Source organism: Neomonachus schauinslandi, chromosome 11, assembly GCF_002201575.2.
Source record: "Neomonachus schauinslandi chromosome 11, ASM220157v2, whole genome shotgun sequence".
NCBI lineage: Eukaryota > Metazoa > Chordata > Mammalia > Carnivora > Phocidae > Neomonachus > Neomonachus schauinslandi.
The window spans coordinates 89,616,959-89,688,468 of record NC_058413.1 but is presented as its reverse complement, the minus strand read 5'-3'; the positions used below and the strand labels follow the sequence as shown (position 1 = coordinate 89,688,468).

The 71,510-nt window shown below is 42.2% G+C and overlaps 3 protein-coding genes and 1 pseudogene across 4 annotated transcripts; 3 read left to right on the top strand and 1 right to left on the bottom strand.

Moving 5' to 3' along the window:
* The first annotated feature begins 23,774 nt into the window (after window positions 1-23,774).
* Window positions 23,775-34,681, top strand: HYLS1 (HYLS1 centriolar and ciliogenesis associated). 2 transcript variants are annotated; one of them, XM_021696324.1, is made up of 3 exons: window positions 23,775-23,810; window positions 29,303-29,420; window positions 33,389-34,681. In XM_021696324.1, exons 2-3 carry the CDS (start codon window positions 29,407-29,409, stop codon window positions 34,314-34,316), a joined length of 942 nt encoding a protein of 313 aa, XP_021551999.1. In that variant the 5' UTR covers window positions 23,775-23,810; window positions 29,303-29,406; the 3' UTR covers window positions 34,317-34,681. The 2 variants fall into 2 exon arrangements, with proteins under 2 accessions (XP_021551999.1, XP_021551998.1); XM_021696323.1 differs by lacking the exon at window positions 23,775-23,810 and adding an exon at window positions 23,905-23,919.
* On the bottom strand, window positions 26,048-36,539 carry PUS3 (pseudouridine synthase 3). Its single transcript, XM_021696322.1, has 5 exons — window positions 36,530-36,539; window positions 28,369-28,793; window positions 27,691-28,256; window positions 26,610-26,800; window positions 26,048-26,466 (listed from the first exon to the last, which is right to left on the bottom strand). The coding sequence occupies exons 2-5, from the start codon at window positions 28,741-28,743 to the stop codon at window positions 26,156-26,158; spliced, it is 1,443 nt and encodes a 480-aa protein (XP_021551997.1). The 5' UTR covers window positions 28,744-28,793; window positions 36,530-36,539; the 3' UTR covers window positions 26,048-26,155.
* A 1,346-nt stretch (window positions 36,540-37,885) lies between these two features.
* Window positions 37,886-57,071, top strand: DDX25 (DEAD-box helicase 25). Its single transcript, XM_021696321.1, has 12 exons — window positions 37,886-38,004; window positions 38,632-38,698; window positions 38,950-38,994; window positions 39,486-39,621; window positions 41,339-41,431; window positions 41,516-41,618; window positions 43,086-43,200; window positions 44,168-44,345; window positions 51,786-52,023; window positions 53,097-53,259; window positions 55,324-55,512; window positions 56,796-57,071. The coding sequence occupies exons 1-12, from the start codon at window positions 37,942-37,944 to the stop codon at window positions 56,855-56,857; spliced, it is 1,452 nt and encodes a 483-aa protein (XP_021551996.1). The 5' UTR covers window positions 37,886-37,941; the 3' UTR covers window positions 56,858-57,071.
* Window positions 57,072-63,128: 6,057 nt separating this feature from the next.
* Window positions 63,129-66,073, top strand: LOC123323177 (annotated as a pseudogene).
* Window positions 66,074-71,510: the final 5,437 nt, after the last annotated feature.

Below are 71,510 nucleotides of genomic sequence, written 5' to 3'. Positions count from 1 at the left end.
AAATAAATAAATAAATAAATAAATAAATAAATAAATAAATAAATAAATAAATAAATAAATAAAAGAAAAACAGTACCCACCTCCCCACCCCGCTCCCGCTGAACCCAAAGAAAGTTCTCCACATTCAGCAATATCCTCTTCCACGGGTTCTGCCAACCTCCAACCAGCACTTCCCCTGGCCCTGCTCAGCAGGGAGCCCACCCGAGTGGGATCATCTGATCCCAGGTGAGTTCATGAGAAGAGGGAGACTTGCTCTATGACAGGGCTCCCTCCCAGCTCCCACACAGGCAGGAAGAAGGAAGTGTGTGATGGATGTCCAGTCCCATTTCTTCTCCTGTGACCATTTCTTCTGCGCATGACAGCAAACCTGCCTCACTCCCAGGCCTGCAGGGGACATGGGGTCTGGCTGACTAGCTCTCCTGGCCTGCAGTCCACCTAGGCCTGCCTCAGACCCACGCTCCCCCTAGCGGCTGGACCCGCGCCACAAAACTGCCCTGCATGCCTGGGTCTCACCCCAGAAACCCTTGCCCCTCTCCCCCATACTCAACCCAAATCAGCCTCCTGACCCAGCCCCGCTTCCCCCTTTCACTGTCCTCCAGACTTTCTAGCCGTGGGCAGCCTGGAAGATACCATTTTCCCAAACGGGTGAATGAGTTGGGCATAGAAGCCACAGAGCCCCATGTCTTTCTTTTCTGCCTAAGAGACAGGACTGAACTGAAATTTCGTGACAATGTCAAGGCAGAGGGAGATCCTGAACCGGGTCCTCTCAGCTGTGAGGTCAGGGATCATGTCTGACCCGTGACAGAAGCGAGGAACAGGAATTCGGGCTCAGACATGGATTTTTGGTCACCCCTTCTCGTTGGTTCAGCTCCTACCACATGTGCTGCTTAGGACCTTAACTCACTTAACATGGTTGACAGGGGATCGATTGTGGGGAGGCCAGGAGTAACGATGGACTTCTTCACTGGGACTCCTCCTAAGCTTTCTGCGTGAACCCCTTTCCTGAGGCTCTTCCTAGATGGAGTCAGCAGGATCTCAGTCTCCAAGGCAGAGAGGGCTTTGTCCTGAGGCCATTCCCCAAAGCCCTGTTCCACTGCCCCAGCCTACTGCCTTCCAGCCCCTTGCTCCGGCCGCTGCCCACCACATTTCGGAGTGATGAGTACATGATGGGAGGCTCCTGTCAGCCACCCCCAAACAGCAGTTCTCCACCAATTTCCCGGACTGCAGTCATAGATGCTCATATGCGCTTTTTTTTTCTTTTCTAAGTTTTTATTTAAATTCTAGTTAACATATAGTGTAATATGGGTTTCAGGAGTAGAATTTAGTGATTCATCTCTTACATAAAACACCTAGTGCTCAACACAAGTGCCCTCCTTAACATTCATCATCCATTCAAGTCTTCCCTCTACAGGTTGCTGGGACATTGACAAGTCAGGCTGGAGAAGTGGGAGGGGACGTTATACTGCCCCATAGCTGTCACTTCTGTTAGCTCTCTGAGTGACACTACAGCAACATCTACCAGAGAAAACGCAGGTGTGATGGCAGCTGAGAGAACACTGACCCCCAAACTTGTTATAGAGTTATACTGGGGAAAGGTGGACCCACCACTGTGCAACGTAACTGTATGAAATTCACTATTTCTCTTTCCCCAAGCAAAAGTGAACAGAACATTCTGTCTTATATGCTCCCGTAATGCCAAAGCCCAAGAACATAACTGCGGTAAGATAATGGAAGATTTCGGTGTGTGAGAATCTCGGGAGCCACACACTCCCATAGCCTGAGTATGTGGCAGTTGACTCAGCCAGCAGACTACCTTCAGAGATCAGCTGTCCAAAGAGGGCCATGGCCTAGGGGCTGCAGCGGCAGCCACACAGGGAGACAAACCTGGCGGGCGCTAGTGTGGGACTGGCCTGCTAAAGTTTAAGTGTCTTGGAGGCTTGTATTTGTCTCGTCTGGGAGTAAGCCCTAAGATCAAGAACAGTTTCTTCTAGAATGGCCTTTGAAGTCAGGGACTCACGTTCAGAACAGACTGGTTTCTCTCAGATAAGTGATCAACAGAGTTCTGAGTGATCCTAACAAGGTGAGATCTAGAGTTCTACAAGCCAGCAGGACCCTAAACGGAAGAAATATCCAAAGGATTGTGTAAATCCCTAAAAGGAGCTCAACTGAATTGTTCTGGGGATGTTCTCCTTGTATCTCTTCCCCCATCTCCAGATCTCCCTTCCTTTGTGATTTTCTGGGAATTTCCAAATGCCTTTCTAGATGCCAAACTCCTAGGCACCAGTAGTTTCTTCTAGAAGGCATAAAGAGGCTAGTTTGGGATGGTTAGAAAGGACTCTATTCCCAGAACAAGCCCAGAGTCAGACATAGCTTCGGGATTTTGAATGCTGAGTCAATTCCACCACTCCCCATTTGCTTTCCCAAAGGCCTGACCCTGGGTCTCTCAAATCTCCCTATTTGGGGAGAGACAAAATTCAGCTCTTCAACTCTTCCCACAATGAGTGACTGCATGAGAGCATCCAAGTCAGAGAAAGACTGATCACAGAGGGGCACAATTCCTAAATGCTGAGCCTCTGGCACCTCTAAGGGTACGCTGCATGCTGCTTACCTTCTGGGGACTCACCGAGTGACACTACAGCAACCTCTGTTTTGTATCCCTGCCTGGACTGCCTGGCCTTTCTTTCTTGACAAGGGCTTTTCTCTCTAATTAATAATATGCCTCTTCCCACTGAAACCTGGGTGCAGCAAGGGTGATATTAATGATAGGTTCTTCTCTGCTTACCTGGCTGCCAAAGGGGAGGACTTCTGGACCACAAATTGTTCCTGTTATTACAAACAACATGTTCTGCCCTAGGGCACAGAGAGACCATTTAAGAATCAAAACTGTTACTCTCTGGACAGCCACGTTCTATACATTTAAGGCAGCTGCTCTGGAAGCTTTTGGTTGTGTAAGAAAGTTTGGATGGTCTGATAACCACTGAGTTACAAATGTTTATATAACTCCAAGAGCAGCTCCCACTTCTACCTTTCTGATTTATGAGGTGAGAATAATGATCCATCTTGCTGTCTCCCTTCTTTCAAAGAGAATACTAAGAATATCCAGTCTTAAAGTGTGGTTCAAAAAATAGCACTTTCAGGATTTCATCCAGGTCTTTTTTGTAGCCATGGGTTAGCAATCGATCACCAGAGACTCTGTTGCTTGAAAAAGATAGGATCCACTGAGCAGGGAGCCAGCTTCTTCTCCCTCTTCCTCTGCCCTCCCACCCCGCTCGTACTCTCTCTCTCTCTCAAATAAATAAAACAATTCTTAAAAAAAGAAAAAGAACTACACTAATTATAGTATAAATTCATACTAGTAATTAAGTTAATTAAAAAATAATTACACTAACCTCAGGGATTTTGTGACAATGAAATTTGATGATTCATGTAAATGGTTTAGAATAGCATCTACTATATGAATATGTTCATTAGATGCTTATGATTATGATTAGTACAGCTGACCCTGGAACAAGAGGTTCAAGGAGGTTAGTGGCACCAACCCCTGAGCAGTCAGAAATATGCATATAACTTTGACTACCCCAAAACTTAACTACTAATAGCCTACTGTTGACTGAAAGCCTTACAGATAACATAAATAGCTGAGTAATACATTTTGTATATTATATGCATTATATACTGTATTCTTACAATAAAGGTAGAGAAAAGAAATATTAAGGAAAACATAAGGAAGACAAAATACATTTATAGTACTATAGGTATACTTATTGAAAAAAGTCTGCATATAAGTGCAGTTCAAACCCGTGTTGTGCAAGAGTCAACTATATAGCCAAAGAATTCCAGGAAGTGGCTAAGATCGAGTTGAGTAAGAGTTCCAAAGGAGCTGAAGCTAACATGGAACATCAACTACTGCATTTAACTGGCACAGAAGTGAAGATAATACAAGTCCCCTTTGCTCTCACATCAACTTGCAAGTGAAGCACTCTAAAGGAGTGTTTATAAGAAGCACAGATGCCAAGCCCAGGGAAGAGATGTTCGAATCGTTCCCGGATCCAGCCACTGAGGTGGTCAGCCCTGGGGCCGAGGGGCAGCCAAGAGTGGGAGGAAGCCTCTGAGACCTGGATTCGACACTGCCTATGTTCCAAAGCAGCTGATGGCAACCACTTAACAGCCCTGGAATGAGTATCTGGTCTTACGAAGAGTAGCAGATATCAACCTTGTTCCATTTCTGACCACATATCTGAGAGAAAGAAAAATGCTCTGTGTAGTTACTGAAGTTTGAGAAATGGTGTTACCTACGCAGAGGAGAGAGGGCAGTGCACACAGCACCGATGGCTAATGGTTTTCACAGTAAAATATCATTATGGAAATTTAGATTTCTGAAGAGCTCTGATAATTTCTCACTGTTAATCTGAGAATATATAAGGCTTAGAACTGACATCCTAGGCTTAAGCTTAGCTTTCTTTTTTAATTTTTTATATTTTATTTTGCACTGCATTGCATTGCATTTTTTCATCATAAGTGTACTCTATAATCCCCCATATCACTTATTTTACCCATCCCCCCACCCAGCTCCCCTCTGGTAACCATCACTTGGTCTTCTAGTTAAGAGTCTGTTTCTTGGTTTGTTACTCTTCTTTTCCTTTGCACGTTTGTTTTGTTTCTTAAGTTCCACACACGAGTGAAATCATATGGTACGTGTCTTTCTCTGACTTATTTTGCTTAATATTCCTCCCAGCCTTGCCCAGAGGGACCTATGGCTGTTTACCAGGGGAACTGTGCACTGGGAAAAAGGAAATATTCAGGGGCGCCTGGGTGGCTCAGTCGGTTAAGCATCTGCCTTCGGCTCAGGTCATGATCCCAGGGTCCCGGGATCGAGCCCTGCATCAGGCTCCCTGCTCCGCGGGAAGCCTGCTGCTCCCTCTCCCACTCCCCCTGCTTGCATTCCCTCTCTCGCTGTATCTCTCTGTCAAATAAATAAATAAAATATTTTTTAAAAAAGGAAATATTCAAATCTTTCAGGAACTACTAGAAACTGGCTCTGAATTGACACAAATTCCAAGAGACCCAAAACATCACTGTGGCCCACCAGTCGGAGTAGGCACTTAGGAAGGCCAGGTGATCAATGGAGTTTCAGCTCAGGTCCATCTCACAGTGGGTCCAGTGGGTCCCTGAACCTTCCTGTGTTTACTTTTCCAATTTCAAAATGCATACTTGGGACTAGACATACTTAGCTGGCAGAATCCCTTCATTGGTTCCCTGACTATGGAGTGAGAGCTATTATGGCAGGAAAGGTCAAATAGAAGCCATTAAAAATGCCTTTACCTAGGAAAACAGTAAACAAAAAGTAATTCTCAGGAGGGATTACAGAGATTAGTGCCAACATCAAGGACGTGAATGATGCAGAAGCACTGATTCCCACCACATCCCCATTCAACACTCCTAATTGGCCTGTGCAGATGACAGATGGACTTGGATGATGGCAGGGGTTTATTACAAGTTTAGTCAGGTGGTGACTCCAACTGCAGCTGCTGTACCAGATGCAGTTTGATTGCCTGAGCAAATTAACACATCCCCTGGTACCTGGGGTGCAGCTATTGATCCGACAAATGTTTTTTTTCTCCATACCTGTCCATACGCCCACCAGAAGCAGTTTGATTTCAACTGGCAAGGCCAGAAATACATCTTTACTGTCCTACCTCAGGGGTAAAACAACTCTCCAGCCCTATGTCAATTTAGTTCATAGGGGATCTTCATTGCCTTTCCCTTCCAGAAGATATTACACTGGCCCTATTACAGTGATGACATAATGCTAATTGGACCTAGAGAGCGAGAAGCAGCAAGTACTCCAGACATATTGGTAAAATATTTGCATGTCAGAAGGAGTAAGTCCAATAAAAATTCAGGAGCCTTCTACCTCACTGAAATTTCTAGGGCTTCAGTGACATAAGACATGTTGAGATATCCCTTCTAAGGTGAAGGATAAGTTCATTGTTTATCAGGCCCCTCCTGTAACACAAAACTACGTACAGTGGCTTGTGGGTGTCTTGGATTTTGGAGGCAACATATTCCCCATTTGGGTGTACTAATCTTGCCCATTTGCTGAGTGACCTGAAAAGCTGCTAGTTTTGAGTGGGGCCCTGAACAAAAGAAGGGCCCTGCAACAGTTCCAGGCTGCTCGGCAAGCTGCTCTGCCCCGGGGCCATCCGATCAGCACATCCAGTGGAACATAAAGAGGCAGTGGCAGACAGGGATGCTGTTTGGAGACCCTGGCAGGCACCTACAGGTCAACTGCAGCACAGGCCTTATAGAACTTTGGAGCAAGGCCTGGCCATTCTCTGCAGATAACTGTCCTTCTTTTGAGAACAGCTCTCTTGGCCTGCTACTAGGCCTCAGTAGAAACTAAACACTTGACCGTGGAACACCAAGTTACCATGAGACCTGAGCTGCCCAGCACGAACTGGATGTTATCTGACCCACCTGCTGACATTTAGTCCTTTTAAATTGTATTTACACAGTTCTTCCGATTTTGGTCAAGATGGTTTAACAGGGGCTAGATTTACCCTCCTGCTTAAAGCAAGTTAAAAAATGAATACGTTACAATATATGGTTCTCAAGGCATTAGATATGAGGCAGTGTAGGTCAGTGATTCCTGAGGCACGGAAAATAAATGAGGTGAGCTCTATGATTGCCCCAGCTTATACCTGTAGGGTTCACAGGCTATAGAAGTGTGCCTGAACTGAAGAGACGAAACTGACAGTCTGAGAAGAGCAAGGAGGCTAGAGCTCACAGAGGAGGGAACTGGGAGAGAGAGAACACAGAGAACTCTGAGATCCAGAGAGGATCCTGCTCAAGTATTCAACTAAGTACTGACTGGCACATGTGAGGAAGCTACACAAAGCAAGGGAAAGCACCACACAAACGCACCGTGCATGTTCCCACAAGCCAGAGTGAAAAGAAATCCACACCAAGACACCAGAACCGACCTTTTGAAAACTAAAGATAAAGAAAAAAAAATCTTGAAAGCAGTGAGAAAGAAATGACATCTTATCTACAGGGCAGAACAATTCAAATGTGAGATTTCTCATCGGAAACTATGGTAGCTGGAAAGAAGTACATTTTCCAAGTACTGAAAGAAAAGAACAATTCTATATTCAGCAAAAATACACTTCAGAATGAAAGGGAGAAACAAGACATTCTCAGATGAAGAGAACGTGTTGCCAGGAGACTTACCCTAAAAGAATGGCTAAAGGAAGTTCGTAGGAAATGCTGTTCCTGGAAAGTCAAGAAGAAAGAAAAAACATAGTAAGAGAATATATGGATAAATATAACACACACTTTCCCTCCCGTTTGAATTTTCAAAATTCCATTTGACAGAGAAAGCAAAAATTATGATATTGTCTAATGTATGAAAAGGAAATATTTAAGACAATTACATTATAAATGAGGGATTATATTATAAAGGGGCATAAAAGGAAGTAGGGATCCTATACGTCATTCCAACTGGTAAAATGACAACACCTATAGACAGTGGTAAGTTATGCATATGGAATACCTACAGCAACTGCCAAAGGAGCTATACAAAGAGAGTCACTCAAAAACATTACAGATAAATCCAAATGGAGGTTTCGGTTCAAGCGGGTGATGTAGTAGGATCCTGCACTTAACCTCTTCCCACAGATACACCAAATCTACAACTACCTATGGAAAACCCCCAACAACTACCTATGAAATAAACTCCAAAACTAGCTGAGCAGCTCCTACACATTGAGTGAATGAGAAAAAAAAAAAAAAAAAACATATGAAGGGGTAGGAGAAGCTGAGACATGTCATAAATGGTCCCCTCCTCACCCCCCCCCCCACAGCGACCTATAATCAGGAGGGCACTCACAAACCTAAGTTTCTCCTTGAGGAATGAAGGGCTCGAACCACACACCTGGTACCCCAACTTTAAAGACCTGCATTGAAAGACAGTCCCCAAAACATCTAGTTTGCAAAGCCAGTGAGGCTTGCATCCATGAGACCCACAGGGCTATTTCAAACTGAGAAACACTTCTTAAAGGGCTCGTGCAGACTCACCCACTCTAGAGCCCAGTGCAAAGGCAGCCAACTGAAAAGCATCCAGACTTTCAGTGAGAGAGACTTACTTGCTTATCTTAAAGCATCTGCCTGAGGGGAAAGCTTCTGATTTACCATTCAGCTAGGGACCTACTGAAACACTCTCCAAGGCAGAGGCCTATAGGCACCCTCTTGGTGCTTGTCCTCTGCCTTGCTCTAGGCCACTGGTATCTCCTGGAGAGGAACTTATACTCTCCTCTGGTGCTCTGATATTTGTACCTGCTGCCTAGGGGACATCTCCAGATTGCCTGGTAACCAGAGACTTACACTCGTGGGTCCCACAGGATTGTAGCTGATGGAGAAAGATTTCTTAACTGGCTACTACTTCTCCACCGCACAGCCGAGAGGCAACAGACTGAGGTACCCCGTCTTTCTGTGACAAGACCTATTAGCTTCTCTTCATAGCTGTGGCCTGAGGAGCAGGCTTCTAATTAAACACACATCTAAGGGCCAACTCTAATACACTCCAGAGACCTCGGAGGGAAGGCATTTTCTTCCTATTCTCCCTCTGCTGTACTACTCCAGATCATCAGTATCTCCTGGAGGGGAGTTAGTCCTCTTGACTGGTATCCCCACTCTGGGAATGCACCTGGTTGCCTGGCCCTGGTGGCCAGCGGAACTTGTGTTCATGGTCCCATGAGACTGTAACAAATGGAGAGACAATTCTTGGCAGCTACCAATCTCAGGGCACAGCACAGAGACAGTGACCAAAGATAAAAACATCAGAAAAAGATTTTAAGGAAATGGAGATAAGTGATTTACCTGATAAAGAGTTCAAAATAATGGTCATAAAGATTTTCACTAGGTTTGACAGAAGAATAAATGAACAAAGTGAGAATGTTAACAAAGAGATATAAACTATAAGTACCAAACAGAAGTCACAGAGCTGAAGAATACAATAATGCACTGAAAAATACACCAGGGGGTTCAAGAGCACACTAGATGAAGCATTAGAAAGTATCAGTGGAACATACCCACTGAGAGCATCAAAACAAACAAAACGAATTAAAACAAGTGAAGATAGCTTAAGAGACTTATGGGAAAACATCAAGCAGGCCAACATTCACATTATCGGATCCCCAAAGAAGAGAGTGAGAAAGGGGCAGAAAACTTATTTAAAGAAATTATGGCTGAAAACTTCCCTAACCTCAGCAAGGAAACAGACACCCAGATCCAGGAAGCCCAGAGTGTTCCAAGTAAGATGAACCAAGAGACCCCACCAAGACACATAATTAAAGTGTCAAAATTAAAAACAAGGAGAGAATCTTAAAAGCAGTGAGAAAAAACAACTTGTTATGTAAAGCAAAACCCTCATAAGACCATCAGCAGATTTATTAGCAGAAACTACACAGGCCAAAAGAAAGTGGCACAATATATTTAAAATGCTGAAAGCAAAAACCTGCCATCCAAGAACACCCTACCCAGCAAAATTATCTTTTAAAGTTGAAGGAGAGATAAAGAGTCTTCCAAACAAGCAAATGCTAAAGGAGTTTATCACCACTAGACCAGCCTTGCAAGAAATGTTAGAGGGACTTCTTTAAGCTGAAACAAAAGGGCACTAATTAGTAACGGGAAAACATGTGAAAATCTCACTGGTAAAAGTAAATATATAGTAAATTTCAGAATAATCTAATGTTGTCAGGGTGTTGGGTCAATCCCTTTTAAAGCTAGTATGAAGTTTAAAAGACAAAAGTAATAATAAAAAAAACTGTAACTACAACAATTTGTTAATGGGTACACAAGATCAAAAGAAATAAAATGTGAGATCAAAAACATAGAATGTGGGGGTGGAGAGTAAAAATGTAGAGCTTTAGAATACATTCAAACTTAAGTTATCAACTTAAAATAGACTGTTATAAATATAAGTTGTTTTATGTAAGCCTCATAGTAACAGTAACCACAAAGTAAAAACATATAGTAGATACACAAAAGATAAAGATAAAGGAAACTGCATGCCAGTACAGAAAATCATCAAATTACAAAGGAAGAAAGCAAAAGAGGAAGAAAGGAACAAAAGGATTACAAAATAGTCAGAAAACAATTAAAAAATGGAAATCAGTACATAACTGTCAATAATTACTTTAAATGTGAATGGACTTAATTCTCTAATCAAAAGACACAGATTGATTGAATAGATTAAAAAAAAAAAACCCTATATGCTGCCCACAAAAACTCACTTCAGGTATAAGAACACACACAGACTAAAAATAAAGGGATGGAAAAAGCTATCCCATGCAAACAAAATGAAAAGAAAGTTTGGGTAACTAAACATATCAGACAAAACAGATTTTAAGACAGACTATAGGGACACCTGGGTGGCTCAGTTGGTTAAGCGTCTGCCTTTGGCTCAGGTCATGATCCCAGGGTCCTGGGATCGAGCCCCTCATCAGGCTCCCTACTCAGCAGGGAGCCTGCTTCTCCCTCTGCCTGCTACTCCCCCTGCTTATAGGTGCACTCTCATTCTCTCTGATAAATAAAATCTTAAAAAAAAAGACAGACTGTAATAAAAGACAAAGAAGGTCATTACATAATGGTAAAAGGCTCAATCCAACAAGAGGATATAACATTTGTAAATATTTATGCACTCAACATAGGAGCATCTAAATACATAAAGCAAACATTTACAGACCTAAAGGGAGAAATAGACAGCAATACAATAATAAATAATAAAGTAGGAGACTTTAATAAAAATAAAAAATAAATAAAGTAGGGGACTTTAATACTCTGCTTTCACCAAAGGATAGATCATCCAGACAGAAAATCAGTAAGTATACATTGGCCTCAAATGACACATTACACCAGATGAATTTAAGAGACATATACAGAACATTCCATCCAAAAGCCACATCTTTCTTAAGCACACATGGAACATTCTCCAAGACAGATCATAAGTTAGGACACAAAACAAGTCTAAATAAATTGAAGGAGACTGAAATCATATTAAGCATCTTGCCCAACTACAATGGTATGAAACTAGAAATCAATTACAAAAAGAATACTGGAAAATTTACAAATATATAGAAATTAAACAACATGCTACTGAACAGCCAACGAGTCAAAGAAGAAATCAAAACAGAAATCAAAAAATACCTTGAAACAAATAAAAATGGAAATACAACACACCAAAACTTAGGGGATGCAAAAGCAGTTCTAAGAAGGAAGTTTACAGAGATGAATGAAAGAAACAAGAACGATCTTAAATATACAACCTAACTTTACACCTCAAGAAACTAGAAAAAGAACAAATGAAGCTCAAAATTAATAAAAGGAAGGAAACAGCAAAGATCAGAGTGGAAGTAAGTGAAATAGAGACTTAAAAGGCAATAAAAAAGATCAATGAAGAGCTGGGTTTTTTTTTTTTAAAGAAGCAAAATAGACAAACTTTCAATTAGACTCAAGAAAAAAGAGAGAATGCAAACAGATAAATCAAAATGGATTTCTAAAAATTGTTCATGTAATCTACATGAAGGCAGGAAAAACTAAAAGACAAATGAAAACCAGAAAAAATAGAAAACAAAAACAAAATAAGTTAAATGGCTGACTTAAAGCCTAAGATAACAATAATTATCTTAAATGTTCTAAATACATCAATTAAGACACAGAATGGCAGAGTGGATTAACAAACATGATGCAACTCTATGTTATCTATAAGAAACTCACTCTAAATATAATATTGACAGTAAAAGGATGAAAAAGACATAGCATACAAATAATCAAAAGACAGCAGTAGTTCTTAACAGTAGATAAAGTAGACTTTGGGGCAAAGAAAATTACCAGAGACAGAGAGGAACATTCTATAAAAGGGCCAATCCATCAAGAAGGCAGAGCAATTCTAAATAAGCATACATCAAACAACAGAATGATAAAATATGTAAAGCAAAAACTAACAGAACGAAGGAATAGACAAATCCACAATTATAGCTGGAGACTTCAACTTCTGTTTCTCAAAAATTGATAAAACTAGACAAAAATTTAGCAACACCACAATCAGCCAAAAGAACCTAACTGACATTTACAGAACCCTTGAACCAGTAAGAATTCAGGTGCACAGAGAACATATACGAAGGTATGCCACAAACAAATCTAAACAATTTAAAAGACTTGAGCTCACACAAAGTGCATCCTCCAACAACAACGGAATCAACCCAGAAACTCATAACAAAAAGATAAGAAAATCTACAAACATTTGAAAACTAAACAATTCTTAATAATCCATAGATCACATAAATAAGTAAATAATCCATGGATCAAAGAGGAAGTTTCAAGGGAAAAATTTTTAAATGCATTGAATTGAATGAAAACTAAAACATGTCAGAATCTGTAGAAAGGAGCTAATGCAGTGATCCTTTTATAACACTAAATGCATACATCTGAAAAGAGGAAAAGTTATATATTAATACTCTAAGCTCCCATCTGAAGAACCCAGGAAAACAAGAGCAAATTAAACCCTAAGCAGAAGGAAGGAAATAATAAGAGAAGAAATCAATGAAAATGAAACAGAAGAACAACTGAAAAAAAAAAAGAGCTGATTAAGGTCTATAAAATTTAGAAACCTCTAGTAAGACCGAAAAAGTAGAGAAGAAATACATTTCCAGTATCAGATCAAGAGTCACATGCTTTACTGACTGAGCCAGCCAGGCGGCGCTATTTCCAGTATCAGGAACGAAGCATGAGGTATCACCGCAGACCTTGCTGACATAAATAAGGTAATACTATGAACTACTCTATACAAATAAATTTGACAACTTAGACAAAATGGACCAATTTCTCAAAAATTAAAGACTACTTCAACTCACCCAATATGAAATTATTTTAATAGTTCTGTAACTATTTAAAAAATTAAATTAGTAATCAAAAAGCTTTCCACAAAGGAAATCCACAGCGCAGATGACTTCACTGGTAAATCTTGTCAAACATTTAAACAAGCCTTACCACCAATCTTTCAGAAACTGTTCCAAAAAATTAAAGAGGGAGTCCTTCGCATATTATTCTATGAGGTCAGTATTACACTGATATTAAAACCAGACAAGGGCGCCTAGGTGGTTCAGTCGTTGGGCGTCTGCCTTCGGCTCAGGTCATGGTCCCAAGATCCTGGGATCGAGTCCCACATCGGGCTCCCTGCTCGGAGGGAAGCCTGCTTCTCCCTCTCCCACTTCCCCTGCTTGTGTTCCTGCTCTCGTTGTCTCTCTCTGTGTATCAAATAAATAAATAAAATCTTAAAAAAAAAAAAGACTAAAATAGTACAGAAAAGAAAACCATGACAGACTTGTCAAATCATATGTTGTACACCTGAAACTAATGTTACATTGTGTGCTAACTATACTTCCCTGAAAAATGTAATAAAATAAAAAGAAATTATTGACCACTATCTCACATGCACAGAAGTACAAAAAAACTCTAACAGATATTAGCAAATACAATTCTGTAATATATAAAAAGAATTATGCACCATGACCAAGTGGGGTTTATCCTGGGAAGCAAGACTGGTTCAACATTCAAAAACCAATCAATGTAATCTACCATATTAACAGGTTAAAGAAGAAAAAAATCATGTGACAATACCAATCAATTCAGAAAAAGCATTTAATAAAATTCAAAACCCATTCATGATTAAAAAAAATAAACTCCCAGAAAAATAAAACTAGAGGGGACCTTCTTCACCTTAATAAAGAGTAGTCCAGGTGTCTGTTAAGCGTCTGCCTTCGGCTCAGGTCATGATCCCAGAGTCCTGGGATCCAGCCCAGCATCGGGCTCCCTACTCAGTGGGGAGCCTGCTTCTCCCTCTCCCTCTCCCCTGCTTGTGCATGCACTCGCACTCTCTCTCTCTGGCATATAAATAAATAAATAAATAAACAAACAAACAAATAAATAAATAAATAAAATCTTAAAAAAAAAAGAGTATCCACAAAAAAAAAAAAAACAAAAAAAACCCTACACATAATATTATGCTTAATGGTGAAAAACTGAATGCTCTCACCTTAAGATTGGGAACAAGGCAAGGATATTCTCTTCCACTACTCTTATCAGTAGAATTCCGGAAGTTCTACACAGTGCAATTCCCAAGAAAAGGAAGTAAATGGACTACAGATTGGAAAATAAGAAATAAAACTGTCCCTATTGGCAGATAATATGATTGTCCATGTAGAAATTCCCCCAAAATCTACCTAAATAAATAAATAAGAACTAATAAGTAAATTTAGCAAGGCTGCAGATACAGGATAAATACATAAAAGTCTGTTGTATTTCTGTACACTAACAATGAATATGTGAATATCAAAACTTAAAACATAATACCATGTATCATTAAATAAAAAAATGAAATACTAAGTTGTAAATCTAACAAAACACATTCAAGAATTATTTGCTGAAAACAAAATACTGATGAAAGAAATCAAAGAAGATCTAAATAAACTGAAAACATACCATATTCATAGATTCAAAGATTCAAAACAGTAAAGATTTCAATTCTTCCCAAATTGATATACAGATTTAGCACATTTCCTATCAAAATCTCAGAAAGATTTCTTGTAGTTATAGACTAGATTATTATAAGATTTATATAAAAAGGCAAACAAAGTAGAAAAGCCAGCTAGAACAATTTAAAAAAATAATAAGGCAGGAGGAACCTGATTTCAAGACTTATCACATAGTTACAGGAATGAAAACTGTAAGATACTGGTGGAGGGACAGACACATAGATCAATAAAACAGAACAGAGATGCCAGAAAGAGACTAACATCATTATGCCCAACTGCTTTTGACAAAAGGGCCAAAGCAATTCAATGAAGGAAACCTTTTCAACAAATGATACTGGAATAATTGAACATTCATAGGAAAAATGAAATTCAACCTAAGTCTTAGACTTTATACAAAAATTAACTCAGAATGGATCAGAGATTTAAATATAAAAGGTAAAACTACAAAACTTTAAAAAAATATTTGGGCTCTAGGGCTAGGAAAAGATTTTTTAGACTCGACACTAGATGTATGATCCGTAAAAGGGGAAGTTGATAAAATGGACTTAATCAAAATGTAAACGTTTGCTCGGTGAAAGACCCTATTCAGGGGGTGAAAGACAAGCTACAGAGCAGAAGAACATATTTTCAAACCACATGCAATTGACCCTGCAACAACAAAGGGGTTAGGGGCACCAACTTCCCACACAATCGAAAATCTGCATGTAACTTTTGATTCCCCCAAACCTTAAATAGTAATAGCCTACTGTTGACCAGAAGCCTTACTGATAACATAAACCATTGACTAGCACATGTTTTGAATGTCATACGTATTATATATTGTAGTCTTAAAATAAGGTAAGCTAAAGAAAAGAAGATATTAAGAAAATCATAAGGAAAACATATTTACAGTACTATATTTAGATTTAAAAAAAAAACCCTACATTATCAGTTGGCCTGCACAGTCTAAATCTGTGTTGTTCAAGGGTCAACTGTACTATATACTATCTATAATGCAGCCAGTTATTATTTGGTAGACACTATGCTAACATGCATTTTCCCATTTAATTTTCACAACAACCATATGAAGGAAGTCAGATTATCATCTCCATTTTAAAAGTGAGAAAACTGAATCAAAGAGAGGCTATATAACTTGACCAAGTCACAAAACTAGGCAGTGGAAGAGTCAGAATTTGAGCCGAGATAATATGACCTCAGAGCCTACACTCTTAACTATTATGCCATATCCTTCCATATCATTAAATGTGTTACTGAAGGAATCTAAAAATGAAGTAATTAGGGCTGAACTAGTGATTAGTAGTAAAAAGGAAATGGAAGTGAGAGAGATGAAGCTTTAAAAGGAAATAAATGGCAGAACTTAATAACTGTAAGATATATGGGGATGAGAAAGCGTAAAAAATGATAATTTCTTAAGTGCTGAAAGCCTGGGGAAATGATGATACCACTGAAAGGAATATGGATATCATAAGGGTGAATCCAGAGGGAAACGATGAATAGTATTTTAGATATGTTGTATTTGGGAAGACAAAGATACTCATGTAGAAATCTTAGTACACAGCTAAGATACATTTTAGAAACCAGGAAGAGGTAAGAGTTGGAAATAAAGATTTTGAAATTATCTCACATAAAATGAGTAGTGGAAGCAATAAAACTATTAAGCTCTCGGGGCACCTGGGTGGCTCAGCCAGTTAAGCGTCCGACTCTTGATTTCAGCTCAGGTCATGATCTCATGGTTATGAGCTTGAGCCCCACGTTGGGCTCTGCACTCACTGGGGAGTCTGCTTGAGATTCTCTCCTTCTCCTTCTGCCCCTCCCCCCACTCTGTCTCTCTCTCGCAAATAAATAAATCTTAAAAACAACAAAAACTATTAAGCTCTTGAAGGGGGGGAAAAAAGGACCATACTTTGGGGGGCGTCTGGGTGGCTCAGTGGTTAAGCGTCTGCCTTCGGCTCAGGTCATGATCCCAGGGTCCTGGGATCGAGCCCCGCATCGGGCTCCCTGCTCGGCGGGGAGCCTGCTTCTCCCTCTCCCACTCCCCCCGCTTGTGTTCCCTCTCTCGCTGTGTCTCTCTCTGTCAAATAAATAAAATCTTTAAAAAAAAAAAAAAAGGACCATACTTTGGAAACCAGCAACAGTTGACAGTCAGAAGAGGAGAGGTGAGAGGAGAACCAGGACAGGGTAGTCTCAAAGAGTTCACTGGATGAGTTTCAAGAACAGAGTAGTGTGCCTTCTCTTTTCATTCTATATTCTGTCCTGGAGATCTCATACTCACCCACTACTTAAATAACTATCCACCCACACGCAAATATCACAAGGCCATACCTTGCATCTAACCTCTACACTCGGATTTCTAACTGCCTAATTTTACCTCCACTTGAATATCTCAAGGGCATCTCAAATTCACCATGCCCAAATCTAACTCTGTCTCTCAAAATATGGTCTTCTTCCAGTATTCCCTATCTCAGAAAATGGATTCCAGCTGCAAAACCTAGAAACTTACAAATAATCCATGACCTCTTTCGTACATCAACCCCAGCCAATTCATGGTCACGTCATTTAGGGTTTTATCCATTAAATCTCTCTATCTGTCCTCTCTTTGCTATCTCTGGCTATTACCATCCTAGCCTAAGCCACAACCATTTACTGCCTAGAATACTGCAACTGCCTCCAATTTGGACTTCACATAATCTTGCCCCCTTCCTCTTTCTGGGGTAGAGAAATGCATTCTCCTCAATGCAGCCAAGATAAAATTTCAAATGCACACCTGAGTATGTCACATAACACATCCCAATCTTCACTTTAGTGAGTTTCCATAGTTCTTAGGACAGAGATCGAAGTCTTTGTCTTGGCCTACGTGACCTACATAATCTGGCCCTTGCCTACCTCTCCAGTCTCATCTCTACCCTGTCTCTTTGCCGGTCTTTTTTCAATTTCTTGAATCTTCCAAGCTTCCACCCCCAATAGGCCTTTGCAAATGCTCTTCCCCCTGCCTAGAAATGTCCTTTCACCCCCGTATCTCCCCTCCACATTTCCCCTACTCATCCTTTAGCTCTTCGTTCAGTGGCACTATGTTAAATTTCCCCATTATTAAATGTTTTTATTAGACCATTTGCCTCTCCTTAGCACTGAACACAGTTGTAATTTTACAATAATTTGTGATTGTTTGATGTCATTTTCTTCAATCCAACTGGAAGCTTCATAAAGGAGGGGGATCATGCCTTTTTATACATCATCAAATCACTAAGACATTGCACAGTATCTAACACAGGTATTGTGAAACCAAATAAAGGATACCTCATTTAAAATGGAGCTGAAGGGGCAGAAAGGGAAGGTCTCGTGTCCTACCACTACTCACTGTCAACTGTAGATCCCCAACAAGAAGAGATGTGCCTTGCATTCCCAACAAGAAGCCTATACTTGACTACCCCAGAAAGAGGAAGGAGGCTTTTCCTACAAGCCTGGCAACAGCCTACCTAGCCAATGAGAGACTATCACAACTCAGCCAATGAAAAGCCACAATACTTCAAATTCCCAGTTTATCCCAATAAACTTTTTGCTTAAAACAGCCCCTCCCAACTTCTTCCTTTTCTTTATAAAAAGAACATTCCTCTCCTTTGTTCTCTGTACTTGCCCATCATTTTGGATACCTTGCATGTCCCGAGTTGCAATCCCCTGCTATTCCCAAATAAACACGTTTTTGCTGGCAAAATAACTGACAGCTTTACTTTTAAGGTCAACAGTGTTCAATAAATATTTACTGAATAAATTATCAAACACTCTCAAAAAAATAAAAGAGGATGGGAACCGAGCAAAAATACTGGAGATGACCCTTAGGAAGATCATTAGCAACATCTGAGAGTACAGTCTGAATATACCGATGAGGGTGGAACAACAGCAATGAGAATAGAGCGAGGACAAGTGGAGGGGTAGGGGGCAGCAGCATCCAAAGAGCTGTTTTCATTTTGCTTTTCCTTAGGCCGGTGTTGTTCTATTTCCAAGACTAAAAGAAGAACGAATTGCAAATGTCAGAGACAGGAGCTAATGAGTCAGATAAGAGAGGGCTACAGTTGAAGGAGTTTGAAAATGTCAACAAAGGGGTGAGGTAAGCAAACATATCATAAAGGTGGGATTAACTTAAGCATGACAATATAACCAGTTGAAAGTAATATTTCAACGCAAAGATAAAGATGCTGCTGGGTTAATAAACAGTTAAACCTAAGCAGGGAAAGCATCTGAAAGAGAGCTGTGCTATAACCAAAAGGTAAGGAAACCGTATTAAACTGCATTAATCAGCAAAATCCAGATTATGGAAAACTCCACAGGACCAACAACATGGTTCCTTCAACAAACTGCACAAGAAGAAAGTGGAGGAGGAACTTATGAAAGAAACTTAAAAGACTGATCAACCAATCACAACATGTGTACTTGACTGGATCTTGGTTCAAACAAGCAAAGTAAAGAAAAAAAGGGGGGGAAGGTAGAAAATTAAACACTGGCTATTTGATGATATTAAGGAAATACCTTAGATATTTTAGGTGTGATAATAGTATTGTGGTTATGCTTTTAAAAAGTCCTTTTTTAAAGAAATCATACTGTAATATTTATAGATTTCAGATGCCTGATATTTGCTTCAAAATAATACAAGAGGAGGTATGTGGATAGTGATATAGAAGCAACAAGATTGATCATGAGTTAATAATTATTGGAACTAGGCACTGAGTTCATGAGGCTTCCTTATATACAACTTTTTTTATGTGTCTGGAAGTTTCCTTAATGTTTTTAAGGATGCAATTTGGTTTTCAAGAAAAGGATTTTTTTCCCCATATACTCTTATTTTAGATGGCCTTGGTTCAGGTTTCTTGACCTGGGTTCAATGGATTGCACAGAATCATGAAGATTATTAAATCAGAGCTAGGCAAATTTGGAGCATGAAGTGATCCACCAAAAAACAAGAATTGAGTTGAACAAAAGATACCACTTGAAATATGACAGGAGTTAGATCCTTCAGGTTGTTATCGATTAAAGGTTTTCAAAGATCAAACTTTATCATAAAGGATAACAAGAAAATAACTGGGGGTTTATGTTGAATGATCAAAGCAGTAGGTAAGAAAAATGACTGTGCTCTTGTTTCTACGACAGATTGATTGGGGAAATTTTATGTCAAAGAAAAAGTCATACAGCTGTAAGATGACCAAACTAGAACAAGGGATATTTCTCATGAGGAAAGAAAAGCATGTGTGGCACTAAAGTAGTGTTGATAGTGGAGATCTAGGCGTAAGGGTCATTAAAATCTTTACAACCTACTTTGTGCCATCTTGTTTATTCCTTTTTCTTCCCGCACAACAAATCCAAAGTGACTTAGAGGTCGTGCAAAGGCCCCGAGACTAAGGGGAAAAGTGTTTGGAGAAAAAGGATTAAATATTATCCTCTCCCTCTCACTGAATCCTGGATTTAAGAAATAATATAAATTTGTCAACCAGCACCTGCCTATTTGTGTGAAGTGGGATACAGAACGCTCAGACGGCGGAGGACAAATTGTTTAGCTATGTTGCAGGACAGTGACTAGAAATACTGAGTCGTGGGGACCTCTACGCATTTTCTTTTCCAGGTCTCATCCTCAGCGATTCCCAAAACGGGCACATATACAAAAAAAAAAAATTGTTCTTTAAAGAGTAAGATATGGAAAGGGAGTAGACGGGAGCATTCTGGAGGAAAACCGCGAGTGCTGTTCTAGCAAGAAGTCAGTGTGGCTGGAGCACGGGTGCAGAGGAACGTCGGGAGGGACAAGAGACACAGCAGTGGGTCAAACAGCCTTGTGAGCCACGGAAAGGGCTCAATGCGCGTCTGTGTTTTTAAACAGAACCTGTGTGGGTCAGACCCCAGGTGGACCTTCTGAAAAGGCGTATCGCTGGAGATGGCTCCAGCAGAGCTCCAAGAGCCTTCCCTTCCGACGCCACCCACCACCGCAGTCGCCCGGAGTTGGGAAGGGTGGAGACGCAGTCCACTCAGGTGGACCGAACGCTAAGGCGCCCCTGCCAAAACCCAGCTAACTAGCGTTAAAGAAGTTTAGAGAGTCCCCTCCTTCCCTACCCGTGCGCCTGAAGGCGACGCAGATACGGTTCCGGGTAACGCGTCAGTGCAAGGGGGGGTTCGAGCACTTCCGGATCCGTGCCTCAAATCCCGGGCTTCCTCCCGCCTGTGGGAGAAGGCCAAGAGAAAATGAGCACCAATCAGAATGTAGACGTGGAAGACGCTCGCCCTCAGAGCCAATAGGAGGGCTGGAGGGCGGTGCCGAGGGCTGGGGTTTGCTCTTCTGGTTTAAACCGCGGCTGCGGGGCGGTTAACTGCGGCCTCGGCGCGTGGGCGGGCTGTGCGCCTGCGCGAGCTACCGGACGCTAACGAAACCCTGCGGAGCTGCGCTAGCCGGGCAGCCGGACTCGGTGCGGTGAGCGGACCTCGGCGGGGCAGGTAAGCGGACAGGGGCTGGAATAGGGAGCGAATGGGCCCAGGAGGGCCGGCTGCCCGCTGCTGTGGAGAGGTCGGGTTTTGAAAAGCGCGGAATGGGAGTTTCCCCCCTGGCGTGCCTGGGAAACGCCTGAGATCCTGCTGAACCCAGGTTTACTGCTCTCTTAGGCAGGTGTAAGCACTGTCGTGCTGTGCCCTTGGAGTGCCTGCGTCCCTAGAGGTCACTGTGGGCGCCCGCGGCGCGTCCGGCGTCCACTGCCTGCCTGGCGGCTGCAGCGACACCCACGTCCCTGGCCCAGAGGGCGGCGGGGGCGGTGCCGCCGAGGGAGCCGGGTTCCCGGGAGGCCGCGAGCATCCGAGGCGACAACCACGCCCGGGGCCAGGTGGGCACACGATTGTCTTTGTTGTCGTGCGGGGACCAGAGTCTTCCCAACCCCTGGTTACGCCCTTTGTGAACTTCTGGGTGTAACCGTGCGTGCACCTGTGTCCCTAATGAGTTAGGATAGCGTGGAAAATCGAAGAACTCTGTAGTCCTACCCCAGATGAAAATACACCTTTTTTCCTGACTATAAAGTTATACAGGCCCATTGTTTTTAGAAATAAATCCAAGAAGTACGAACGTATAAAGAAAAAAAGGGAAGAAAATACTAGATATTCCATCGGCCTCAGATAACCATAAAAAAAGAAAACTTCATATTTGGGTTTCCTTCAGATATATTCGTTACGAATATATATTTGCATGATTATGCTTATAAAATATTTATATAATTGTATATTTTGAATTTAATAAAGCATATTCATTTTAAAAGCACATTATGCCTTAGAATTTTCGGAACAGGTGTCTGTCAAATACCATTTTTAATGGATGTATGGTATTTCTTGCAGTTGCTGTACTGTACAGTATATTATTTAACCAATGCCCTAATGATGGATAGCTGTTTTTTCAGTTTCTTCATTATAAAATAGCATGATGGTGGTTACATGTATGTATACATGTTTGCATTCTTGTTCAGTTTATCTCCTTGGAGTAATTCTTGGAAGTGGATTATGGCTTAGAAATTGTGGTACAGTTTAAATTGTGATTCATAATGCTAAGCTGCCCTCTAGAAAAACTGATATCCTCCCACCCACCCACGCATACAGTGTAAGGGTGCTTATTTCTCCACCCTCTAACTGGCACTGGATATTGAAAAATCTTACCAGTCTAAAAGGGTATCTTAATGTTTTTATTTGTGTTATTAATGAGATTAAACATCCTTTTCTATGTGTATTAGTCATTATTTCTTTGCTAAGTCATCTGTCTTTCCCCTATTCTGGTGTGTGTACCTTTTAATAGCTTTCAAAGAGGAATTTGAATTTGTGATTTTGAATCTGTTACAAGTGTTCCCCCCAGTTGGTTGTTTCTTTGGATTATGGTTGTCTTTAAGCAGTGTTTGTTTTGTTTTGTTCTGATGTTGTGGTTCTTTAAGCTGCATGCTTACCTCCTCAGAGTAGAGGAATTTATTGTAACTCTGCAGTAGCCCCCCTGTAATGGTTAGAATCCAACTACTATCCCAGTTTAAAATCCTCCCCTTCCACCCTTGAAACCCTTTCACTTGCAACTACTAAGCCTAGGACACTGAGTTGCTCCAGACTGTTGAAGAGAAGGTACTGTTGGGTATTTTGGTCAATATTATCAGAATCTAAAAAAATATATATATATATTATCAGAATCTGCAAAATATAAGCTGCTCTAGCTTCTATGTGAAAGTTTCCCCCTAAGTAAAGGGAAAGGATTATCAGGCCTTTATATTAAAAAGAAAGAATAAACAGTTACCTGTCAGCCTTACTAAAGTTTATATTTTGTTATTTACAAATAACCCACGTTCATACATTTAAGAAAAAGAATGGGAGTGTGCCGTAATTTAAATGCAAAGAAGAGAACAGGTTAATCACTTTACAGTATAGTACATACGCCATAAAAAAATCTCTTTGGGCTTAGTGTTGGAGATCCTCCTAGCCCAGAGTCCTATTCCATTTCTGTCCCTGCTTTATTTTTTAGTAGGTAGTTTTGTATTGCATGAACATTGAAATAAATGGTGTAATACTGCTCACAAATCACCATTTTATTTATATATATGTATGTTACATATATATTACATGTTATATATAAATATATAACATGTAATATCTCATTTAAACTTCAACACCTATTGGAATAATTCCATTTTTCCAATGAAGAAAGGAAGATCTAAGGCCTATTTCTAACAGTTATTAGTCCATACCTTGAGTCAAAAGCTGAAATTTATAACAAATATTCCCTCAGATAACTTAGGTACTTTTGCAGAGTTACATTTTGGGATTCATTATTGCTTCATCTGTGATGATTGTCCTGAGTTTATCTATAGTAACATGTTATCAAAAAATATTATCACTAAATGCTTATTCTACTAGATTTGATAGTATGGTCTAGTTAACCTTGAAAGGATTTTACTTAAGATGTAAGACCTTGATCTTCTAATTCCTTTGCTTCTGTAGAATCTCCAAAGCATGGCTTTTTAGTTAGTGTTTTTTGTCCCATGTATCATTTCTTTAGAGTTGATGTTTTTTATTTTTATTTTTTTTAAGATTTTATTTATTCATTTGACAGAGAGCACAAGCAAGGGGAGTAGCAGGGAGAGGGAGAAGCAGGCTGCCCGACGTGGGGCTCGATCGCAGGACCCCGGGATCATGACCAGAGCTGAAGGCAGTCGCCCAACTGGCTGAGCCACCCAGGTGCCCCTAGAGTTGATGTTTTTTAAATAGTGATTTCACAAACTCCGTTCTCTTTCCAGGTTTTTCTTTAACTCGAAAACTAATGGCAGTGGAGGTACACTGAAATAAGGTAGGAAGTTGAAAAAAATGAAATGTTTTGGTTTGTCCTTACATCAAAATTAAAGGAGAAAGCAATACTTTAAGAACATTCAGGGCATTATGAAATGTTGGCACATCAGGTTCCAAAAACCAATGACTTGATTCAAAATCCACATGACCTGGATTGTGCCAATTGGCTAGTAAGAATAAACCTTAGTTATTTTGTACCACAATTTTTCCATCTCTAAAATGAGGATCTTTCCCAGTTCCTGCTCTGCTAGAATGTAAAAGCTATTATGTGTCGTCTTCAGTACTACAAGGTCACTTGACTTTTCTTACACTGTTTTACATCCTAAACCTGGAACTTTTTCAGTTAAGTCTTGTTTCTGTGGCCCACCCACTACTAAGCTTCTGTGGCACTTAACACAGTCTGTTTACTCTATATGTTAATATTGTTTGTAATTATCTTGTATGTTGTCTTAGCCAGCAGCTTGAGGATATAAACCATATTTGTATCCCTGGGGTTTTGAACCTAAGTAGGAACAAACTGTTTGTTGATTGGTAAGTAAAACTTTGAATCTCGAACATACAGTATAATTATTTCATAACTGTACAGAGGTATTGCACTCTGCAGTGATGAAAATTGTTATTGAGGCAAAAGGTCTGAGTTCACTTGATGTTTATTATTTTAATGGCTATAAGAGCTAATATATCATTAAAAGAATTTTGAACTCTTTTGAGTAAATATTGGTGTTAATAGTATTTTGAGGGTTACTTATCATCTTTGAGAATAAAGCCCCACCTTATTTTCCTGACCCTTGTGTCTCAGATGTGCTTAAGTCTGAAACCTCGGTGTTATCCTGAAAGCCTCCCTACTTTTGAACCTCACATTCATTCAACCATAAAACCCGGTTGCTTCTCCTTTCTTAATTTCAAATTCATCTACTTCTTTCCATCCCCCTTACTACAAATCTAGTCTAGGCCATCATCATCTAATTCTTCGATTATTCTAACAGCCTCCTAACTGGTCCCACTATCTTGCCCTCTTCCAGTCCACACCATACCCAGAGCAGTATTTTTGCTACACAGTCCTGGCTTGTATTTTTTTTTTTCAGTGGCCTCTCAAGATAAAATGTAAGCTTTTTAAGAAGGCCTACAGGACTCTACAAACATGATCCTTGCTTCCTTTTCTAAACTATGCTCTTGTCAATGTCAAGCTGTACTCCTGTATTTACAACTACCTGCAGGTAAATCTCACGCTTTTATACAAACTGCATCTTCTGCCTTGGACACACTTAAAGTTCTTCTTTATCCCCACTTTAACTGGCTCCTACTTGTTGTGCAAGATTTAGCTTGGAAATCTCTTTATAAGAATTTTCCCTAAACCACTACACCAGGGGGTGGTAAACTCCATGGCCTATTTTTATATGGCCCATGAACTAAGCTAAGAATGTTTTTTTTACATATGTAAAAAGCTTGTGAAGAAGAAAAAGATAGGGGCATCTGGGTGGCTCAGTCAGTTAAGCATCTGCCTTCGACTCAGGTCATGATCCAGGGTCCTAGGATCCGAGTCCCGAATTGGGCTCCCTGCTCAAGGGGAGTCTGCTTCTCCCTCTCCCCCTTCCCGCTGCTCGTGCTCGCTCTCTCAAATAAATAAAATCTATATTAAAAAAAAAAAAAAAAGACTGTGTAACCAAGACCATTTGTGGCTCACAGCACTAGACTGATAAGCTTTTTAAGAGATGCTGTGCTTTTATTCAGTTAGGTCACTTTCAGGTAGTGTGCCTTTGATAAAGCAATGTACGAAATATTTAACTGACTAAATTTCTTATTTTTAATTTCTCTCTTAAAAAATAAGACACTCAGGCAAAGCTCTTTGGAGAATTCAGATGAGTAATGAGTATCTCATTTGCTTTTTAAAAAGACAGCATAACAAATTAGACACTTGCAGAAGCAGGCTTTAATGAATTTGAACACAAGGCACAGGTTTCCAGGTGTATGTAAACTCCTCTCCATTTCACAGTTGCTTGCTTCTTCGATCTCTTAATCCTTTTGGGGAAGGAATGAGAATGTTTGAACTCTTATTCAAGCTAGAACTTCCTTTATAGGGCTTAATGGTCTTTGGGTTTGGGGGGCTGGTATTTTGTTTTGTTTTTTCAAAGAACTGATCATCTGAATTTTAGGACTTCTTGAAGTACATATTATCTTGTATTTCTTTTTTATTCACCTACCACTAGCTAGTTGTTGCCTCCTAGATCCTGTTATGGTTAACTGATGCTTTTAATTTCGGGATCAACACAGACTCTCTTTGTTGGTTTCTCCAAAAGAGTATTTTCTTCCTCCATTGTATCATTACAGTCCCTTTTGGCTTTTGTTTCTTCCTCATGGAATAAATGTGGGTGCTCGATGCGTCCCCTACGTACAAAGTGCTGGATCCGGGATTCTAATCCTTGGCATTTAGGACGATCCATGAGGGGTTTATATGTGCGCATTTTCACTCCCTCTACAAAGGCACTGGTCTGCTTTATGACAGAAGGCTTAACATTTCTCCATTCTATCACTCCATCCATCTTTGGTCCTATAATATATACAATCAGATATTACATGGATGCTTTACCACAACAGCATCACCTCCAAACTTTATATAAATCTACCTCTCCCCATGCCCCATATAACTTTGGTTCTAGTAAATAATTGTATCCTAGGATTCTCCTGTCATACCTGTCCCACAGGGTACTGCAACGGAGTCCAGTCCTTGTAGCATGCTATACAACATGTGTGTTTTAACAGCATGATTAGCCCATAGTTGTTGTAGATGGGTAACATTGAACTCCTGAACCTCCCGGTCATAAATCCACTTGATATTTTCAAACTTACAATCATACAAGACTAGAGGAAATTCTACGGCCATACTAGAGAGAAAAAGAGACAAGAAACAGTATGAAAATACACAGCAGCCATCCAACAGCCTTGTATTTTAAGAACAAGGTGGGGGGAGGGTAGGTAATTGGGTTAAAAGGAGGGGAAAACTTTTCAGTATTGAGTAACAGATTAAGAAAATAAAAAAAGATCCCTAACCTTGAACAACTTTATAATTTAAAAAAAAAAAAAAACTAAACCATGGATCAACTAGTTAGGCTTGATCAAAAGAGGGTAAATTTCAGTGGTAACAGGTCACCTAGAAGTGAGCTGACTTGTCTCACCCATAATGCTATAAAATTATTTTTTATATTTTTCCAAACTTGTTAATTTTCTATGGTATGAAGTAAAAACTAGATTTCATTGCTTAGGAATGAATTGTTGGTTTATCTGACCTCAGCCTCCTCTCAAAAGAAAAGTCTGACTGTTCTTCCCATCTTTCCTACCATTTCAGACACTGAAAATTAGGAAAAATTCAAAAGTACAATAGTATGACTACCCAATAATATAAAGCAAGGCAGATTTAATATGAATAGTTTGCTCACTTTTAAACTTCACCTAACAGAACCTCACAATAATACCTCTCAACATAAATTCAGGGGGAAAAAAATTTAGAAATGAAGGTTATTTTATTTACGGGGCCTGGTCCAAACACCTATTTCTTACTAATGGGACAGAACGAGAGAAGAAAAAGATAGCCCTCCTACATGTTCATAACATTCTACAAGAGAGATTAAATTCTTCATGAAGACAAAATAAGTGACCTAGTTAATCAGACAATTGTTGGGAAAGGAAGATATGTTAACCTTCAGTTATTTAAAATATTTAATATATTTAAAAATATTCTAAAGGCAACACTTGTTTTGTTTTGTTTTTAACTTACCTGTATTGAGGTTTCTGGGGGTTTTTCTCTATGTTCAGCAGCTCATCAATAATCTCTGGCTTCTCCATTCCTTGGCCAATCAGAAAAAGGATAGCCATCATACAGCGGACTTGATGATAAAGGAATGCCTGGCCAATCACTTCAAACTGACATAACTGGAAAGGTTCTTGCCATCTCTCATTATCCAGGCTCTGGCCCACTAGCTGTACTTGAGCAGACAGAATAGTCCTCTGAAAATTAATGACTCCATTGGCTACATCCATTTTACATAAGTTCCTAAAATCATGTGTGCCAACATACTTCTGAGCTGCATAGTTCATGGTTACAATGTCTAAATCAGCACGAGGGAAAAAATAGCGGTAAGTCCGCTCCAGACAGCTGAATCTAGCACTGAAGCTAGGTTCCACAGGGGCCCAGGCCAGTACACGGATGTCTGGAGGGAGTACCCGATTGAGAATGTGGGTGTAACGAATCTCTTTAGCAGCATCGTTGATTTCATCTTTTACATTAAAATCCTCTGAAGTCCTGCCCTTCAGAAAGTGAGAACGAAGGTCGAGAGAAATCACCTGTGGAATTAAAAAGAGATGTTTGTTTTGGAGACACAATCTGAACTCTTAATATGTACACCTAGAATATGTTGGTATTGCTTACTTTGAGAAAGAGTATAGTGGCCCTTACCTGTCCAAACGCACTAACTCCTTTGTCTGTTCGCCCACACCGGTGATAGTTGGATGTCTGTCTGCTTTCTACTAGTCGAGTCTTGGTTAGAGCCTCAAACAGTTTCTCTTCAATTGTATTGTTTGTGTTTTCCTGACTGGCAAAGCCCTGGTATCCCCAGCCCAGATAGGCTATCTTTAGGGCTACATGTCTTCGACCATGAGCACTGAAATCAAATGCACGCTTAGCTTTTCCACCTCCTAAAGAATTTTCTCTAACATGTGAGTCTTTGTTGTTGGCCTGTTCTTTTTTAAGTCTTTGTACCTCCTGCTCCAGTTCTTGTACTCTTTTTAGGAGTTTCTCAGTCTGGATTCTATCTGTGTCATTTTCAGCCATAATAAGACAACCAACCCCAGGAATGAAGGAATCATATAGGTCCACTCCACCTGAAAGAGAGTAAAAGGATAAAACAGTTTCAATGTGGATTACTTTGGTGATGTCAGTATCATTCCATTATGTGCAAGTAGCACCTAAGATTTAATTTAATGCCTAAAGGATATATTTTGCTTCTGTCCAGGGAGACAAGCATTAGCCTAATTGTTATGGGTTGATCATCCACAGATACTCTTCTTTTCCATCCTGTCTGGCCAGTTCACAGGGGAAGAGGAAGGGGGAGAATAAGAAAGAGCTAGCATCATTAAAAGTTTAATCAGGGAAAATGTAGATCCCATTTCTCTCTTCTTCATTAGCTGAGATGATTTAAGGACTGATGTTACTGATATTTCTTCATTAAAACATTTCCTTTTGACTTTTCATTACACTTGTCCAATCTTTTTAATCATAAAATCTGTTCATATAGTATGTATGTGTCTATTCTTTTTCTAATTTTCCAGTATTTCAGATAAAATTAGTGGCTTGTATGTTCTAACATCTAACACTCAGCTCTGTCTTAAAGGTGCTACAGTAGAGACTAGCCTGATTGATGAAACTTACCAATGATTGTACTTCATATTGGAAATAGAGCCTGAAGTCGAGATTTTCCCATTCTAAGCAGTTTTGATGGCAGAAAAAAGGTAATTACGCATCACGATCCTTTTTTTTAAGTCAAATTTATGTTCTGTACCTCTAGCAGTTAGAAGAGTCAGTCAGGAAAATGTAATTAAGATGTTGACATTCCTGTAGTACGAATGTACTACATCCTTAAAATTGGGACAGTGCTAGACAATCTATGACTGACGGTCACTTTAGTTATGGATCGTCTCCAAATCTCTTCTAAGGCCATGTTATCTAGTTCTTGGTAGCTCATTTAGTTTTTGGCCTTTGAGAGTTTCTTATATCTATGATAGATTAAAAGTTTAAATACAAAAAAAATGAAACTATAAAAGTACTAGAAGAAAACCTTTTTTATAGTTTTGGAATGGGAAGGACATTTCTAAGTAATAGATCCTGTAGAATTGCAGAAACTGTAGACAACCAAAAATGTGACTACCTGAAATTGAAAGTTGTACCAGCAAAAAATAAAATCAGAAGGTAAACAACAAACTTGGAAGAAAAATAATTATGGCAAAGGGCTAATTTGCTTAATTAAGAAGTACTTTATGAATATATACATTAGTTTTAATTTAAGGATCAAAAAGAAAAAGTCCAACAACCTGAGAGGTAAATGGGAAAGGAAAAGCATTTCATACAAAAAGGGGGGAAAAAAGCTTATAAAAATGTATGAAAAGTTGTTCAGGTCTACTCAATTTAAATGCCATTCAGATGGGAACTATTTTTTACCAAACTGACTGCAGAGAAGGTTCACTAGTGCACCACTTTGGAGAGGGAATGAAGAAACAGGCTCTGGAAGATGCCATCAGTACAGCTTCTTCAGAGGGCATTTGACAACAGCCAGCAAACTGAGCACACACATCTTTTGACCCACCTACTCCATTTCTAGAAATTTTAAAGATTTTATTTATTTGAGATAGCGCACCCATGCACGCTCTCGCAAGTGGAAGGGAGGAGGGAGAGGGACAAGCAGACTCTGAGCTGAGCACGGAGCTCAACATGGGGCTTGATCTCACAACCCATGAGATCATGACCTGAGCCAAAAATCAAGAGTAGGATGCTTAGCCAACTGAGCCACCCAGTCGCCCCTCTATGTTTAAGTAATTTTTTTTTTTTTAAAGATTTTATTTATTTATTTTGACAGAGAGATAGACAGAAGAGCACAAGCAGAGGGAGTGGCAGAGGGAGAGGGAGAAGCAGGCTCTGCACTGAGCAGGGAACCCGATGCGGGACTCGATCCCAGGACCCTGAGATCATGACCTGAGCCGAAGGCAGACGCTTAACCATCTGAGCCACCCAGGCGCCCATGTTTAAGTAATTTTAATACATCTTCAGTTGCCAGGCTGAGTTCATCCCAGTACCCTGTCACTGAAATAAATTTTAGAACCCAAATCAACCATACCCAGTGCTAGTTTCCTGACTGGATCTAGGATAGTTAACTACTGCCCACTATTTCCTATATCTCTACAATTTTTATTTTCTTTTGTTTTTTTGTTTTTAAAGGATTTTTATATCCTATAGTTTTTCTTTTTAAACTGAAAAACTAGTACATGCACATGGTAATTTACACATACGCTTGCACAAGTACGAAAAAACTTAAGAGATACTCATTGTAACATTCGTTTTAACAAGACTGTAACCTAAATTAAATCAGGGACTGAATGAATAAATGATGGTGTATCCATACGTCAGAATTCTGTGCAACTTTAAACAAAATGAAGGAAGTCTACATGTGCTGATAGAGCTGGATCGCCAAGACTGTCTTTAAGGTTCAGAAGAGTTGTATAATATGCTCCTTTATGGTATAAAAATGTACATGTGAGGGCTGCCTGGGTGGCTCAGTCGTTATGCGTCTGCCTTCAGCTCAGGTCATGATCCCAGGTCCTGGGATCCAGCTCCACATCCAGCTCCCTGCTCCGCGGGAAGCCTGCTTCTCCCTTTCCCCCTGCTTGTGTTCCCTCTCTCGCTGTGTCTCTGTCAAATAAATAAATAAAATCTTAAAAAAAAAATGAATATGGAAAGATTACTAGAGAAAGCATAAGAAACTGCCTTTGAGAGTGAGACTTGGTAAGGGGAAGGGAGATCCTTACTTAAAATTACATGTGCGGGGGCGCCTGGGTGGCTCAGATGGTTGAGCGTCTGCCTTCGGCTCAGGTCATGATCCTGGAGTCCTGGGATCGAGTCCCACATCGGGCTCCCGGCTCGGCGGGGAGCCTGCTTCTCCCTCTGACCCTCTCCCCTCTCATGCTGTTTCTCTCTCGCTCGCTCTCTAAAAAATAAATAAAATCTTAAAAAAAAAAAAAAAATTACATGTGTGGGACAACGTAGGGAATAAAGTCAGTGGTATTGTGATAATAGCGTTTTATGGTGAGATTGCAGCTATACTTGTGAACTTAGCATAACCTTGTCAAATGTACACCTGAAACTAATGTAACATTTTATGTCAACTATATTTTATTTTTAAAAAATTACCATGTGCATGTACTAATTTTTCAGTTTAAAAAGAAAAATTACAGGATATAAAAATCCTTTAAAAACAAAAAAAACAAAAGAAAATAAAAATTGTAGGGATATAGGAAATAGTGGGCAGTAGTTAACTATCCTAGATCCAGTCAGGAAACTAGCACTGGGTATTTGGTTGATTTGGGTTCTAAAATTTATTTCAGTGACAGGGTACTGGGATGAACTCAGCCTGGCAACTGAAGATGTATTAAAATTACTTAAACATGGGCGCCTGGGTGGCTCAGATGGTTAAGCGTCTGCCTTCGGCTCAGGTCATGATCTCAGGGTCCTGGGATCGAGTCCCGCATCGGGTTCCCTGCTCAGTGCAGAGCCTGCTTCTCCCTCTCCCTCTGCCACTCCCTCTGCTTGTGCTCTTCTATCTCTCTGTCAAAATAAATAAATAAAATCTTTAAAAAAAAAAAAAATTACTTAAACATAGAGGGGCGACTGGGTGGCTCAGTTGGCTAAGCATCCTACTCTTGATTTTGGCTCAGGTCATGATCTCATGGGTTGTGAGATCAAGCCCCATGTTGAGCTCCATGCTCAGCGCAGAGTCTGCTTGTCCCTCTCCCTCCCACTTGCGAGAGCGTGCATGGGTGCGCTGTCAAATAAATAAAATCTTTAACAAAAAATTTCTTAAGCATAGGAGTGTTTTTATGTATATCACTGCTTTTGTGATGGTTTTGGATTATGTCACTCATAGTTAAAAGCAAGGACTCTGAAGCCAGACTGCCTGAGTTAGACTTCCAACTGCACCCCTTACTAGCTATGTAACCTTGTGCTGTTTAATCTCTTTATGCCCCATGTTACTCATCTTTTGAAAGTAGATAATAAGAGCACCAGTTCCTCACAGGTGAGGATTACATGAATTAATAAATGTTAAGCACATAGAACAATGCTGGATATATAAAGTGCCCCCCCAAAGTGTAAGTTGTATAATGTCTGTTAAGCATTATGCCCCATATCATGTAGTCACAAGTTTTTGTGGTGTTTTTAAGATTTTATTGAGAGAAAGAGAGCGTGAGCAGGGAGATGGGTGTGGGTACGGAGATAGAGAATCTCAAGCTGACTCCGTGTGGACGCAGGGCCTGATTTCACTACCCATGAGATCATGACCTGAGCCAAAACCCAAGAGTCAAACACTTAACCAACTGAGCCACCCAGGTGCCCCAAGTCACAAGCTTTTATAATGCCAGAACTCACCTGTCCTGTCCTAGGAGCCACTAAAGGTAGCAGGAACTATCAGGCATTAGAAAGTGGGAGCAAATAAGAAGAGAGTGGAGATGAAAGCAGATGATGGCTTCTCTGGAGCTGAGTAAATGCTCCTCCAAACTGCTACCATATTACCCTGTACTATAATCTGTATTTTATAACTATTAGTTTATGATTGCCTTGGCCATTCTTTCTTCATCTGACTACAATAAAGTAGGGAATGAACAATTTAAGAACTGGGAATTACCAGAAATCTGATCATTATTTTTTCTTGCAGAAGGTCCTACAGTGGAGGGGAAGCAATGGAGGAACTCATGGGACCCAATGTACAAAAATGGGCCAATGTAGATCCAGAAGAACGAATGTTGGCAGCCGCTACAGCTTTTACTCGTATCTGTGCAGGGCAGGGTGAGGGAGATGTCAGGAGAGATGCCCAGCCTATCCAGTATGATCCCTACAGTAAAGCTTCAGTAACTGCAGGAAAGCGACCTGCTCTTCCTGTGCAAATGCAGTATCCACATGTAGAAAGTAATGCCTCTTCAGAAACAGTCTCTGAGGCGTCCCAAAGACTCCGAAAGCCAGTGATGAAGAGAAAGGTGTTGCGCAAGAAGCCAGGTGGGGAAGTATTAGTGACCGATGAGTCGATTATCAGTGAATCAGAGTCTGGTACAGAGAGTGATATGGATCTCTGGGACTTAAGACAAAGGCTCATGAGTCTACAGTTCCACGAAGACAGGGAATCCCCAGATGACATTTCACAAAAATTTAACTTACCACATGAATACCAAGGAATTTCTCAAGATCAACTCATTTGCTATCTACGAAGAGAAGGAATGGGCCCTCCGGCTTATGAACAAGACCTGATTGTTGCCAGCCGACCCAAGTCCTTTATTCTCCCAAGGCTGGACCAGCTGAGCAGAAATCGAGGCAAGGTAGACCGGGTAGCCCGATACTTTGAGTACAAACGAGACTGGGACTCAATGAGGTTACCTGGTGAAGATCACAGAAAGGAATTACGCTGGGGTGTCCGAGAGCAGATGCTTTCTCGAGCAGAACCCCAGTCCAAGCCTCAGCACATATATGTTCCAAACAATTACTTGGTGCCAACTGAGAAGAAAAGATCTGCCCTTCGGTGGGGTGTTCGCTGTGACCTTGCAAATGGTGTCATGCCCAGGAAGCTTCCCTTCCCTCTTTTTCCTTCTTAAATATTTTTTTTAGCCTCTTTTATGGGATTGTTTGGGGGTAACCTGGTTCTTTATCTCTGTCCTTCTATTTAAATAGAAACAACTAACTTGAAAGCCCATGGAACATTATACAGTAAGGACTTCACCCATCATTGGTCTTTCCTAGGTGTGTACATTGGTATCAAATACCACTTCACTTCCAAATTACCACTCTCAGATCCACTAATTGCAAGAGAAGTCATGGCAAAGAAAGAAAAACAGACCTAGTCTTTCCACTTTGTCAGATAGCACCGTTTCCGTTCTATACTGTTTTTAACCTTTGTCCAACGTGAGTTGCTGTTTTTAAAGTTGCTGGGCATTAAGCTTATTCATTAAAGAATTGGGATTTTGTGAACTTGATCTTATTTTTACTTACTAATACTTCCCAAAGTAAGATGATCACAAAACTGGGTTATGACTCTGCCTCCAATCATTACTCCCCATCACACTCTCACCACTTAAATATTGAGAGCCAAAGGAAAGGAACAAAAAACTGTTCTTTATGCACACAATCCTAAAGGAACAAAGAAAAGTAACAACATATCTCCATTACTAAAGGAACATAGTAAATCTAGAAAATTTAAATGTTTTTTAATAGACAATAACAGTATTATATGACATACAGGATTCTAACCCAAGTTTTATTTCAGAATTACTTCAATAATTTATTGCCCTCCAGTTGTCACTTCTAGAATACCATGCTTTTTATAATTTGCCACTGAGATTTTCTTGGAAATTATGCCTGTCACTCTGAAGAAGAATTTACTAAATCTGGAACTAGATGTAGACACAAATACCAAAATGAACATGGCATATTTGGGTACGGACCAAAACACTAATTCTGTTCACCTTAAACTGGTTCTATTCTTGATGCTTCTAATCCAGTGAGGATTATCTAAAACCTGGAGGTTGTGTTTTAGCATCTGAAGCCAGCAGAAATAGTTTGCTTGTTCAAGGGAAAATAGCTATGCAATGTATAAATGAGTTACTTTGACCATTACTATCTGCTAAAATATATCTTCTCCGTAATATTTAAGCTACATCATTCATCCAGTTCCACTGTGAGACATTTTTCAGGAAAGAAATAATCACTGACTCAAATATAGATGTAGGATCTGCTCACTGCAAATAAGTAAAAACTGCAAACTATCCAACAATATAGTGAAATGATTAAATGGAATATCAGTCATTGAAAATAATGGGAAGCTAATGAAAAAGTGCAAATTAAATGAAACAGGTTGTGAACTACACGATCACAGTCGTGCACATACAAAGCACAAGGAAAAATCAAAATGTAGTGGGATTAAAGGTAGTTTTTATACTTCTAAAAAACTTAAAAACCACATGGCATTTTTATATGCAAATTACACCAAAGACTTAACTCCTTTAGATTATCTCAAAGCCCAATAATTAACCAACACAAAAAGTTTCCAGAGATTATCTACTTTATTAACCAAAGAACTAGTCCAAAGGGTTTAAGCAAGTAAAGATTTGTGGCAAAAAGAGGACTTGAGCCCAAGACTCGTGACCCAGTAGAGCTTCCTCCAGCACACCACAGCACACCCTAAGCTGACCTACCGCTTGGAAAGGGGCTGCCAAATTACCACAACGAGGGAATTGGTGTGTGCGGTGAGCATCGACGTAAACATAATCAGCTATCGCTAGAGTTTCAATACATTTTTTGAAGTTAAAAGATCTAAATCTCAAAATATTTGCAACTAGGGGAGTAGGAGAACGCATTTTCCATGATAAACCTTATTTTAAACCAAAGAGAGAAGGAGGAGGAATAGCCATAAGGATCAAGAGACATGCACTATGACCAGTAACAGTGAAAAGCAATCTCCTAATTTGAAAAAAGTCGCCTCGCCTCCCTCCCCACATACTACTGGAATCCTGACCTCTACCGGTATTTAGTTCTATGAGCAAACAATTCTGAGGCAGCCGACTTAACTCCAAGTCCAAGGGCCCTCTAAAAATCGAACTAAAGAAGTTTCTACTGCTGTGAGTTTCTGCCAGGAGCTGCAAAAAGCACCAGATACAAAAACGCTGTCCTAAGCAAGATCCCACTTCCACCCATCAATGCTTTGAAGACCAAGGTATGGAAAAGGGGAAAAAAAGGTCCAGCTGTTTGTCCATTTATCCGTTCCTCTTTGTATAAACCAGAAAATAATTCATCCCCGAATCCCCTTACTTACCTTCCGGTTGTCGACCACGCAGCTTTTAGCGAGACAGGAAGCTGTCGCTTTGCGTCTTCCGCGCGCGCGCGCGCCCACGCTCTCATGGGAAGTGTAGTCCACCCTTGTGGGAAATGTAGTTCCAAGAGACGGAGGTGCAGGCTTGACGCTGAAATCTGCCTAATATTTTCTAGTCTGGCCACCACTTCTCCACCTCCGACAAAGCAGAATCTGGGGCCTATAATAATACAAGAATAAAGGATAAATTCTAGTGCGATAAAATAACGGAAAAGCAGTTTTTCAAATGTCTGCTGTCCTTATATGAAATTAACATTAAAGAACCTGGACCGATTTTATACCTACTTAAGTTACTAGAAAGTTATCATTGCGAGACAAAAACATTTGCTGTTAGAATCCACATGTGAAGTTTGAAAAGGAATTTGATAACCTCAAAACAAACGATTGAGGTGCCTGAGAATGACCGAACAGAGCTGGGGAGTCTTGCTTCAGCACCACGGAGAGATCATAACTAGGTTTTTGGTTTGTGGGTTTTTGCATAGATGCTGATCTAAATCTCAAGATTCCAGTTAGAAAACTGAAAGAAATCTAGTTCTTCTGTCCAAATTTAGCAGTCAGTAGTACAAGGAATCTATGTCAGATTATGCAGATACGGGTAGGAGGTAGAGGTTGTACCGCAAGGAAAACCGTTATCTCAGGATTGCATTAGCAAAGGGCATGTACCAGCATTAAAATTAAAACAAGCCGGTATGTGGAAACATCACAGGTATTAGAACAGGGGCAACAGTTAGAACCTGAACAACTTTACTTCCTCTTCGCATCTTTCTCATTTGAATTAATTTGTCAGGTGAAACTCACCCATTTTGACCCTCTACTTTCCTATGAAATTCTCTGGTCTTTCTGACATCTAGTAATGTAGAAGCGGATATTTTGGGGAAACATGGGCAGGAGTGCTTGAAGCCACAGGGCGGGGGCGGGGAGCGGGGAGGGTCCAGCCTCACCGCCCGGAGAATTGCGTAGTAAGTGGTGAGTAAGGGAGGTAGGACTCTCGAATCAGTGCGAAAATTGCTGCGGCTTAGAATCTCAAGCTGTTGCGGGTTTAGCAGAGGTCAGGAGTAGGCGAGTGTTCACGACACTGGCGCCCCGTCGCGGGTTTCTAACACCTGGCGCCGACGCGCGGCTGCTCGAGTGCAAACCTGCTTCTGAACTCAGTTCTCCTTCCCCTGCAGCCCCCACCTCCTTTCCTGGCTCCGCCCACCTCTCTGGAACTCCCGCGCCTGCGCGCCGCGCCGCGGGTGGTCGCGGGCGCGTCAGCCTGCCCCCAGAGCAAGCCCATTGGCCGCTGGCTGGAGCCGGGCGCTGCCTCGTGCTGGGGGAGGGCGCACGTGCTGGGGGCGGGAGCTGCGATCGCGGCTATGGCGTCGTTACTTTGGGGAGGCGACGCCGGGGCGGCGGAGAGCGAGCGGCTGAACAGCCATGTAACCGCCGCTGAGCTGGGGAGGGCAAGTGGGCGGGGGCCAGAACTGCACTCTGAGAGGGAGATCTGCCGGGGAGGGCGGGAGGAGAGAGCCCCGCTAGCGTGTGGAGTGGGGTGTCAAATGGTGGAGGGGAGATGTGGCAAGGATGTGGGCAGGGCCGGGGGCAGGAGACCCCGAGAGAGACACGAGACCTTTGGTTTGAAAGGGCAAAATGAAGACCCCTAGAAGTCCCGGGAGAGAAAGCAGCTGATAGTCCCAACTAGACCTTGGAGTTTTCTGCTCTCCCAATTTGACCATTGAGCCTCGGCTAGCTTCCATCTTACCGACCACCGTGCTTTGCTACCCACCATCCTTTCCTGGTGCTGTGACCCCCAAGGACTGCCACATTTAGATTAGAGGACTATAAAGAGGAACTTAAGGTACAGGGGCAGCAGAAAGTCTCCTTCGATTTTAGCATAATTCATAGAGGTGACCTATTCCTGAAAAGAATCCAGTGTCAGAATTAATACCTGACACCGCAAAGGAAACAGTATTTGGGTGGGTCCCTCCCTTCTCTGCTAGGGGGGTGCACTGGGCTGCTTGGTGGCTTGCTTCCTAATATTGGTTGAAATTTGTGTTTTTCAATAGTTTTCAAACCTCATCCATCCCCGGAAGAACCTTCGGGGTATTAAGAGTACTACAGTCCCAAACATAGGTGAGTGCTATTAGATAAAGCAGATTGGCCCCAATTAATGAAAAAGCATTGCTTTCCTCGGGTCCCTGGCAACTGAAATGCCTCCGGCTCCCATTAACTGTCAAGGTCCTCCACTGCCTTCCCAGTCTTTTAACCCACTCCTTCATTAGATGACCCTTGCTGTCAGTGCATACTGTGGAGACAGTCAGATACTGGGATCATACACTTTACATTTCTGTTTGGTATTTATTGTTTCTCTTCCATTCTTTTAGATGGTTCTATTAATAACACGGAAGAAGATGATGAAGAAGATGTAGGTAGGAGATAAATTTATTTGCATGTAACCTAGCACTCTGTATCAGTTAATCATGATTTTTCACAATATGAGCGAATAATATAATCTCAATTGGAAAAGAACTGTCTTCTGTTTTCTTTATAAATAGTGACTATCAGAAGAAATACTAAATTAGGAGTAGGCCATATTTCTTTAGGGGAAGTTGAGATGGAATATGAGGGAATGGGTTAAGAATTTTCAGCTGGCAAGGAAAAATTAGGTCTGGTGGTGATAGATGTAGGCTTGCTTAAGGTCAGAGGTTGGTATAGCAGCAGAGCATAAGAAACTGGATTCTTGTGTAGAAAGGAATTCTCAGTGTTGTCATTCTTTCTAGAACCTCCTTTTAGAGGAAAGTTGAGAGTAGGAGCAGTTGCTTGATATACAGTCTCTGAATGGGAAGGAGCAATTTATTAGATTCATTTAGGAGGCTGGATTTTCTCCTGCAATATCTCCTTTTTTATTTTTGCTTTCTAGTGGATTTGGCAGCTAATTCACTCTTAAACAAGTTAATCCGGCAGTCCTTAGTAGAATCCAGTCACCGAGTTGAAGTCTTACAAAAGGATCCCAGCTCTCCACTCTACTCAGTGAAAACATTTGAAGAGCTGCGGCTGTGAGTATTTTTACTCATTTATTGTGGGGAAATTCCAGAAAGAATGGTACAGAACAAAAAATCTAATAATAAAAACTCTCAGAATCACCTTTATGTTCTCATATTCAATATTAAAATGAGATGTGGACATTTTGCATGCAGTTGAAATATAATTCAAAAAGGAGGACTAGGATACCTGAGTGTGCAGCAAATTGAGAACATCTTGATGGTAAAATATTTTAACCTTGCCATGCTAAGGGGGATAGCTAAGCTCAACACAGCCATGTTGCTATTCTCCGTACCATAATATAGATAAAGGGACATTGATGGACCAAATACCCTTTCTCACCCCCTTTAGATAAGTTATAAGCTTTTACCTTCCTAATTATATTTTGTTTCAGATGGTATTAAAATGAATAACTTTCCCAGGGACGCCTGGGTGGCTCAGTCGTTAAGCGTCTGCCTTCGGCTCAGATCATGATCCCAGGGTCCTGGGATCGAGTCCCTCATCGGGCTCCCTGCTCCTTGGGAGCCTGCTTCTCCCTCTGCCTCTCTCTCTCTCTGTCTCTCATGAATAAATAAATAAAATCTTTAAAAAAATAAAATGAATAACTTTCCCAGATGGGTTTGCATTTCCTAGGGATCTATCAACTAGCATTAAGGAACTGCATTTTAACAGGAAGAGTTACTGATAGGGACTTATGTAGAAGGGAAATATCCAAAATCCCAATGCCCCAACATTTTCTAAATGGAGGAAGAAGCTTACCTATGATTAACAGTTGGCTGCCAGTAATCTGCCAAGTAACCAAATACAAAATATACATGTCGTTGAAGGTGGAAGTGTTCCAACCTACTTCATTTTTCTTCTTTCTATCCTCTATCGTGAGACCCCAGGAAAGATGCATTTAAAAATGCTGGCTCAGGGGTGTGTGGGTTGCTCAGTCGGTTAAGCATCCAACCCTTGATTTCAGCTCAGGTCATGATCTCAGCGTTGTGAGATCAGTGAGCCCTCCGTTGGGGTCTCCGCTGGGCATGGAGCCTGCTTAAGATACTCTCTCTCTGCCTCTGCCTCCCAACCCAACCCCCACTCGTGTTCTCACTCTCTCTCTCTCTCTCTCAAAAAAAAAAATGTTGGCTCAGAAGGATGAGGTAATATTGTGTCTTCTGCTCCTAGACAGTACTGATGTAAGAATTACCTCAATGAAGTTTTGTCTTCTCTGAAAATTACTGTTAAAGAATCAAAGATTGTCATTAATTTTAAAAAAGTAAAGAGTATAGGCATCTGGCTGGCTCAGTTGGAAGAGCATGGGACACTTGATCTGGGGGTCATGAGTTCGAGCCCCAGGTTGGGTGTAAAGATTACTTAAAAATAAAATCTTTTAAAAAAAAAAATACAGTAAATCTCAGTTTTCTGCTTGCGTGGAAAAAAAGACTCTTCTGGCATTTTTGCTTGGGTCAACCAAAAGTTCCATGTTAGGCTATTGTTACTGTCCTCAGCCTAGGCTTAAAGCATAGTTTATTATTTGAGTGGTCCAACTGTGCAGGCATGATTGTGTATGTTTGGGAGTTGAGGTGTAAATTGTGTATTTCTAAATATTACAATATATTTTTAAATATATTGAAGCTCAGTTGCAGAGTGGCTTAATTTAAAAATACACCTTTTGAGTTCATATTTCTGAGGCTACTGACCAATCATAGGCTTTAAGTGTGTGCTTTTTTTTTTTTTTTTTTTTGATAGGAAGGAAGAGTTATTAAAAGGGATCTATGCAATGGGATTTAACAGACCATCCAAAATCCAAGAGATGGCTCTCCCTATGATGCTGGCCCACCCGTGAGTTTCCAGGGCAGTGCTGTTCCAACTTGGTTTTTAGTCTCCTGTATGCAGTTTATGCCCAGGTGTCTCTCTTTTCTACAGACCCCAGAACCTTATAGCCCAGAGCCAGTCTGGAACAGGAAAAACAGCTGCTTTTGTCTTGGCAATGCTAAGCAGAGTTAATACCTTGGAATTGTTCCCACAGGTAAGAAAAGGTTGAGGGAGGAAGGGGAATGCTTGCAATGCCAGTGATATTTTAGTAATGGGCAATATTACTGCCATGATATGATAGCATTTCAAATAGACATTCTTTCATAAAATCCCAGAGCAGTGGGCAGCAGGATGGAACAGTAACAGGAGCACAGGCTTTCTAGTTTGGTTCCAATCCCAGCCTCTCTACTTACCAGTAGAATGTCTTAGGTGAGTTAGTAGAGCATTCCAGGTCTGTTTCCCTGTCTCTAAGGATAACATCTATAAAGGCATGGATCATTCCTGACTCTGAGCACAGTGCCTGGCTTGTTGAATGAATGAATGTCTCATAGGATTGTCCTGTAGATTAAATAATGTCCCTCTTTCACACTGTGCTTGCTCTGAAGTAAGCATTCACTAGTGGTGGCCGGATAGCTGTCAGACCAAAGCATCACCCCGTCTGCCTCCTCCTTTAGCAGAGGGAAGACTGAGGCTTGGAGAGGCACGTGTCTCACATGAGGTCACAGATGTCCGAGAGTGACTGAGCAGGGACAGGAAGCGCACTTGCCCTTCTCTTGGTCTAGCTTCCACTTTTGGAAAGTGTCTGGTGTTCTTTCCCTGTTATTTCCAAGCTGTGCTCATCAACTCATGTGACAAGCTGACTACCTGAGTATTGAGCACACCCCATGCAAAGGGTTCTTTCGGGAAGCTTACAGTTTGATCAGCAAGATAAGCTGTGGATGTGGGTGACTGATGCCTGGCGTATGAAATTTTGTGCTTTTTTAGACAGGTTCACTGAAATACATATTCAGGGTTTGGTATTATGAATAAAAATTCTTCAGGAAAAGCTGTGCTTAAACCCATGTTGAGAAATGTGTGTGGAAACAGTTGTTAGTGCTTTATGTTTTCCTCTCCTCTGTATCACAGATCCTTAATTGAAGCCCATAAATGCATTAAGTATCACCAGTTTTCTTCCATCAACATTTTCCTTCCTCAGCAGCCACCAGATATAGGGGGATGGAGGTAACAAAGGAAAGAATTTTAGGGAATATTCTGCCAGAGGTGTATACAGTGGATTGGATCAAGCAGGGAGTGTTCTGGAAACCGGCAGACTTTTAACAGCAGGCAAGAAGTGATGGGGGTGACACTCAAGCAGTGATTCGCCTTGCATTTCCTTTCTTCTTGACTCCCAGCCTCCCTACACCCCACTCTTTCCCACAAAGAAAGCAGGATCTGTGGTTCTTCATAACTCTTTAGAGAGGAATCTATAAAAGGTATTTCTCTGTCCTTCAACCCCTTCTCCCTTCCCATACTCGACATTCACCTCAGATCTATCAGCTGCTAAATTGTGTTCAACTGAAAATACTTTATTCAACCAAAACCTCCCAGTTTGACCTGTGTCTCCCTGTACGCATTTTAATTGTACTTCAGATTTGCACGATGGCTTGTGTGAGCCTTGCGACTTGCCCCTTCTCTCTCGCAGTGCCTCTGCCTAGCTCCTACTTATGAACTGGCTTTGCAAACTGGTCGTGTGGTCGAACAGATGGGAAAATTCTGTGTGGATGTTCAAGTGATGTACGCCATTCGAGGGAATCACAGTATGTACCAGTAAGCCAGGCCTGGCGGAATTTTTAAATCCCGACTCCACCACCAGCAAGCGTGTTCTGTACCTTCTCAGCTTCCTTGTCTCTAAATTGGGAGCTCTCACAGCACCTGTGCCAAAGAGCTATGACTAGAATTAAATGAACGGATGCACATGCAGCACCGTGTACACGCTTGGCACGTGATAAAGACGCTGTACATGTTAGCTGCGTCATTTCCGCATCCTGCAAAGATGACGGTTTTGGCTTTTCTTGAGGCTCAGTTGTTTCGTGCTTGTATTGTGTTACGTTTTCATTGAAGTGTTATGTGAGCATAGCAGGAAGAGAAAGTCTTTAAAACAGAGAAAGTCAGAAGGCAAAGGTCTCGTCCTCCAAAAACCTGTTTCCAAGGATAGTAGTTTTGTTCACAGACTTTGGTGGTTTGCTTTCTTTTTTCAGTTCAGACACATGTGGATGTACGTGTATGTATTTGTTTTTGTGGAGTGTTTATGAAAATGGGAGCATTTTTTTCATAGTGTCTAAAAATGTACATGTTTTGGACATCGTTCCATGTCCATTCATATAGTCCCACATCATTGTTTTGACTAGCTTCATAGTATTCCATAATGTATTTAATGTAACCCGTTGATAGACATTGTGCTTTTTTTCCATTTGGGGACGGTTGGTAGGTTTCTTACCATGGTGCCGGTGTTTCTGTAAGGCGGTGGGATTGCTGGAGGGTGGCTTTTTAACTGACCGTGGGGCAGAATCCAATAGGCAGGACTATTACTACCCTAAACCTAGAAACGGGAGGTTTATCCTAAAGCTCTGCAAAATCCAAATCCACGCTGACCCTCAGGGTTCACACTTGGAAAATCGTCACGAAATATACTTGTGCTTCACAGCCCAATGTTGCGTGGCCCAGAATTGTGGACTGTGAGGGTCCTTTGCATCTGAAGGAGTCAATCAACCCTTTTCTCTCTAGTTCCCAGAGGCACCGACGTCACCAAACAGATTATAATTGGCACTCCTGGGACCGTCCTAGATTGGTGTTTCAAGCGAAAATTAATTGACTTGACTAAGATTCGTGTGTTTGTCCTGGATGAAGCAGATGTGATGATTGACACACAAGGATTCTCAGATCAAAGCATTCGTATTCAGAGGTAAGTTTCACATTCATCCTTTCTCTTCCTGGATCTTCGGTCTGGAGGGGGAGTTTGATTTGTCTGCTGCTCCCAGTTGTCTTCACTGCTTGATTCCCCGCTTCCTTTGCCTCTAAAACAAATCTGGGTGTTCAGTATTTTCACCAGCTCAGCGGGCCCTTAGACTGCTGTCATTTTCCCACTTCTTTAGTTTGTCATCTTGTCTGATTGCTTTTGTTTTCACTACAGGCCTGTACGTGGAACCCACCAAATCGTGCCACTAATTTTTCTAGTAAGAGCAAAAGTCTAAAGAGAATTTATTAAAGCCTGCAAAGGCTACTGTGAGGCTAACTGCTAGAGAGTAGAGAACACAGTAACCTGGAATCAGGAGCCCCGTGGTCTAGTCCTGACTTTGCCTCTCGTTTGTCAAGTAAATCCTCTTGTTTTCCTAGGCCTCTCTCTCAGGATCACCCAAGGGCCTTAAAATTACAGATTGCTGGACCTAACCTGAGCCTCACTGGTTTAGAATTCTGGGAGTGGGTCTAGGAATCTGTATCACTTAGTACTAAATTCAAATAGTACTAAGGGCAGGGCGGGGGGGGGCGCCTGGGTGGCTCAGTTGGTTAAGCATCTGACTCTTGGTTTCAGCTCTATCTCCCTCTGCCCCTCCCACTCATGCCCACCCCCCAAATAAATAAATAAATCTTAAAAAAACCCCAAAAAACAAGCAGTACTGGAAGACCTGTAATGAAAAACAGTGCAGTGCTCCTTCTAGAGGATATCTCTCTGTTCTGGTATTAACCCTCATAGTTTAAATAGTATGCTCAAAAGGCTATTTCTTAATGTGTCGCTGTCTGCTGACTGCTAGTATAGGAAGTGGGAATCCAGCTCTTTTGTCCCACCACCCTCTCCCCACCTTCCTGTCCCCTCTGCCACCTCGCTGTGGTTACAGCGTAAGAGTTGGCTACATTAATAGTGTTGTTATCATTAGGACATTATACTGTTCATTGTCACACGGTGTATTACTATGATTATGTTTTTTCTTATACAACTGTTTCCCCTAAATTAATAATTGCCTGTTTTCCTTCGTTTGGTTAGTATCACTGGGTAGGGATCCTTAATTTTTCTCTGCCCATTTCATCATATGTGTCATATGTCAGTGATATCTCCAAATAGGCAAATATATTTACAAACTCTGTCAATGTCTTTTTTTCCTGAAACTCTCACAACCTCTGTCCAGTTTCAGTCCACACTGAACTGTTGTGCAGTTGTCACTATGGGTCTCCCTGGCCCTCATTTACAGTTTGGAATCTCCTGTTTTCTGGGTGTTTTTCTTGGTTTACTGTCAGTTTACTCAGTATCCAGGAGTATATTCTCTAGTGGCTTCCTTAAAATAATGTTGGGAAGTTCACTTTCTATCTCCCACATGTCTGAAAATGTCTTCATTGTGCCTGTAAATCTGATCTTTTGTTTGCTTGGACGTGAAATCCAAGTTAAAGAATTCTTCCAGTAAATTCAGAGTCAATGCTGAAAACAAAAATTTTTTTAAATGCTATATAGTTAATACTCTCAGTTCCAGTGTTGTTGCTGACAAGTTTAATGTCATCCTGATCCCCAAACTTTTGTAGGTGATCTGTTTTTTTCTCTCTAGAAGCTTTTGGAATCTTCCTTCTTCACGGTATTCTGAAATTTCTCAATTATATGCATTGGCTTGGGTCCTTTTTTTTTTTTCTCATCCCTTGTTCTAGACATATAGTGCACTCACCCTGTTCATTTGTAAAACTTGTGCCGGCCAGATCTGGGAAAATTTCTTAAGGTCATTTCTTTACCTACAGTGACCAACTTTTTAGAAAGCAGGACACAGTCATGGCAGACAAAAAAATATATCTATATAATAATACAGAAAAGATAGTCATACACGTGTGTTATTAACATAAAAATATGGGAAATATATGTTTCTTTTAAATTATATATCACCCTATTTTTTCTGTTACATAAATGCTACTATTTAAGCAAAACAAGAGAACTAATTAACAGTGGCAATTAGTCGTAATTATTAGTACAACTAATAAAATGAATAATATGTGTGAGAAACATATAATGGTATTTTATAACGTCATCTTTGACAGCAATTTATTTTAATCTTTTTAAATTCATTATTGGATGCTTAAATTTTATACTCTGTGCTGTTGTATATTCTTAAGATACTCAAATATAAGACTTCTTACAAGGAGAATGTCAATACAGTAGGACTAATTAAACAGCTGTTACCTGTGTTTAAAGACCCAATCCCCGGTGACCTATTTTTGTCTCATAGTGAGGTAGGCTGTCTCTACTCTTTCCCTTTCCTCTTCCAGTAATAATTCTTTGAACTACCTACAGCCTTCTTTTTTTGTATGTGGCAGGAAAACTGAATACAGTCCAATGTAAAATTCATTTTGACTTGGTAGCTCTGCTCTTAGCAAGCTCACGCTGACTCCTGCTATTAGTCCAGTGTGATGTCCTCTTCACAAAAGTGTTCAAGCATGGGTTATTTAAGAGTTTACATACTAGCAACACTAGGTTTTTAAACACGCAAGAATTCATGTCTAGCTTTCTAGAAATGTCCACATCAACTCTGCAGGCTTGTTTGGTAGATCAGCTGTTTGTCGCTCTGATCCCTCTTGCTGAAAATCCACCATTTAGGTTATCCACATCTAAAATGTCCATCATTGGGTTGCCTGGGTGGCTCAGTCGTTAAGCGTCTGCCTTCGGCTCAGGTAATGGTCCCAGTGTCCTGGGATCGAGCCCTGCATTGGGCTCCCTGCTCTGTGGGAAGCCTGCTTCTCCCTCTCCCATCCCCCCTGCTTGCGTTCTCTCTCTCGCTGTGTCTTTCTCTGTCAATAAATAAAATCTTTTTTTTTTTTTAAAGATTTTATTTATTTATTTGAGAGAGAGAATGAGAGAGAGCACATGAGAGGGGTTAGGGTCAGAGGGAGAAGCAGACTCCCTGCTGAGCAGGGAGCCCGATGCGGGACTCGATCCAGGGACTCCAGGATCATGACCTGAGCCGAAGGCAGTCGCTTAACCAACTGAGCCACCCAGGCGCCCTAAAATCTTTAAAAAAAATAAAATGTCCGTCATTTTCAAACACTCTGAAGTACATTAGCTACCATTGTGGTTCTCAGGGAAAATAGTGGTAAAACACGTAGGCAATTTAGGCTTTGGAAGTCAAAGATGGATTGAAGTTACAGTTTTTAGCAACGGAACGAGAAAGTCTTGTTCAACTGGGCTGTCCTTTTCTTTCTTTCTTTCTTTCTTTTTTAAATTTATTTATTTGACACAGAGAGACACAGGAGAGAGGGAACACAAGCAGGGGGAGTGGGAGAGGGAGAAGCAGGCTTCCACCGGAGGAGGGAGCCCGATGTGGGGCTCGATCCCAGGACCCTCGGGTCACAACCTGAGCCGAAGGCAGACGCTTAACGACTGAGCCACCCAGGCGCCCCTGGGTTGCCCTTTTCTGGTGACATTTTTGAGTTCTGCAGCTGCCTTATTTCCTAAAAAATGAGTAATTTTTTAGGTAACACCAGATAGCTCAGCTTATCATTTCTGTTTTACTGTCAGCCTTTCCTCCATTCCCATCTTCACCGTATTTTCAGATTAGAGAAGGACTTTCTTTTTTTCTCACACTTTGAAGATATGATTTTATGACTGGCCAACATTTTAACTCTTTTACATGGCCTCAACAGTGAATGTATCTTATAAGCAGATGTTCAAGGTGACACTCTTCTTCCATTTCCGTACAGGTAAAAATCTTAACTAAGTGCCTCAGCAAGTTTTGAGGAAGCTGAAAAGTAAGCAAAAACTTTGATAACAAAAGCTCAGTGTCACAGTTAAGCAAATGATTTGCCTTTTAGAAATGCTATTCTCAAAGTATGTGGGGTATTTAGCTGGCAAGATCTTTTCCTTTTCTTTGATAAGTTTATAGGCTGAGTGGAAGCTGCCAGAATTTACATTTGCACTGTCTGCTGCACGTGCAGACAGCTGATGAGAAGCTAGTTTGTATTTGGATGTGATATCAGCAATCTTCTGTTTTAGATTTTCTGTGTCTTATTAAAACTTCAAGGAAGTCAAGAAGATATTTTGAACTCCATTTTTCAAATCCTGAGAGATAGGGGGAATATATTTTTTGTTGCTGTGATTTGACATATCACCTGGTATAGTGTACAAAGCATGATCATTAGTAAGATCTTACAGAATTAGCTCTCCACGGAAAGTGGTAAGACCATCTCTGGTCAAAATGTCTCCATTTGTTCACCCGCAGGACATTTTACTTGCAAGTGCCGAAGCAGGCAATGTAACTTTACTCAGCTTCCTAGAGATTTCAAGGGAGGAATGCAATAATGCATGTCTGTCTGTGCAGAATGGCCAAACGAGTTCAGCATCCAGTTTCCAGCTGAGCACTGTGTGCTTTCAAAAGGCAAAACAGCTTTGAATTTAGAAATGTTGCCTGTCTCATCCTGAACTTGGGAGGTTCGGTCTCCATATATGCTTTTCACGTCTCCTTCCCCACCATGCCTTGCCCCCAATTCTTCCTTCATGCGGTGCAGTTGCTCTATTTCTGGTGTTTACCTCTTTCACCCAGTTGAATGTGTCCTTCTATCTGTCATTAAAATAACACAGTCATTTGATCTTCTTTTTCTGTCTTGTCTGGGTTGTCCTGCCTTTCTCTGTTTCTGTTCTGTAACTTCCTTTTCTTGTTATGGATGCAATATGCTGCTGTTGTCTCTCTGAGAATATTAATTATAGTATTTAAGATTTTTTTCTGCTCTCAACGTTGGTTCTGAATTATCTAAGTTTCTTCTTTTTGTTTCTTTGCTACGTCTGTCTCTTGTGGTGGACCTTCCCCCTTCGTATCTGGTGATACCTGGCTAGCCTTTCGTAATCTAGGGTTAGGAACCAAGAAGTTTATTGACAGCTCTGAGTGCATGGTTGGGACTTGTGCCTTGGGCAGCTCCCCTCTAGGATGATCGTTACTTGCAGGTCATTAGAACTATGGAATATCTTTCCTCTCCTCCTTAGGAGGCATACACTTGGTTGCTGGCCTCCTGGGAGCAGGGCCAGGGAATGGGCTGCATGCTCTCATATGCATATTTTCACTCACTCCCTATTTTTAGCTTTCTGCTTTACTCTCACCTTGGGCTGAGGCTGGCATCCCCAAGTCTGGGATTTCTGCACAGACTAAACCTCTGGTCTCCTACTTGTACATGCTCACCTGCCTGAAGTAAGGTGGGATACAGCTGTTCCTTATACACATTTTCAGCCAGCCTTCCTGTTTAAAATAATTTTGGCCAGGGGCACGTGGGTGGCTCAATCAGTTAAGTGTCTGCCTTCAGCTCAGGTCCTGGGATCGAGCCCCGCGTCAGGCTCCTTGCTCAGTAGGAGCCTGCTTCTCCCTCTGCCTGCTGCTCCCCCTGCTTGTGTTCGCTCTCTTTGTCAAATAAATAAGTAAAATCTTTAAAAAAATAATGATTTTGGCCAAAGATCAAGTGAGACTCCCTTCTTGCTATCCCTTACCAATAAGTTGGTATATTTATGTATAACCAAGAATGAAAGAGTCAGAATTCTGAGAAAGATCCAGTAGTCAAAAAGGGCTTTCTCTTCAAGAGAATATTAAGTAATAATTAGGGCATTTATGTTGGTTGTTCATCCCTTTGTTGTTGATTTTCTTCTTTTGCTTAAAAAAGATTATAGTATTGTCCCATGAAAATATAATGCAAGCCACATGTGTAATTTTCAATTTTCTAATAGCCACACTTTAAAAAAGGTGAAATTCATATTATATTTTATTTAACCCAACATATCAAAAAAGAGCATTTTAACAAGTAATCAATTTAATCAATATAAACATTATTAATGAAATAGTTTACGTTCTTTTTCTCATACTAAGTCTTCGAAATCCAGACTGTTCTGTAGACTAGCCCATGTTTCCTTTCCTTGTGTAATCTGTGTACATTGTCTTTTTGGAATGAAATGGCCAAGTCTTGGAATGCCAGTCCTGGCGCCATCTTTTTCCAGATGGAGGACCGTGATACAGTAGACAGCCAAGAGGTGCCCCCCCTTCCCCCTGGCCCCCCCCCCCCCTCGCAGCAAGCTAATGCAGAATTTTCCTCATATCTTCTCACACACCACGCCTGCTTTCTCTGGCCCCTGGTGCTCGTAGCTCCGAGCGCTCTCACAGGTTCTGAGGGAGGCACTGCCTTTGCAGCCCAGCCACCATCTGCATCACCATTTCCATCTGTACCACTCACATGAGGGCGTCATCCGCTTTCTCATTTACCGTGCTTTCCCATCTTCCAGAAATACATTGAGATACCTCATCTGCCAGTTTCCCCTCTTCTGTTCTCTGTGTTGTTGTGGGTTCATATCTTTCTATCTCTTTATAATCGTACTCGTGGTGTGTGGGAGGCTGGAGAGGTATGCATGTAGACAGTCTACCGTAGTTGCCCAGAAGTCTGTCCAATCATTACTTAGAACAGCTCCCCAGATGACCCACGCCCCAGGCTTGACGTCGTGCCTGGGAGTCACTGGACCCCCTGATCTCCACCACCCTCTTTTAGCACTAATGCCATATCTTCTAGGTGCTGTCTTCTCAAAAGCGGTGATTTCTCTCTGTTGCAATCAGATTAAATTCAGATTTATTGATGTATAAAATATGTTCAGAGAAATACATGAATCACAAGTGTGGAGCTGAGTGAAAATTCAAAGAGGCTGTGTTCAGACGATGGCCCAGACGGAGAACTAGAACTTTACCAGCACTCCAGAGGTCCCCTACGGCTCCTTTCCTGTCACCAGCCTCCGCCCACCCCCATCCCCGCCCACTCCTCCCCAGGATTAACCTCTGTTCTGACTGCTGGCTTCATAGATTCATTTTGCCCATTTTTACACTTTATGCGAATCAGCCCTGTGTTTGTTACGGGGTTCAGCTCACGTTTTGCATGCAGTAGCATTTCCCCTTTGTTCCCCTTTTGTTTCTATCCAGGTCCTTCCCATCCCAAAGAAAGTTAGTGTGGCTGTTGTTCTTTTCCTCCCAAGAAGTGTAACACCTGCCATCGAATGACTAGCCTGTTTCTTTCCTCCCATTTCACTGTGTGTGAGACGGATACCATGAAGAGTATCTAGACCAACACTCGGGGCTCCTGATCCTGCCTCGCTTAAGCAGAAAATCGGCATGAAACGCCCCAGGCCCTCCAAAATACATATCTAGACTTTGCTCTTGAGCTCCATACTCAGCTTGTGTGTGTTCCCAAATTCTTGGAGGCAAGGAGGGGCAGGACACGTGGGCCTGCCACCGTGCACAGAGGTGGAAGGCGTCACCTCCCCCGCTGACCCTGGTGGCAGTGGGCAGGACGTGCTTGACTCTGCCCCGAGGAAAGCGGCAGGGACGGCAGTGGCTGACGGCGTCTTCCCTGTCCCTTACAGAGCTTTACCTTCGGAGTGCCAGATGCTTCTCTTCTCAGCGACCTTCGAGGAGTCTGTGTGGCAGTTTGCGGAGCGAATCATTCCAGACCCTAACGTTATCAAATTACGAAAGGAGGAGCTGACCCTGCACAACATCCGACAGTATTACGTGCTGTGTGAGAATAGGAAAGACAAGTACCAAGCCCTGTGCAACATCTATGGCGGCATCACCATCGGGCAGGCCATCATCTTCTGCCAGGTAACCGTGCCCCGGTCTGTCTTCGCCATGCCCGGACTCGCCCGCAGAGGGTCCGCCCCCCACCGTGGAGGGGACGGTGATGCCAGTAAGGGCCAGGCACCCCCTTCCGCACTTTGGGTACAGGAGGGTATTTAATCTTCAGAACAACTTGGAACAGAAATGAATCTGTGTGGAAAGATTAAGTGACGGAGTAAGACTTCCAGATAATGTTAAATAGAGGACATCCTTATTTTAGAAGGATGGCGTCTGACGTTTCCCCATATAGGTTGATGTTCAGTGTGGGGTTTTTATAGTTCCCCTCCATCAGATTAAGAATGTTCTTGTCTAGTTCCTAACTCACTGTGAGGAAAGTAGCCACTCAGTCACTCACTATTACCCTATTTTTATTTTCGTATTTATTTTTTGCCCTCCGACATGTTTCACCTTCACATGTTGGTTTTGTTTTCTCTCTACCACGTGAACACTGTAAACTCCATGAGCGCAGGACCTCATCTGTCTTACTTTCGTAGCCCCACTAGAATGACGCCCTCCTGACACAGGGACAGCACTGAAAACCTTACCGAATAAACGAAAGCTCACTTCTGCCACAGACTAGCCATGAAAATCTTGGGCAAGTGACTCCATGTTTTTAAGCTTTGGGTTTGGGTTTTTTTTTTTTTAATTTTTTAAATGAAATCAGGTAGCTGTTTCATCAAATTGTTGTGAGAACAATGACCATAATGCATATAAAGATCTGAACAAGACACCGGGCAGACAGGAAGCACTCTTACAGTGCCTGAGGTTGTCTTTACTATGTTACCCCATTTTGGCATCATCCTACCGCGTGAGGTAAGTGAGCATTTTATCTCTACTTCACGGCCGAGAAGCCAAAGCTCCCACAGGTTGAGAGGACATGACCCTGAGAAGCACAGGAGGTGCCCCATTCGAAGGTTCCTCTATGGCTTGAGGGAGAGGTAAAGCAAAACTCCTGTGCAGCCCTTTCCGGCTTCCTCACCGTGCATATGTGAGCATTGCAAACACAGCCGGCCTGCTTGGACTTGGGGTGCTATGCTGGGTTTTGTGTTTTCATGTAGACTCGTCGAAATGCCAAGTGGTTGACTGTGGAGATGATGCAGGATGGCCACCAAGTGTCTTTGTTAAGCGGAGAGCTGACCGTGGATCAGCGAGCCTCCATCATTCAGAGGTTTCGGGATGGGAAAGAGAAAGTTCTTATAACAACCAATGTCTGTGCTCGAGGTGTGTGTGTGTGTGTGTGTGTGTATACATTTAAAGTCAAGTTTATTGAAGTATAATTTACATATGATAAAACTCACTGATTTTAAGTTTACAGTGAGTTTTGACAAACATACAGAGTCATGTGACCATCACCATACTCGAAGTACAGAACAGTCCCCGCTTCCTCCAGAACTTTCTTGTGCTCCTTTGCAGACAGTCTCTTCCTTTTATCATCTGACCCCTGGAAACTACTGATCAGATTTCTGTCTCCGTATTTTTGTCTCTTCCAGATGCTATACAAATTAAATCATATAGTAGTTAGCCTTTGTGTCTGACTTATTCCACTCGATATTATGCTTTTGAGTTCATCCATCTTGTGACATATATTAGTTCAATCCTTTTTATTGCTGGGTAGTATTCCGTTGAATGGATGTACCACAATTAGTTCATCCATTCACCAGTTGATGGACGTTTGGATTATTCACAGTTTGGGGCTATTTTGAATAAAGCTATAATAAACATTCATGTATAGGTCTTTCAGACACATGTTTTCATTTCTCTTGGATAAATACCTAGGAGTAGGATTTCTGGGTTATGCGGTAAATGTATATTTAGCTTCATAAGAAACTGTCTTCCAAAGTGACTACCATTTTTTATTCCCACCAGCGATGTAGGAGAGTTCCAGTTGCTCTGCATCCTTGCCAGCAATTGGTATTGTCACTCTTTTTAATTTTAGTTATTCTAGTAGATGTATGTGGCATCTCATTGTGTTTTTAACTCATGTTCCCTAATGGTGTTGATCATCTCTGAGGTGTTTTTAATTTCAAAACTATTGACTACTGAGGGAAAAAAATCTTTGGTTTTTTTTTAAGAGAAGGAACTTCCTATGGTTTTCAGCCTCCCTATGCCCTTGCCCAGACCCTATACTCGAACCTTGTTTCCTAATTCATTCTTAGTTCAGCAGATAGAAATGAGGACCTGCCGTGCGCGTAGAGCTCAGCACTGTGGAAGAGCAGCCTGAAAAAGGATGAGGTCCCAGCCCCTCGGGAGCTCAGTGCCTAGACGCTTACTATCTAGACCAGTGCTACCCAATAGAACTTTCCACATTAATGGAAATATTCTACTCCGTGCTGTTCAGTTGGTAGCCACTGGCCATATATGGCTGCTGGGTACTTGAAACATGGCTACTGTGACTGAGGAAATGATTTTTAATTTGGATTAAAGTTAGATAGCCATATTGGATGGCATGACGCTAGACCTAGGTGGAAAGAGCGCACCAAGAGCTCCAAGGAGGACAAGGATTGTGACCCAGACAGCTTTCTAGTGCTGGGGGCCGGAGGTACTGGGGGATCACAGAAGTCTTCCTAGGGAACATTAGATGTGAAAGGTTTTGAAGGAAGGGTAGAGAATCCAGTTTGGTAAGAATTGACAGTTTGCTTGGGAAATGGCAAGACCGTGTGACTGTAGTGTTGGATTTGAGTCAGGAGAGGAAGAGATGAGACTTCAGGTGGTGTGGAAATCTGGAACTGTTTGTTCTTCATCCTGTGCAGTTGGGGCATTCGGGTCCTGAACACAAGTGTTCTGGACGTTGCCATGGTGACTGTGGTCGGAGAGCTCAGAGGAGGAGAGAAGAGGGGGAACCCGGCTGGAAGTTGTTGTAACAATGAGGCAGGGGATAAAAAAGACCTGGGTGGGACGATGACCAGGGCATGGAGCGGAGTGGGATCCCCTGAAGGGTAGGGGACTCTAGATAGGGGGCCTGCTGGGGACTTAGCACAGCAGGAGGGGAGAGGAGGCCTTGTCTCTGTGGGCTTGGTGAGAGCCCCTGTCCACAACACACACACAATCTCTGTACATATTTAGACTTCTGTGGAACGAGCTTCTACTGACACTCTTAAATCTAGCATCCTAGACATACTGTGCAAGCAAATTGCCTGACCAAAGTATCCACTTCCATGATGTAAAACCAAGTTTTATTTGTAAATTGTGGCTGTTACATGAGAATTCCCTTGGCAAATGTGGTTTGTGAATAGCTATGTCCTAAGGAAACAGTTGCAGGACCTTACAGCATCTCTCCTCTTGCAGGGATCGATGTGAAGCAGGTCACAATTGTTGTGAACTTTGATCTCCCTGTAAACCAAGCTGAGGAGCCAGACTATGAGACCTACCTTCACCGCATAGGGCGGACAGGACGCTTTGGGAAAAAGGGCCTCGCCTTCAACATGATTGAAGTGGATAAGCTGCCCCTGCTTATGAAGATCCAGGATCACTTTAGTAAGTAGCACCTGTCACAGTGGGAACCGTGGACCCTGCTGATGTTGACAGTGATGACGTGTGTCACAGACCTTATACTCAGAGGCTTAGGGTAGCTCTGGGACAGGAGCCAAGGAATGGGGGGCTTTTAATTCACAGTGCCAGAGTCCCTACAGAGCCTCTATGGTTGATTAAATCATCCGTATATGGTAGCTAAAGAACAATGGAAAAATCCAGTGGAATGAGTATGAGTTCAGGTTGATGTTATTGCCCATTGTGGGACCTGGGGCAGCTTTTCATGTCCTATAAAGCACCATCCTAAACAAAGTAATAAAGTCCTTTAAGATTATATTCTGTCCCCAGCTTCCTCTCTAATTTACATTTTTCCCTTCCTCTGGCCCCACCCTAACAACTAGGATGGTCCTGAATTCTGAGATCTGCTGTCCTTCCTCCAGCCCCCCATCCAACAAGGCATGCTCCAGTTACCTGCTGGGGCTCTTGGACTGGCAGCTTGCCCTCTGATGGAAACTGGAAGAGTGACCTAAACTGCGGTGTCCACCTCTCAAATTACCCCATACCCCAAAGCCCATGGATATGGCTGGGGAACAGGGGAAGAGGAACACCCAAATGACCCCAAATATATCTTCACCTTTTGGGAAATTGGTACTGTACTTTGTGGGAAGCAGTGGACTCTGTCCTGGGGAAATGCACAGAGACACACGTATGCAGTCTGGAATACAATTTTGAAAAGTCTACAGACTGTAGCACGTCCACGGCCCCTTTGGGAAAGTTGATTAAGCACCCCTGTGTTAGGAGAAGCAAGGAGGGATGGGGGAAGAAAGAACATTACGATCCACTCTTGCTATGGTAAACACCGTATGACCTAATCTTGGAAAGTGACCTCAGTGGAGGAGCCCCCCTCCCTGTTGCCGTCCTGTACCCCACCCTCCCTCATACACTCACCCCCCCCCCCACAGGCCCACTTTATTCCTCCTAGCACGACCAGGCCCCTTCCTAGTCTCCCCTCCCTTGCACTCTGGCCTTTTTCCTGCCCAAGTATCTAGACATACATGTTCTATTTTTTGGTGCATTTTATGCTATTTTAATCAGTATTAATTGGTTACTTTGATACCATCTCTTCCTAAACTGATCTCGAGAACGTTCCTCTCTCAAGGCTTTCCATGCAAGGGGTCACAGGAACACATATTTGCAAGAGTGTCACTGTCTTCAGAAATTCAGAGTGAGTGGAATGAAATTCCATTTAGGCCCTGGGCTCAGACTGATTCCATTCTCTCTCCTTCTAGACAGCAGTATTAAGCAACTCAACCCTGAAGACATGGATGAAATTGAAAAGATTGAATATTGAAGGCAGAACTCTATTGCTTGTGAAATATCCTAGTTTATGTGAGAATGTCCCAGTGGGTTTCGAAGGTAATTTTTTCCGTTGGGGCTTTTTCAAAGTGAAACTGTTAAATATGGGAAAATAAATGTCATGGTAGCCTTAGTCTTAAGACCTGAGGTCTTTCTGAAACCAGATTGGTGTGAAGCACATGATCTTTTTTAATAAAAAAGCAAGATTATTTCTTATTCTAATCTCATTTACAGGTAGACATCTTTGTGTGGGCCCTGGGATGTTGCGGGACTTCATTTCCAGGATCTGAGCACACCGTGCCACCTGTGAACATGTCAGGGTCCACGAGATGGCAGTAGGACCTCACTGGTTTGGGAATGTGAGCTAGCGGGACAGAGAAGCCGTCCAGCTCCAGGCCTCCCTCACGGGCCTGCTCCCCCATGCAGGCACGCACACGCGCGCGCGCACACACACACATACACACACACACACGTGTACACACACACACCCCCCTTAGGTGGGAGTGCAGGGTGAAACCTTCAAAAAGTAAAACGAATTTGAAAGAGAACATTTTGCTTTTTTAAATGTTTCAGTTGACATACAGAATGTGAAAATATTTTCTCTGCTTGGTTTGTTAATGTCTTCAAAATAGAGCAAATTTAATCCATCATCAGCTATCTAATAGTCTCTGAAAATGTGTCTTTGTTATAGACATTTCTTCAAAACAGGCCAGGGACGGGGGGGATCCCATTCGCCTTATTAAAGAAGTCACATTTCATTCAAGGTATATCTGAGAATCCCAGACGTTTTCCTGTAAGTCCCATTGAGATGCTTTTCATTTCTCACATTTGCTGCTAACAAGTGAAAACAGTGGGCTTGAGGAGCCCAGGGAAATTGATGCTCTCGCAGAAAGCTGGAGCAGATCTGCTGTCTGCAGCTAGAGCCCAGGCCCTGGCTCTGTCCGTCCCACCGGAGCCCCACCGACAGCCACAGGGACTGCCCCCATCACCCTGGCCTGGAAGGGTGTTTCTGGCATATCTCTTTTGGTATTCCACGCACAGAGCTCCCTGCCCATGTTTTATCCTCGTGAGCAGGGCCCAGAAATACATGAAAACCATCCAGCTGCCTCTCTCCCTGGCAGACGTTTATTGTGCACCCTTTACGCCAGACGCCAGCGAAAGAGAGATGAAAAAGAAGTTATGGCCGTCTCAGACTTCAGAGTAACAGCAGCCTCAGAGGAAGCCAGCAGGGTAACAGACTGTGCGGAAGGAGGGAGGGGTGTGCAGGTCACTGATGCCTCTCGGAGGAGGGGCCCCGAACACCAACGGGGCCGACTTCCCAGAGAAGACATTGTCTCCTTTCACAAGAGAGAAATACATGTTGAATGGTGCCTCTGGTCGTGTACTCAGGGCCACCCTACACTTACCTAACATGGGCCCAGTGAGGCAGCCTTCCGGGTCTGGCTCTCCCGCGCGTGGTCAGTCTTCCTGTCCACTCAGTACCCAGCACCCCCAGCACAGTGCCCAGCACATAACAGGCGCTCAGTAAATATTTGTCGAGGAAATAATCCTTTGCCATTTCTTCATTCACTAACATTCTTCCCTGATGTTTTCCATCCAAAGTTTTGAACTGCAATTATATGGTATAAGATGACTGATCATAGGAAGTATATCAAGACGTCCTGCTCTCTCTGAAAAGTCAGTGGGACTATGCATCATACTCCGCTCCGCACTGGGGAGTTCTAAATAAAACTTTACCATTTCCCTATCCAGTTCAGATCTCCCATAGACTCTCTACTGGTTACCCTCACAAACGTCTTCAGTGATTTCCATTTGGCAACTGTTCCCACAGGGTCTGCAAATAGTGGGCATTCTTCAGCCTTCCCCTTTGCCCCTCTCTTCACATTCTTTTGTCTCGCCACCTAGGAGGCAGCAAAGCCGTCCTGTGTTCTGTGTGCATCACAGCTGTCTTAACACTAGCTGTCCAGTTTGGTGAGTCAACAATCCGAAGGCTGTTTTGCAGGGTGCAGCTCCTTGCTGGGAACTGCAAGCAATTTTCACATCTCCATGCAAGGCCTGGCCAAGGTCATCTCTCAGTTGATGCCTGCCTGAGGAAGGAGTCCATGGAGAGGCAAGGAATAACCAGATGATTTCAGTGCATCTGTGGGCTGGGTTAATCAGCTGTGTATTACTTGGCCCCAAATACTAAACCAAATCCATTAAGTTGATCTTGGCCGGCTTGATACTGTTAGCATATTGAAATTCACAATTACGTAGAGCAGGGCTGTGACTCCCAGTGGGAGTTGTGAGTGAACACCTTGCCTAGGGCACAGCTCCTATGATGTTAGGTGCTGGATCTAAGGCAACTGTGAATAATAGGAAAGGCAAACGCGTTGGTCATAATCTGGTAGGATGTCTGACAGCCCTTTTCAAGAGGTGTTATTGCTTTTGGTCATGAGGAGGTGTTGATCCCCCTCAGCAAAGCTTGGTCCCAGCGGTCTCTGCACATGTGACCAACAGTGGAGAGTTAGAGGATTGCTCACGGAGGGGGAGATGAGCAGTACCTTCCAGCTCTGGGGAGAGTAGCTCGTTGGGTCCAGCCTTGCTTCTGCTCTTGGTCCTCTCAAAGGCTCCGTCTCCTTCCCTTTGATTCAAGGAGGGACCCCACTGAAAAGAGGACCCGAGCAGAGACGACACAGCTGTTGGAATGGAAAGTGAGACCGGGAGTTCAGAACAAGGACCTCTCTGTGGGCCTGCACTTCTTTGCCCTCTGAGCTCGAGGGCCTTCCTCTGATCCTTCCTGCTGTTGTACGGAGAGCCCATGCTTGCTGATCCCGCGGGCACGTGAGGCCCAGCAAGCGGGCCTATGTTAGTTTTACCACAGGACTAACAGAGTTGGGTCCTCTTAAATCCTACCTCCGTCACTCCAACCCTGCCCCCATGATGGCAGGGAACCATGTGTATTAAAGACACTCAGCATTGTAACCCATGGACTAGGAAATATCTTGGTCTTGCTTGAAATATCTCAGACTATGCTTCAAGGAATACCAACTTTATATTCTTGGAAGAATCCCAAAACAACTCGCCCCAGAATTTTGTATACTTTTTTTTAACCCATGGCTGAGAGGAGAGTTAGACCTTGCCCTTCTTGCTTCTGTCTGCTGACCCCCTGGCCCCGCTAATTTTAGTTTTCAGTTCTAGGTTCTGCATTCTCCCGGGTTCTTGGCTCTCCCGTGCTCCCTGCTGTCAAAGGAAGGATGGGTCAGCCAGGCTCTAGCCTCTCACACCCCTCCCTCCCACCCCAGCTGTGCTGCCTGGTGCCCCTCAGAGGCAGGCTGTCAGAGCCATGGTCTTGAGACACTGCCCTCTTCCCCTAATATTCCTTATTGCTTTGTGTCTCAGTCAGCTCGGGCACCATAACAAAACACCACAGACTGGTTGGCTTAATAGAAATTTCACAATTCTGGAGGCTGGAAAGTCCAAGATCAAGATCCAGCAGCGTTCAGTTTCTGGAAAGGACTCTCTCCTGCCTTCACACTATGTCCTCACGTGGTAGAGAAAGAGAGCACTAGCTCAGTGCCCTCTCTGGTGTCGTTAATCCCATAATCCCACCACCAGGACCCCTGCATCATGACCTAATTACCTCCCCCAAGCCTCACTTCCAGATGTGGTCACATTGGGACTAGGGCTTCAACATAAGAATTTGAGGTGGGGGTGGAGAACAAACATTGTGTCCCACCTGCCAAATAACACTTTGCAATCTACCATTTTAAAACTATCCATATCCATAACATTCCATTCACTGTCATTTAAAACTTGGGGTGAGGTTGAAGCACCATTATCCTTTTATAATGTGGTTTTCCACCCCACCATTAAACAGGTAACTCTTAGACCCTTCTAATGTAATACAGGGAACACACCAGAGATGGGATGATTCTTGGTGAAGAGAAGGAACAGTATGTCCTGAAAATCTACAGAGAGTCCCGCTGCCCCTGTGGAGCTGTCAGCCCTCCTCCCCCAGTTAGCTTCAACTTCTGCTTGGGTTAGAAACAACCAGAAGCTCTAATATATTAAGAAAGACAAGCACTGAAAAGGTGACGCCCCCACTCTTGTATTCCAGAAGAAATGAAAGAATTTTTAAAAAGAGATTTTTATTTATTTATTTATTTATTTGAAGGAGAGAGACACAGTGAGAGAGGGAACACAAGCAGGGGGAGTGGGAGAGGGAGAAGCAGGCTTCCCGCCGAGCAGGGAGCCCGGTGCGGGGCTTGATCCCAGCACCCTGGGATCATGACCTGAGCCGAAGGCAGATGCTTAACAACTGAGCCACCCAGGCGCCCCGAGAAATGAAAAAATTTTCTAAATGAGAATCTTTACAGATCTAAAGTCTTTAGTCCTTAAAGAGAAGTGTGGGCCACTATCTCACTCTCTTCTTTGGGAATTCATCTTTGCCCATGATTTTTTTCTATTCGGTAGAATGGCCATGGGTTTCTATATTCCCATTTCTAGAATATATTTTTCATGAGTGGGGATAATGTCTTATTTTTTTCTAAAGATTTTATTTATGAGAGAGAGACAGAGAATATGAGTGGGGGGAGCGGCAGAGGGGCAAGCAGACTCCCAGCTAAGCAGGGAGCCCAACTCGGGGCTCGATCCCAGGACCCTGAGATCATGACCTGAGCCAAAGTCAGATGCTTAACTGACTGAGCCACCCAGGCGCCCCTAATTTTTTATTTTGAGCTTGATACCATGTTAGGAAGAATGATGTGGTTTCACTCTAGTCCCGTAGTTTGTGATTTGTGGCTTAGAATCCCAGTTGGAAGGAAATGATTGACCAGGACGCCCCGCTTTTTGTGAAGTTTAGAGGCATGGTCAAGTATAACAGCCTCAGGCATGATTCAGAAGGCAGGGCCTGAGCAGGCTACTTTGTGAAGTAGTGAGCTCCCCATTCATGGGATGACTGTTCAGTCGATCAGAAGCCTCCACTACGGTCACTTGCAATGGAGACTACTTCTGGTTCTTGAATTAGCTGGGAGTTTGGAATACAGTGATCTCAGAGACCGTGTCCATTCTAAAATACCATGTTTCCATGACCACACAGCAGAGCTATATACATGAGCCATAGAAGCCTTGCACAGAAGAAGATTGTTTTCCACAAAGGAGAAGAAAATGGAGTGATTAAGTTGTAACTGCACTCTGTCTTAACTTTCAGATTCACGGGCTTCTTCCCCATGTGACCGTCTCTTTATACCTATCTTCATCAACTCATGCAGAATGTGGATTATTTTTCACTTAATATTTATATTACAAAAGCAATAAAACAGCAAATAAAAGTAGTAGGGGGAAATTACCAAAAATATCATTACTTCATCATAACAGTTATCTTGATATAGTCCTTTCCATCTTAGTATGACTATTTATAGTTAATCATAGTGCATATATGTTATGTCTCTTTATTTGAAACATTCAAATGTTTTTTCCTATTGCTGCATAGTCTTTGGAATTATTAAAAATAATAATTGACCAGACTACTCTGTCAGGTGAATATAACACAGTGCATATTCCTAGCTTTGTTAAACATTTATGTGGTGTCCAGTTTTTCAACATACTGTAATGATAAATAATCAGTAAATCTTCTTGCCCATTATTTTGAATTATTTCTTGGGATTGGAGACGTTCAGTTTGAGTATTAGGTAAAAAACAGGCACATTTTTATGGCTTTTGGTAGATGATGGCAAATTGCTCCCAGAGGGCCATAACCACACCAGTTTATACCGTCCCTCTGATTTCACCTCACCTTACCAGCAAGGGGTATTTTCATTTTCAAATTGCTAGGTAACTTGTTCTGGTTTACATTTCTTTTAATACAAACAAGAGTGGATTGTTTTTTTATATGGTTTATTGTCTGAAAGTCATCTGTGGTGTCCTTCGCCCATTTATCTTATGAGAGCTTAATGTCCTTATCAAGTTGTGCGAAATACATGTGTGAATTGATTTTTCCAAATAAAGATATTAACCATTTTTCCTAAACCACATCTTTCCAGTTTGCCTCTTTTGTTTATATTATGGCTTACCCACAAAATTATCCAATTTTTATAGTGGAATATATCAATAATTTTGTGAGTTTTGGCTATTGGTTCTATAACATTGCGACGGGCCGGTGGGGGAGCTGACCCCGGCGGTTTGCTCCGCTCCGTGGGGGAGAGATGGGGAGGCGCTGGGCCTGGGCTGAGGTAGGAAGGAGCCCGCCCCTTGACGCCTCCCGCGACGCTAGTCCCTGAGCCGTGATGCAAGCGTGGGTCCTACTCTCCACGGTGCTCTGATACCTCACTGGAGGTGGGTGGCAATGTTCTTCTGAACGTACCGGGAAAGGCCTCATTTATGGCAAGCCCGGACCCCCAGTGAAAATATATGTAAAATTACATCACAATAGCCCAATCCTTGCCTGTATGGATTTTAAACATGCTAAAAAAGAAACAGTGGACCCCACCTACTTATGGATTGGGCCTAATGAAAAGCCATTAACAGGAAATAATCAAATAAATATAACTAAAACAGGAAAGCTGATGATGGAAGATTTTCTGGAGGCTTTGTCTGGACTTCACTTACACATGTACTCTTTCTTATAAGACTGTCAGAGCGGAAACTCAAGAAGAAACGATAGTAAAGCAGAGATATGACTTTATGATCTTTGCCTATCGGGAACCTGATTATTCATATCAGATGGCTGTACGTTTTACCACAAAGTCTTGTGAAGGAAGATACAATGACCTGCTTTTTAGAGTGCTGAAGAAAATCTTGGATAATTTAAGCTCTGATTTGTCATGCCATGTCATAGAACCATCATATAAATGCCATTTTGTTAAAATTCCCAAACATGGCCTCATGCATGAGCTATTTATAGCCTTTCAAGTTAATCCTTCTGCACCAGGGTGGAAAGGTGCATGCAATAATTCTGCTGACTGTGAAGATATCACTAATCATAATACCCTCCAGTGGTTTGTAGTCCTGGGACTTTTAGTCCTGATGCTGATGTTACTTGTCAGAGCTGCATTTCCATCCGCATTTATGGAGCTAAATCTTGCACATAAACTTCAAACAAAAATCATCTTATGAAGACTAGAGGTGAAAGTATTGTTCCTTGCTTGTGGAGGTGGGGAACATAAGATAATTTGTTCACATCCCGGAGCATCAGAGATCCATTAAGTAAGACCAATAAGACCAAAACATTGGAAAACATACATTTTAGAAACTTTCAAATGATAGTTGACATCGCATTTCTAAGAAGGAATCTAGTATCTCCAGTGGACAAAGGAAAGTGTATTAGTGGATGATTTTCAATGAAATATGTTTTGCTGTCTACAAACTGAATCTGTTGCTCTGTACCTAAGCCTGTTTTAAGATCAAGAAGAGTAGCAAAGTATAATATAATAAAAACTTTATACTTTCCATATATTAATTTGTTTGAAATCACTCTGATATGATATAAGGCATATATATTACCTTTGTAATTAGAACCAAAAAAGTTGTTTCTTTTGGTCCCTTTGCTTTTAGTTTGTTTTTTAAATAATTAGTCTTAAAAGTATAGTGTTAGATTTATAGAATAATTGAGCAGATATTACAGAGAGTTTCGTATACCCTCACCCCTCCCCAATTTCCCCTACTATTAACCTATTGCATCAGTGTGATACATTTGTTACAAGTAATGAACCAAAGTTGATACTATTATTAACTATAGTAAAGCAGAGATACATTAAGGTTCATTCTTTGTGTTATACAGTTGTATGGGTTTTGACAAATGCATAATGCCTTGTGTTTACCATTACAGTTTCATACAGAATAGTTGCACCACCCTAAAAATCCCTTATGCTTTACTTATTCATCTCTCCCTCTTGCTCCAGAACCCTTGACACCACTGATTTTTTTTAATGTCTCTCTGGTTTTGCCTTTGCCAAAATGTCATGTACTTGGAATTATACAGTATGTAGACTTTTCAGGCTGGCTTCTTTCACTTAGCAATATACATTTAAGGTTCCTCCATGTCTTTTTGTGACTTGATCATTTTTTATTGTTGAATAATATCCCATTGTATGGATGTATGAAGGACACCTTGGTTGCTTCCACGTTTTTGGTGACTATGAGTAAAGCTGCTGTAAACATTTAAAAAAAATTTCAGTCTTAGTCTCCATTATTATTGTGATTTTTATCTTTAAAAAAGATATTTGACTTTAATCCATCTGAAATTTATTCTGGTGTGAGGCATATCAAACCAATCACATCTTCTCTTTTTAAAAAATGTTAATAATTCCAACACCATTTATTGAGAGATCCTTTCCTTTTTCCATTTTCTTCTGATATCTCCCTTATCACATTAAATATCTATACATATATAGTAGGATTCTGACCACCTACTTAATTCCAGTTTTTTCTTGTGCCAGTACCACAGTTTTAAGTATTGTTACATAATGTGTTTTAAGGACTTGCTCCTCCTCTTGGTTACTGCAGTTCCCTCTCATTTTTTAAAAAGATTATTTAGAGAGAGCAAGCGTGCGCTCATGAGCAGGGGGAAGAGCGGAGGGAGAGAGAATCCCTAGCAGACTCTGTGCTGAGCCCAACACAGGGTTCGATCTCACGACCCTGAGATCACGACCTGAGCTGAAATCAAGAGTCGGACGCTTAACCGACTGAGCCAACCAGGCGCCCTCTCCTCATTTTTAAAAAATATCATTCCCAGTTTTATTCTTCGATATTAATTTGAGATCCATTTTATCAACTTCCAAAACACCCTCTGGATTTGGTTTGACTGCATCCATTTGGCAGTAATAATTATTCAGTCCATACATTAATTTGTGGAGAATTGACTTCTTTGCAGTATTTAATTACATGGTAGGTCTTTTCTGTCTCAATGTGCAGAGGCATGCTAGGGGCAAGGACACAGAGGGAGGCTGGGATTGTTGGGGACACACGTGTTGGGAGGACTCAGAGGGCTGTACCTGGGCTGGGCCATGCATGCCTGCATGCCGACCTGTCTGCCAGAGAGGGAATCCAGGCGAGGGACACGGTGTATCCTGCCGAGGTCAGGAGACCTGGAGACTCCGATACCTGGCATATTGTTAGCCCGTTCTGCGCAGGGCCTCGGCCCCCGAGGATCCTTCCAGCTCTAAAACCCTCTTCGCCTCTGCCCCGTGTGGTGGAAGACCCCGCAGTGCCGTTCCTGCTTCACCTCTGCTAGACCACGAGGGGGGCGGGCGGTGGGGGGGAAGGCGGAGACCCTTCTCCAGGATCCTATGGATCCTAGCAGCCTGCCAAGTGCCGACCCCTCACAGGTGTTCCGTGCCGGCGGGGAGAAGGGGCGGAGGGCGAACCCGTGCAGCCCCAGTGTAGAGAAGAGTTTTGTCTTAGCTGATGCGTTTCAGTGCACCCGGTCTCAGACTGCAGTGTAAACAGAAATCACCCAGAGACCGTGTGACTCTGCAGCTCTCTGAGGAGTAGGTCTGGACGGTGTCCGTGCTGTTTGTCTGCAGACCACACCTTGAGGAGCAAAGTTTTAGAACACAGATCTATATGGGAATTCCTGGCTAAAAAAAAAAAAAAAAAGGTGAGTTAGGGGACAGGGGTGGCTAGACTCCTAGTCACCATTGTGCTTTCAAAGTATGTGTATAGACAAGAAACACAAAGCCATTTGATACATTATCGGGATAGTAATGTGATGGGAGACTTTCTTCTACGTGTGTGTTGCTTTAAAGTGTTTGCAGAGAATAAAAACAGTAAAAAATATTTTAGTGAACAGGAAAAACAAAAGTGGTTCATCCTGCAGCCACAAAGGATTAGCTAGGCCACATCACTCACTGTCCCTTCTTTGGGTGACTGTCCTCCTGAGGTATGCTTTCTCTTTGGCTGGGGCGGTTTTCGAACAGCCTGCTTGGGTTTGCTCTCATCTAGAAGCATCTGAGGCTGTACCCACTGCCCAAAGGGTGAAGATGCGGCCTTTAGAGATGTCAGTAAATCCCTCGTTCCTCATCTAGGGTTAACCCGCTGCCAGACCCAATGACCAGTGACGCCCTCCACAGCCACCAAAAGAATGAAGGAAAATCTCAGAGTTAAAAGTTTGCCTTTCTTACTGGAAGAATTTTTATTAGGCCAAAGCGTTGACAAGTTTGTCATTCCCAGAATCTGCTAACACCCTCCCTCCGTTCCCTTCAATTTTTAGTGCTTTTCCCCTCCTCATTTTTAGAGGGGAGGAAAAACTGTCTTGAACAAGCAGAAAGTTTTATCCAAGGTGTTTGGCAATGAGTCCATGTGCTGGGAAAGATTTATGTCTCCGTTCTCTGGCACTGCCTAGTGTGAGCTCACTTAAAACAACTGAATAAATGAGTTCACTTTATCCTGTCAAAATGGAACTGAGGGCGGCATGGTACCCAGCTGGGGTCCACGGGGACCCTGAGGCAACGTTCATGTCTCACTCACTTGTGCTGAGCTCAGCCGTTTTTATGTCCGTCTGAGATCATTAAAACGAGGAGGGCAGGGAGCAGAAAGACCTGTGGAATGAATGGTGTGATGGAAACACCACTCAAAGCCCACAGGGCTCAGCCAAAAGCCTGAATTTAGGGGTTCACTTACAAGGCTGCCTCTCTGCCAGTCTTGTCTCCACCAGTTAGCAGGCCTTCGGACAGGAGCAAGACCCGTTGGCTTGACTGGAGCTCCTTGAAGGGACTCCCCGAGAGAGGTTTCTTCATGCTAATGGTCACAAGAGTATTTGTTTCCCTTAAGTCCTATTGTGTCATTCTTGTGGCCCTACGACCATTAAGACTGGGCCCATTGAGACAAGGCCTTATTGTAGAAAAGGAGCATGGATTCTTTCCTGGATGGATTGTCTGGGCCAGGCTCAGGTCCATCCCTTTACATGGGTTGGGGCTCGGGATGCTTTGTTATTAACTTAAGGCAGCTGGCCCCAAGGGAGGGCTGGTGCTGCTTAGTCCCGGGCAGAGGGCACCTGGCTAGCTGGAGGGCCCAGGATGGCCCATCTGGGAAGTGACTGCGTGACCCTCCACTCTCCCCAGTGCTAGGACTTGTTCCTCCTTCTAGAGTCCTCTGGCTTCAGCCAGAGGGAGGAGTGGTTTCTGTCTTAGGGTGGGGAACCTGGGACTATAATAATCCCTAACAATTTCTTGGCATTTAAAGGTGACAGAGTGTGTCCCCTAGACTGTAGACCGACCATAAGGGTGTGGGGATGTGCCTTCTTCCAAAAGAAGGGAGGGAGGGAGGGAGGGAGGAAGTAGATCCTCACAAGTCCTGGGAAACTCCCATGGGAAGGTAGTAACGCCATTTTATAAATGTGGAAGCTGAGAGGTTGTGATTTATATATGTAAATATATCCTTAAATCGATTTATTTTTACTTAAAAATGGAACTAGTTTGATGTGTGCTGGTTATATTTTTCCAACATGCATTAAAGCACAAATATGCCTGAGACAAAAATTGTCATGGGTGTATCACCTTGGATGCTGTGCAGAGTGCCCTCATCCCACGAGGGCAGTGGCTCTCACAGTGGCCTCATGACCACAGAGCACACGAAAGCACCACATAGATGTTAACTCAGACCCAGCCTTTCACAGCTTAGTTAAGAAAGATAAGCAGTGTCATGTGAATAACAGCTGCATCAAGGAAGACAACCTGAACCTTACACATACGGGTGCAAGGAGCCAATGCTGGCTCATTTCTCTCTGACTCCTCTGATCAGAATTCAGAACTGACAAGGAGGACCTAAAGCAGCTAGCTCCCCCATTGCTTAGAGCAGCTCTGTCCGGCAGAACTCTCTGCGGTGATGGAGAATTTCAGTATTGGCATGGTGCTGGGAGACAATTCTCCACGGGTCTTTTGCATTTCTACACATTTTTCAAGCAGAAGCACTGACTACCTTTTTCTGGACAGTTTTCAAGGACGTTTGTGTAGCTAACAGCCTTGGACGGTAGAATTAATGTCTTCCTCCAGAGCAAAAAAACCAAAAAACAAAAAACCCAGCCGGCTTCCTGCCCATTATAAAAGATTTGGGTTCCCGAAACTAGGGTTTCCTCTCTTGTGTTGGTACCCACTGCATGTACAAGTATCATCTGGCCCCCCTCATGAGAACCAGAGCTCAGGAAACTGGAGCAAGAAAATGCTGATACTCTGGCTACCGATGTTGCTATAAATAATAACGCCCTTAGTCTTCTGCGAGCATTTGTGACACTGGCAGATTAACTTGTTAGCTAGGGGAAGATATGAGATTCTTCACCTTCCTCAACACATTGTCCAACACACATGGCTATTGAGCTCTTGAAATGTGGCTAGTGTGACTAAGAAACTGAATGTTTAGTTTGAACTCATTTTTCCCCTAGTTTTTTTGAGGTGTAATTGACCAAAAAAATTGTATCTATTTATTTTTTTTTAAGATTTTATTTATTTATTTGACAGAGAGAGACACAGTGAGAGAGGGAACACAAGCAGGGGGAGTGGGAGAGGGAGAAGCAGGCCTCCCACAGAGCAGGGAGCCCGATGCGGGGCTGGATCCCAGGACCTGGAATCATGACCTGAGCCGAAGGCAGATGCTTAACGACTGAGCCACCCAGGCGCCCCAAATTGTATCTGCTTAAAGTGTACAATGTGATGATCTGATACAAGTAAACATTGTGAAATGATCATCACGATCGAGTTAATTAACATATTCATCTCACATAGTTACCTTTTGTTTTTGTTTTTGTTTTTTTGGTGAGGACTCTTAACTACTCTCAGCAAATTTCAGGTATATAATACAATATTTTTAACTATAGTCACCATGCTGTACGTGAGATCCTCAGAACATATTCACCTTATAACTGAAAGTTTGAACACTTTGATCAATATCTCCCTATTTCTCTCACCTTCCAGCCACAGGCAACCACTATTCTACTCTGTTTCTGTGAGTTTGATGCCCCCCTTTTTTAGATTCCGCATATAAGATTCCATATATACCATATGGTATTCGTCTTTCTCTGGCTCATTTCATTTAGCATAATGCCCTCCAGATTCACCCATGTTGTCATAAATGACCGGATTTACTTTTTTATGGCTGAGAAATATTCCATTGTATATTTAGATTGTGTCTTCTTTATCTGTTCATCCCTTGGTGGACCCTTAGTTGTTCCCTTACCTTGGCTGCTGTGAATAATGCTGCAATAAACATAGGGGTGCAGATATATCTTCGAAATACTGATTTCACTTTCTTTGGATGTATACCCAGATGTGAGATTTATTTTTAAATAGCCACATGCAGCTAGGGACTATCCTACTGGACCACATGGCTTAGAAGGTTCAAGCATCAACAAACCTGACCAGGTAGAGGGATTTTCTACATTGAGAAAAAGCTGAGACTTAATCGCTATTTTCAGTATTTGAGTGTTGATGATTTGGCAGCTCTAGGAGGAGTGGAATTTTTTATTACGTCTGGAGGAGTTTCCTGGTATAGCTCAGAGGTGAAAGGAAAGAGAAATTGGGGCTGAGTTCGAAGCTTGGGGACGGGGAGATATTCTTGCTACAAGGTATATCTTTTGGAAGAGGCTTGGAGGCTAAGAGAGAGAAGATATGGCCACAGGAGACAAACAGACCAGTGACCCTTAAAGAATTTACCCTGCCCTCACCTCCTCCCTTCAGCTTGAGAATATTCCCCATCCACCCCTGGCTGGTCAGAAACCCCTCTGGGCCTTTTCAGCTCCCCAGGCTCTTGCCCCCTTACCTCCTGGCTCAGAACAATCACCTCTTTGATTGCTAGCTCAGGCCCTGCTGACAGGTCAGGTCATATGTACCTAATCAGGAGGAGCTGGGGTCTGAGGGATGATAAATGGGGCTTCTCATCTCAATAAAGTTTGTACAGAATATTGGAAACAGCTGTGGGCCTTGGCTGGCGGTGCCAGAGCCCATGGGGGCCTGGTGTTTGGGGGAGGAGGGTTGAAATCGGGAAACACCAGGGTGAGAGTCTAAAGGGTGCTTTGCCACCCAAAAGCTGAGAAAGCTAATGAGCCTAGTTCAACACCAGGTCCTGCTGGAATCCTAGGCTTTGTGGGGCCGGGCGGGGAATGGGGAGCACTCTGGAATCAGAGGACTCAGGTCACACCAGGCAGGTCTGGGTTACCCACTAGGCATTTATTCACATTTATGTAAATATGCCATTCATTTCCCAAATGCCACCTAGATTTCTCTGCAAGCTGCTCTTCTCACCTAACGTCGTGAAAGTCCTCCAAAGTGTTCTTTTCCTTAAATTGTGGTAAAATATATACAAAATTTACCATCTTAATCATTTTTAGGTGTACAGGTCACTAATGTTAAGGATATTCACACTGTCGTGCAACGGACCTCCAGAACTTTTTTACCTTGCAAAACGGAAACTCTGTACCCATTCAACAACAACTCCCCATTCCCCCTTCCACCCCAGCCTCTGGCAGCCACTTTTGTCTCTCTCTCTTCTTTTTCTTTCTTTCTTTCTTCTTTCTTTCTTTTTCTTTCTTTCTTCCTTCTTTCTTTCTTCCTTCTTTCTTTCTTTCTTCTTTCTTTCTTTCTTCTTTCTTTCTTCCTTCTTTCTTTCTTCCTTCTTTCTTTCTTCCTTCCTTCCTTCTTTCTTTCTTTCTTTCTTTCTTTCTTTCTTTCTTTCTTTCTTTC

Coding starts and splice junctions, on each gene's coding strand:
- DDX25 (XM_021696321.1), top strand. CDS start 37,942: ATGGCGTCGTTACTTTGGGGAGGCGACGCCGGGGCGGCGGAGAGCGAG. Junction 41,619..43,085: donor CCTTGGAATTGTTCCCACAG/GTAAGAAAAGGT, acceptor TCTCTCTCGCAG/TGCCTCTGCCTAGCTCCTAC. Junction 43,201..44,167: donor CGCCATTCGAGGGAATCACA/GTATGTACCAGT, acceptor TTTTCTCTCTAG/TTCCCAGAGGCACCGACGTC.
- PUS3 (XM_021696322.1), bottom strand. CDS start 28,743: ATGGCTGAAAATGACACAGATAGAATCCAGACTGAGAAACTCCTAAAA. Junction 26,801..27,690: donor CCCCAGAAACCTCAATACAG/GTAAGTTAAAAA, acceptor TTTTCTCTCTAG/TATGGCCGTAGAATTTCCTC. Junction 26,467..26,609: donor TGCAGTACCCTGTGGGACAG/GTATGACAGGAG, acceptor TATATATTATAG/GACCAAAGATGGATGGAGTG.